Genomic DNA, 60,948 nt, shown 5'->3' on the forward strand with positions numbered 1-60,948 from the left:
CTCACATATGGTCATGAGCTGTGGGTCATGACTGAAAGGACAAGATCCTGGATACAGGCGGCCGAAATGAGCTTTCTCCGTAGGGTGGCTGAGCACTCCCTTAGAGATAAAGTGAGGAGCTCGGCCACTCGGGAAGAGCTCAGAATATAGGCGCTGCTCCTCCACATCGAGAGGAGCCAGCTGAGGTAGCTCGGGCCTTCTTCTTAGACTGCTGCCCCCACAACCCAGCCCCGGATAAGCAGAAGAAGATGGGAAATAAAACTGAGGTAGTTTTTTCCCGACCTTAATTGTGAGCTTTGTATATCATACTATATGACTCACAAGTGTTCCATTTACAAATAAACTGATTAATTAATAAAAAAAAAAAAACAATTCTGACAGTTTTGTAAGGCTCTACAGGGTGTTACCTATACTACATTACATTTTAAAGAAAGGGATCTCTTGTGAGTATTTTTAAATAAAAAAAACTGTGATAATCAAAATGGATTACACACACACACACACACACACACACACACACACACACATATATATATATATATATAATTTTTTAAAAATAAAGGAATGACACCAATTAGTCTGAAAGACAGACAGACTACATTATCAGGAGACAGCAGGAATTAAGAGCCTGAAAGGAGATTAGAGGCTTTATTCTGCTTCAGTTTCTAATCTTGGGAGAGAAATAAGAAATGAAGAAGAGAAAATGACAAGCTTCTGCAACATAGATATGGATGCAGACTAGATGAAACAGGAAAAACATTATTTAAAAAAATAATAATTAACCAACCAATATCAAAGTGTATTGAGAGTAAAAACTCCAATCAAACTTTAAACTGTGCTGAAAAAAAAGGTTAAGATTATCTTGTTGGTTGAAAATTGCTGCAACATGCTGACTAATAGATTTAAATGAAATAGATTTAAGTTTACTGTAAGGTCTTTGACTTTTTGGCTAAATATAATTATAATTATTTGTCAGACGTTTTGCATTTTAAAATGTAAATAATTATTTGTCATTATTTCTGATAGATGAAATAATTCCCTTGTGATTATTTTAAGTCATTCAATAGAATGCTGAGGGTTAAATGAGATGTGAATGGTACAGTAACAGTTTGTTTAATGAATTTCTATGAATTATAATAAAGCAATTAAAGCAACTTTGTTAGCAGAGACTAGATCAATAAAAAAAAAAATTCAGGATGTCCAGTGTAGTGTTTCCCAGGATAAAACTATTTAAACTAAGCATAAATATTAATTCAGCTGCAGGATATCTTTTATTTTATTTGTGGTTTGGTCATCCTCCTAAACTCAGTTATTCCGGTCTGTGTGTCCTTCCCTGATGAGAGAGAGCTGACCTATTCTGAATATCCGTACTCTGTTCTCCCAGTGCTCCTGATACAGGAAGATTTTCAGCACTGATAACACTTTCTCCCTGCCTCCTTTTGCTTGTGTCTTTCACTCCCTGTTGTCTTTTACTGTTATTCATTTTATCTGCTGTGGTCTGCCCTGTGTTCTTTCTTAATGCACCAAAAAGGTCAAAACCACAAACCATCATCAAATTTGCTTAGTCAATAAAAGTCAAGCCAGCTCTCCACAGACAGCAGGCTAATTGCAGACTCTCTGCAGCTGTAATGCAATTACAGAGTTTTATGCTTCTCTTCATTTTGAGGGCCTTGTTCTCTCCTAATAATCCAATCGCTGAAGATTAATCTATGTGACCACATTGATAAAATCTATACTTTCTGTCAACAGCCAGAGAAGACCTAAATCCAGGATATGAGACAGAGAGTGTGTTGTTGTCCAAAGAAGATTAATTCAACATTTAGCAAAAGCCAAAATGAATAACTCTGTTGACAACAAGAAACTTTCCTAGTGGTAAATCATTTCCCAGTAATTCCTCTCATTATTTTTAATTGACAGATTGCAATTTTCCACAAAGACTGTAAATTAATTTTCAATTTAACCACCACTAACAAAGGATCACCTTAGAATCCATGTGTGCATTTTCTTCAGAAAAAGTAAATAATATGACTGCTTGTGAGCATCTGACACTACAACAACAACAAAAATCAAAATAACAAAATAAAAAGATGTTTGATAATCCAGGTGCACCGTACTGATAAGAGGTCATTTTTTCCCTTCCTTTCTACCATCAAACAGTAGGTCTCAGGTTCTGCTGAACTTAATATTAGATTTCTAAACAGCAATATTACGCAGTTGACTTCCATTACTGTTTTCCCTTTGGAATAACATCTGCCAGTGTAATGGATTTTTGTGAGAGGGCTATATCTCTAGATGTTAGAAAACAGGGTCACTACAGGGCATTTCCTCCCTTAACAGGGACTATTTGGGGTGTAACAGAGGAAGCCAGGAATCAATGGTCTTCTTCAGCAGAGTAAATACTCCCAGTGGCTATTTTTGTCAGGCTGTGCCAGAGAGTAAAAGTATGGACTCCATAGTCCAGCTAGGGTGGATCAGCCAGTTACGTTTGCAATGTTGATTGCAGTTAACTGATGCTGGCGAACATGAGGGATGTTAAATTTTGTTTTCCAGTAGATGGTAATATTCCATTTAGTTTCCAGTGCAGTGGGCCAAACATGTTGCATGTGTAGCAGGACTGCAGCCCCCAGATAAACCTTGTTGTTGTCTGGAGAAATTCACAACAATGGATGCACTATTACTTTTTCCACGAAGCCTGCATTAAAAAAAATAATAATAATAAAGTAAAATAATAATAATAATAATAATAATAATAATAAAAGCTAAATATACAAGTAATTTACAATCCCAATGTTATATATTTTGTCTCATGGAAACTGTATATTCGTACAAACATACAACTAAAGAAAACTAACTTTTATGTACCAGGGTTTGGTTTTTATTAATACAAATGATGATGATAATTCATAATAATAATAATACTATTAAATCATTATAATAATTAAATATTTTATTATTAACAAAATCTATTATTAGTAGTAGTGGTGTTAAAATTGCTATTATTAAAAATAAAACATCTAAACATTTTTAACACTGTGCATATTTAAAATACATAAAATGCAAGCTGAGAAATGAGTTTCAGTGTTGCTCAAGCTTTAATTAATATTGTATGGTTCATTTCAATGATTCAAATATGCTTGAGAGCCTTAGCATTATAGGTTACCTTATTATTGAAAGTGAGCAGCTAATGCAGGGCTGATAGGTTTCAGTCAGCCAGAAGAAAACCCTCTGACTGGCTCAGTGCATGCTGTGGCCGCTGCACACTAAGGAATTTACAGTAATAGCGACTGTGGCCACTGAGGGTGCTTTTAATTACCCACCATTCCTTTCTGCCATGATTCGGTTCCGCTCTCTTGGGCAAAGATTGGTGGTGATGTTCAGCTGTGTTTCCTGTTTACTCCCTCAAACACCAAAACTTTTCTGACTTCAGACAAAGTTCTCAAACCTCCTCCTGCAGACCATGCTCAACCTGTTCATTGCCCGATACATATTGCTCACAAAACAAGCAGTAGATAGTCACAGTGTGTTTGACGCACTTAGTAAGTAAACTACACGAGTAGAACTCTACATTCTGCCTTCTTTTTAATGTCTGATAATGTTATAAAAAATCTAAATAAATAAATACTTACTGATAGATAAATAATAATTATATCTATATATATATAATTACCTCTACATCAACTCTACATAAAATAGTTTTGCTGTACAATTATTTGAATAGTACATATCCATGTACTAGGTCTATTCACGAGTCATGGTATCAAAACTTCAGATACAGCTGCCTTTAAATTACATTAAAAACAACAACAACACATGATTGGTCTCTGCAAATCTCATAACTTACAGTCCTATTCAGTAGTTCAAGGCTATAATCAGCTGCTATGTGGGCCATAGTTATGCCCAAAGTATTGGGAATCAGTGATATTATATTATCATCATCATTGATCATTTTTTGAACTTTATTCTATTTTCTTTTATCTTTTAACTTTTATCTTTTAACAAAATTAGTAAGTTTTAGTAATTTTGTTGTGTTTTGTCTTTTTTTTAACATGTTTATTTTTATATATATTTATACCTTATACATATAATATATATATATATAGATTTGTTATTTTGTTGTAGTTGTTAATTTCGTTTTAGCTATTTAACTAAACAAAATTAACTAAAACAAATAAGCTTAAATATGTTTTATATTTCATTTGATTTTAGATAATATTTACTTTATTTGATGGATTTTTTGTAGTTTGAGTTAATGATAATAATAACCCATACAGTAGACACATTTATAGCTTTCATTATTGAAACACATTGCATATTTGTAAACGCATTTAAAGTTGAAATATCTGCTGAAAGAAAGCTGCTGCTGCTCTCCTCATTTATGATGTGGTCATTGGTTCCTGGAGAGTGTGGACGATCAGAGCCGAGCAGAGGAAGAGATTACGCAAGATAAAGGCAGAGGCAGAGGACTTTTCACATCACAAAACCCTGTATTGCTGTGGGAATTTTTCTATATCAAGGACTCCCTGGTGTGTACGTAATTGGCAGTTGTAAACTGGTAGAAAAAATAGGATCAAATTTTGAAATAATAGAGAGAGACACGCAGAAAGAGAGACAAAGAGAATCGTCATAGCTTGATGTTCAAAAGTGAGACACCCATGTACGTTCATACACACACAAGCCTAAATGAAGTTGTGAACACTGAGTTGGGTGTTTCTGTTACATGGTTAACGGAGAAGCACACTCAATCAAAGTTGTTTTTCTGCCCTAATAAAACAAGACAGCACAGAGGCACACTTGTCATCAAATAGACTCCCACTGAGGCTTAAAAAGGAGACATGGCACCGAGTACAGAGTTTGTGGAATAAACCAAAATCTACAACTAATTGGACTTTCATAACATTGGACTATAAATAACATTCTAGGAGCAATGGAGCATTCAGAAAATTATTTGGAGAAAAGATGCTCAAACATTTGTCTAGTTGTCATATTGTGGTTACCACAGACCACGGTTACCTCAGTACGTAGACCAATAAATAGTTTAACTTACAACTAGACATAATAAACAATGGAAAAGGATGTACAGTCACTGTGAATCTGACAGAGTAAAACCCTGGGTTCTAGTCTTCATTATGAATTTGAGAATGTCTGGACATAAATCACTTTAATACATTCAGTCCATGTAATCTGGTTTAAATGAAACTTTGAGTCTCCAGCTAAAGAAGAAAAAACTGTCTAAATCAAATTAATAAACTCAGTTGGCCATTAACCTCATCTGGAATTGCAATTTATAATAAATGATTTAAAGGATATATAACATACACAGTTTCACCTAATCTCATGTTAATCTTGAGTAGGCTACCTATAGAGTAGTACTGCAACCTTCATATATCAAAAAGTCTTTAGTTTTATCATATTTAGAAAAGAAAAATACAGCTTTCCAATTCTTTCCGGAAAAAGCCGAGCTCCTGGAGGCGCGCTGTGAGCGGAGCTCCTATACTTGTATAATACTGATGTTTCATGTTGTTTCCATTAACACAGTGTCCCCCCCAAGGCTCTTCTGTTCACCAAGCCTGCATTTATTTGATCCAATGTACAGCAAAACAGTAAACTGAAATATTTTTACTAGACTATTTAAAATATCTGCATTCTATTTGAATATACTTCAAAATGTTATTTATTGAGATTTTAAAGCTTGCTAAATAAAAGTATTCATTTCTATAATTTATTTTCCAAAAAATATATATTTTTGAATGAAATACTGTATAGCTAATGTTGCAAAGGCTTTTTATTTTACATAAATGCTGATCTTTGGATCCTTCTATTCATCAAAGAATGCTGAAAAAAATGTACTCGTGTTTTAAATATTGATAATCAGCAAATCAGCATATTAGAATGATTTGATTTCTTAAGGATGTGACACTAGACTGGAGTAATGATGCTGAACATTCACCTTTGATCACAGGAATAAATTGTAAAATATTTTCAAATAGAAAAGTTATTTTAAATAGTAAAAACTTCTAAAACGTTTGCTGTACTTTTGATCAAATAAATGCAGGCTTGGTGAGCAGAAGAGACTTCTTTAAAAACATTAAAAAGCTTACTGTTCAAAAACTGTTGACTGGTAGGCTATATTACAGAAATGTTCTATTGTAATGTTTTATATTATATTGCAATGTGTGTGTGTGTGTGTGTGTGTGTGTGTGTGTGTGTGTGTGTGTGTGTATATATATATATATATATATATATATATATATATATATATATATATATATATATATATATATATATACAATTTCTGTCCCCCCTCACTTCTGAAAAGATGGCTACGCCCCTGCATTAAAATATATTTAATTATGGGCTGATTTCCAACAAAATACAGAAATCTGATGCAATTGTACTTACATGAATGGGGTCTTTTATCACAGGGACGGCTCCATGTTTTAATAGAAAACGATGTGCAAATCCAGCGTCGACTTGGGCCTTGTTGTTTATAAAACATTCGTCACTCAAATGACCAGAACACACAAACGCACTTGCTACACTCATAGCAGTCACGTAAAAATAAACTGCATCCACTGTTCATGTAACACTGGGTTCTTGGGGAAGCTGAACACGGTAAACTTTCCATCACATGCAAAAATGTACTTATTTGGAGGCATTCTCGAACAAATCCTATGCAGCACTGCCGACGATTTGCGTTGTTGTGCGCGTGTGTGCGCGGGCGCGCTTTTCCGGGAGAAATGCTCCTATTGAGAATGAGGAGTCACGTGCCGATTTGGGAGGGGTCTGAGCCGGTCGGCCCTGATGGAAGGATACGCTATCTGCCACGGGCAATGCCTTCAGAACTTCACAGAGGCGCGACTAAACATTTCAGAGCGCTTTCAATTTTTGCGCATTTATTTTGTCGGCGGAACAGATCGAGACGGATCTACGAATACGCGAAAGAAAAGGAAGAAAATAAAGCAATGCAAATACATAAGGCGAAAGAAAGTGGACCTTACAGGAACAAGCTCACACCAAGCGCAAAACAGCGGTGTTTGGAGAAGATCTCAGGCAGCTCCCTGCAGCGGCACAAAGACCTGAACAATTTACCTCAGTGCACACATATGGACATTGGGAATTATATTGTTTACAATGTAAGTCACTTTGCATTCACGCTGTTAATGGCTTAATCTAACCCGGACATTTACATCTCGCAATCACACATTTAACTACCCTAGCTAACCCAGAACTGGTTTGTCCACTTTGCAGCCCCCAACAAAAAAAAAAACAACCTGGTACAGTACGTGTCATTGGGTTAAAATCAAATTATAACTAAACATACACAGCTTTAGCATACATCAAAATATGTTGCAAACGTTCGTATACATTGAACATCTCGTTACAATCTAGTGTTCAGTCGCAGTTAATTCTAAATGCAATGTAATTACAATACGCTAAAACGCATGTGAATAAACTTACTTTGGCCAGTGCAACACTGTTTTCATCACCTGCTGTAAATGGACCCAGCCACAGCAGAAAGCCTCGTAACTTTTCAAAGACTTGTGGCTTTTAAACTCCTGCATTGTGTAGTAACTTAAACCAAAAACAATATAATTCCCAATGTCCATATGTGTGCATGGAGGTAAATGGTCCAGGTCTCTGTGCCACTTGAGAGCTTCTCCAAATACCTCTGTTTTGCGCTTGGTGTAACCTAAAAAAAACTGTATTTCATTGTTCCTATGTTTTCCATATGTATCGTGTGAGGTACTGCAGCAGTTTTTAACACAGTAACTTCCAGGCATGGTAAAACAGTGCAGAATTGCGAGAACCTCCTCTTAACAACACATTTAAACAATCCTGTTTCGCCGCCGGTATCATTCGCTGTCGCTTTCATTCTGTTGTACTGCGGAGCTTCTGTCACGAAAACAAATTCATCGTATGTGTAAACATATCTGTCAATAAAGCTCATTCTGATTCTGATTCCAACATGGCGGAGACCGTGATATCGAGGGAGGGGCTTTGTGCTATGACGACAACTTCTCATTCTCAATAAGGATGTCCGTTCTCGTCTACGTTATTAGATCCACGATCAGTCATTCTTCTAAAAACATTTTTACAACTTTGGCCATTTTTTGCATGAGAATCCATCTCTTTAACACTGTGAACAACTCTGAATACACGAAACACCATTGTATAAAATGTAAAAGAAATACTCTGATGATCTCTAATATGGCATAAGTGATTCAAATTAAAAAAAGAAAGTAGGCCACATGCTGCTTCTAAAGCAGAGGTCACCAAACTCTGTCCCACCTCAACAGACCTGCCTAGAAGGTTCAAGAAGGCTATACCTAGAAAGATAGAAAACGAAGACTAGAAAGAGCTTGATTAGCTGGTTCAGGTATGTTAGATTAGGGTTGGAATTAAATTCTTCAGGACACTGGCCCTCCAGGACTGAGTTTGTTGACCCCTGTTCTAAAGCATACTCATTTAATGCTTATATTTAGTTCTAGCTATCAAAATGATTTTCGGTAACACTTTAGAATAAGGTTCCATTAGTTAATGTTAGTTAATGTATTAATTAACATGAACAAACAATGAATAATACATTTATTACTGTATTTATTCATCTTTGTTAATGTTAGTTAATGAAAATACAGTTATTCATTGTTAGTTCATGGTAATTCACAGTGCATTAACTAATGTTAACAAACACAACTTTAGATTTAAATAATGCATTAGTAAATGTTGAAATTAACATGAACTAAGACTTATAAATGCTGTAGAAGGATTGTTCTTGCTTAGTTCATGTTAACGAAAGTAGTTAACTAACATTAACTAATGGAACCTTATTCTAAAGTGTTACCTGATTTTCTTATTATCCCTGTGCTAAATTGCATAGTGCTCAGCCTTTTTGACCTGAAGGCTTGACTTCACAAACACAATAATTGATGACCGCTCATACTGGTAAAATATTTCTGTTGTAATATGACAATGTTGTTGTTGTTTTCATTAACAGAAACTGGGAGTGTTGATATAGAAAAACAATTCTGAAAAACAATTTTGTGGCCCTTTGAACGTTTCCTGAGGCCCTCTGTTAAATACCACTGTTGTGATATTTAGCAGGCTGACTAAACTAAATTAAACTAAGCAAGCTACTGTGATAACTGCAAACTGAAAACAAAGAAATAAAAATATTTCAATTGATATTTTGTAGCTTTAGTTATACAAAATGTTATACAAAACATGAACTGACGTAATAACTGTCCATTAAATCAGAAAGCTTTTTGTAAAGCTTTTCATGAAGACGTTCCGGTAGGTCAGACTGTCCAAAGGAAACAATCACACATTCCTATCAGCTGTTTAGTCTGATAACATGTTCTACATCGGTCTGTTCAGTGGGGTTATTTTGATATTGTTTCAAAACTGCCTCAGAAATGCAGAAGGAAATCCGCCTAGTCACAGCACTGGGGGAGTACGACAGTTACTCGTTCTTACACCAGACCAGTGTTTGGCAATGGAAGCTCACTTGCTGTTTGCCACAGCTACATAGCACGCATGCTTCCGGTATAAATGTTTAGTGTTTTGTTTGCAGAGAACCCCTTTTGACACATCTTAAGTGTCAAGGACATGCTATCACTGTTTTAGTTCATTTAATTTTAGTGTGTTTTACTAACTCAAGTTATATTACAGATGGAAAGAGTGGGAAAAAATAGTTTTGAAATGTTTTTGTATCAAAAGTGCATGGCATTGACACTAAGAACATTTATAGAGATGGAACTCAAGAGGAAATGAGATATAAACAGTATTTTTCCCAAGGTTATTTGCCATCAGGCATGACACGTGTCTCTCACGTAAGCAAGTGCACGTGATAAAGAAACAAAAATGGGTGAAAGTTCATTTGGTCAATGGTGTTTATGAAATATCAATTTATCTGTTAACAACATCCTTTCCAACATTAACACAACTGTTACTATCTAGCAGTTTGGTCTCAGTATAAGTCAAGAGATCACAGTGCAAGTCAAGCTCACTGGAAGTGAATTAAACTAAACACATAACATCCATTGTATTTCCAAGATACTTTTTTTTCCATCGTAATACTTTTAAGAAGAGACAAACACTGTTTCAAGGCAGAACTTGCAGACTTATGTTCTTGTTCCAAACCTGAGACATGTTTGACTCAGGAAGCCCTCAAGAGCCAAAACAAACAGCGAGACTGACAGCGTGAAGGGTGTTCACCAAATAACAGAGATCTCCTCCGAATCCTGTGTGAATGTGCTTCAAAAAAATCAATTCAGTTTAAAGAGGAAGCATCAACTTGTCAATGCACTTAAAATCTAAATATTCTTTTATAAATGGTTCTGTGAATATTCTTATTAATTGTGACAACTAAAATTAAGGCCAAAGATATCACCATCTCAGGTTTAAAAGGTTGTGTAATGTCTCCTCTGACTGTCCAGATTGGTTATGTATTTAGTAGTAACAGCAAAGAGGCTTTCAAATTAAACTAATCATAGCACAGAGTAAACTCGACAGCAGTAATTATAGATTCACTGATTTCCAGATTAAGCAATGGGATTGGGAAATGAGTCCTTTTTTTTTTTTTTTTTAAAGATGCAATTCAATAGTTCATATGGGGGCACTTCATTTTGTTAATTTAACTTTTGAGTTCACTTATAAGTAGTACAAAATATATTTTAAACTTCTTACATAAAGCTTACAAATTCAGTTGTTACATCCTTACTAACAGAATAGTCAGTGTTTTATTGTTTTTAATATATGTCATTGACTTTAATAAACCATCAAATGGTGTGTCTCTGTTTTTGCCTTTGAAACTGGTCTTATGTGTTAAAACTGTGCCCTCAAACACCCATTGTTCTTTGCAGAAAAAAAGAAACGGAGCACTTTCTCATTATCACTCCATCTCATCTCTGTTAAACAAACATCTCATCTTTCTCAGAATCAGTTTCTTTTAAGTCACTCGCTGAGATGGTGGGAATGTATTTCATCAAGTCTACCACTAGCATCAGAGCAACAATCAATCCAGAATGATAGTCTTTTCTGGGAGATTTGAACAAATCGGAATGGCAATCACTTCTGTTATCAGATGTCTAAATCACACTGCATGTCATTACATAATCATCTTCAGACACCAGCAAATGTGATTCCACATCACAGGGATTATGAGAAAAATCCATCAACATCTGTGAAAAGAGCAACATTAAAGGAAAACAAACAGAAATGGCTGGAGTCTGGATGTCAGGGAACACAGTGGTGGTGGACTGATTCAGATGATATCTTCATCCCTTCAGGCTTAGGGGACAAACAGAGGCACAGAGGAAGCAAAGAGAATATTTGCCATTCTGAACAAGTGTCTCATTGCATTTCATTTTAATTCAATTCAATTTTATTTGTATAGCACTTTTTATGATACAAATCATTGCAAAGCAACTTTACAGAAAATTAATGTTTCTATAATATTTAGTAGTATCTTATCAGTGGAGCCTTTGGCAGAAATGTAAGGAAAAAATTAATTAAAGACAAAGAACACTATTAACATCAATTATTATGATGCAATCAAATTTGGTAGTTCTGTATGTTGTTTCAGGGTTAGCATCATCTCTTCTCAGGTGTTTTGGATCCAGACTGAAGTTTGTTTCAATCCTAGATTACCTCAGGATGTCAATCCTGTGGAAAAATATAGAAACAAATAGAGACATAATTAGCGTAGCTGCTGTTCCAACCAAGTCAAATGTATTGGTTTAACACAAGCTAAAGATTAATAATGTGCATTTGATTAGATATACAGTATTGTTCAAAATAATAGCAGTACAATGTGACTAACCAGAATAATCAAGGTTTTTCGTATATTTTTTATTGCTACGTGGCAAACAAGTTACCAGTAGGTTCAGTAGATTCTCAGAAAACAAATGAGACCCAGCATTCATGATATGCATGCTCTTAAGGCTGTGCAATTGGGCAATTAGTTGAATTAGTTGAAAGGGGTGTGTTCAAAAAAATAGCAGTGTGGCATTCAATCACTGAGGTCATCAATTTTGTGAAGAAACAGGTGTGAATCAGGTGGCCCCTATTTAAGGATGAAGCCAACACTTGTTGAACATGCATTTGAAAGCTGAGGAAAATGGGTCGTTCAAGACATTGTTCAGAAGAACAGCGTACTTTGATTAAAAAGTTGATTAGAGAGGGGAAAACCTATAAAGAGGTGCAAAAAATTATAGGCTGTTCAGCTAAAATGATCTCCAATGCCTTAAAATGGAGAGCAAAACCAGAGAGACGTGGAAGAAAACGGAAGACAACCATCAAAATGGATAGAAGAATAACCAGAATGGCAAAGGCTCAGCCAATGATCACCTCCAGGATGATCAAAGACAGTCTGGAGTTACCTGTAAGTACTGTGACAGTTAGAAGACGTCTGTGTGAAGCTAATCTATTTTCAAGAATCCCCCGCAAAGTCCCTCTGTTAAAAAAAAGGCATGTGCAGAAGAGGTTACAATTTGCCAAAGAACACATCAACTGGCCTAAAGAGAAATGGAGGAACATTTTGTGGACTGATGAGAGTAAAATTGTTCTTTTTGGGTCCAAGGGCCACAGGCAGTTTGTGAGACGACCCCCAAACTCTGAATTCAAGCCACAGTACACAGTGAAGACAGTGAAGCATGGAGGTGCAAGCATCATGATATGGGCATGTTTCTCCTACTATGGTGTTGGGCCTATTTATCGCATACCAGGGATCATGGATCAGTTGCATATGTTAAAATACTTGAAGAGGTCATGTTGCCCTATGCTGAAGAGGACATGCCCTTGAAATGGTTGTTTCAACAAGACAATGACCCAAAACACACTAGTAAACGGGCAAAGTCTTGGTTCCAAACCAACAAAATTAATGTTATGGAGTGGCCAGCCCAATCTCCAGACCTTAATCCAATTGAGAACTTGTGGGGTGATATCAAAAATGCTGTTTCTGAAGCAAAACCAAGAAATGTGAATGAATTGTGGAATGTTGTTAAAGAATCATGGAGTGGAATAACAGCTGAGAGGTGCCACAAGTTGGTTGACTCCATGCCACACAGATGTCAAGCAGTTTTAAAAAACTGTGGTCATACAACTAAATATTAGTTTAGTGATTCACAGGATTGCTAAATCCCAGAAAAAAAAAATGTTTGTACAAAATAGTTTTGAGTTTGTACAGTCAAAGGTAGACACTGCTATTTTTTTGAACACACCCCTTTCAACTAATTGCCCAATTGCACAGCCTTAAGAGCGTGCATATCATGAATGCTGGGTCTTGATTGTTTTCTGACAATCTACTTAACCTACTGGTAACTTGTTTGCCACGTAGCAATAAAAAATATACTAAAAACCTTGATTATTCTGGTTAGTCACATTGTACTGCTATTATTTTGAATAATACTGTAACTGCAGTACAAGATAAATCGATGCATTATTTGATTGCTTGGCCAAAGAGATGTGCTTTTTATCTAGATTTAAACAGAAAGAGTGTTTCTAAACCCCTAAATGTTATCAGGAAGGCTATTCCAGAGTTTGGCCAAATGCGAAAAAGCTCTACCTTGCTTTCCTAGGTACTACAAAAAGTCCAGCATTTCGTGACCTTAGGGAGCGTCATGGATTTTAGCATGGTAGAACATGGAACTACAAACACGACATAGGACCACAATCACAGAAATCACGATTATTAAAGATGCCAATCTTTCATGGGACAGCAGAAAATCATGCATTGTGTCTCGTGCTTTAGACCTTTAAGCTGCCTCAGTAGCCTTTCCAAAATCAGTTTTGGGGGGTGCCTTCATGCACAAACGCTGCCTTCAAAAATCCGATTGGTAAGGCAGTTGCTTAAGCTTTAATTATTCCCTACATTATTACATTATTATCCACCTTTTTCTTAGCGAGCCTACTGTGTTCAGAGAAATCAGAAAATTCCAGAAGATCTGGCAGAGGTAAGGCTGCTCTCGGTGGGTTCATGAGCGCTGAACTGCTGTTGACACACACGGAGCACACACCTCTGAAAACCTCGAAGCAAATTTTCAAATAGGCTTCATCTGTATCAACAAACCGGATATTTGAACACTAAACAACTACATTCTAGCCTAAAAAACTCTTAAAACTACATTCCGTTACACAAAAACAGTATTATCTATAAAGATGTGTGGAATATCTCATGGATGAAAACACCTCTCAGCCAATCAGATTAGAAGGCCATAAAAAACTGTTGTATAAGCATTTATATTCCATGGTCTGTCCGAAGAGGACATTATTGTTAACGATGTCACCGCTGATGGCTCTTTGTCCTTTGCGGCATCAGAAATGGAGGAATGGGGAGATTCCGGCAAGGAGCAATCATCTCGCCAGCCCCCAGCCCCATTTTTGCCAGCCGTCCATGACGAGCTTACCAAGATATTGCGCGCCCCCTATTCGGCACGGGTAAACCTCTCGAATGCAGCAGCTCTCACCACCATTGCAGGCGCTGACGAGGGTAAACTTCCGCCCTGGAGGAAGTGATGGCCGCACATATGTGCCCACCATCTGCCCTCAGCTTAAAGGGCCATGCAGTGCATCCATCTAAACCCTAAAGGACCACTTAGGCCATCGGCAACAGGGCTTATACAGCAGCCGGACAGGCAGGTTCGGCGCTGCATACATTGGCAATCCTTCAAGTGTTTCAAGCCAAACTTCTCCGTAGCATGGACGAGTCTGGTCAAGAGCACCCGGAGGCTTGCAGGAGCAGCGTACAGGAGCAAATCTGGCTCTGCACGCTACAAAGGGCACAGTGCAGGTGATTGGCAAGACCATGGCCAATCTGGTGATGCTGGAGCGCCACCTCTGGCTAATGCTGACAGAGATTCGGGAGGCAGAGAAAATTGCCTTCCTCGACACTCCAGTCTGTAAGCGGAAGATGGAGCCTGGGCTGAAACAGCACCCCTGGCCGGAGAAACGCTTCCCCTTCTCGAAGCATCAAGGTCCCCACCCACGAATTGTTCTGGACCCCGAGCCCCCGAAGCCATCCTTTTTTAAAGATGAGCTCTTCTTTGAGAAAATTAAACCTCCTGCCTCCCATTACAAGGCCTGGGCAGCCATTCCAGGAATCTCAAGACTGGTTTTGGAAACAATTCGATGAGGCTACTCGCTACAGTTCACTCGCAGACCGCCCCGCTTCAGATTGTTCAAACCTCTGTCCCAGACAATGAAGCTATTGTTCTCCGGCAGGAGGTGCAAACACTGCTTGCAAAAGGCGCTGTTGAAATAGTGCCCCCAGCGAACAGCAGGTCAAGTTTTTTCAGACGCTATTTCCTCGTCCCAAAGAGAGACGGTGGGCTCAGACCTATTCTAGATCTCAGACTTCTGAACAGCTCGCTTATGCGCTGGTCAGTTGTTTAAAACAAATGGCATTATAGTCCCCATAGCATATTTACTTAATGTCTAGGTGTTAAACTTGGTGTCACGTGGATGGGAATATGCATGTAAATGATATGCAGATGAGGTTATGCATGGTAAAAATAGACGTTGAAAGCTCCATATATGGTGATTTTTAAGTCGGCCCTGCCCTTTCTGGTGGGCTGAAGCGCCATTGGTTTGTGCAACTACACAAACGTGAACAAATCAGCCTTCGGCAGAATGCGAAAATTGCATAATGCTCGTTCCCTTATCTCAGGAAACCGAGGTTACGTTAAGTAACCGAAAGCGTTTTAACTTGGCAAATTACCATGAAATAAGCAGGATAGACAATGGCTTACCACCGTTATCCCTTACATTATTGTGTTTATGGAGTGCATATTCTGTTTATTCTTTACCGCCATAGGATAATATGTGCAAAGCATCATGGGGGCATAGGTAAAAGGTTGATAGTTGAGTGAATGAGTGAACAAATTCGGACACTGGAGAGAGCTGCGGGACACTCAGCAATGTAATGCAAGCGCACAGTCCCTCTAGAAACACACCATGATGTAGGCTAACAGCCTCATCTGAGAGACACTAGTCCTCTTTAGTCCTTTATTATATAAGTACGTTTTAATTCCTGGATAGTTATTGAAAACACTGTAAGACTCTTACACAATGCTAGTCTGTAAGTGTGCTTGAAGGGGAACCAGCTAACATTTATTTTGGTTTTATTTGGCTCTCAGTGAAAAACACTCTGTCAGTGAAAGTGACTGTTTAGAGTTGAATTAATAGGACTGCAAATTTCTGCAAAATCCACTTACGGTGCAATTATATATATATATATATATATATATATATATATATATATATATATATATATATATATATATATATATTAACTCATTTCAGTAAATGTTTCAAAGCTGTGGGACTTGAGAAGAGAGGTTAAAATTTAATATGAAGACTGCAGGTGCAAGATAATACACTCAGGTGACTGTGTAAATTTTTATAAATAGGAAATGTTTTTCTCACTTTCGCAGGAGCACAGAACTGATGGGCCTCACACTTGCTTGGCCGAGCTTGTCCTTGTGGCTACACGGTCCTTCACTGTCAGATCAACAGGCCATTTCAGACAGCCCAGAACCCTCTGTACTTCCTGGAATCTGCACTTTATAAAATCAGCCTCAAAGAAGCAATTGAATTAGGTCCAGTAGGAAACCGAATTTAAGATTGTTTTTATAAAAAAATTATAAGAAATATGATTGTATCTGTCCTTATGTAATAGGAGTGGGTCACATTTCATGTTTACGATACAGTAAACACCACTGAGCAATCAACGCCCTCTTGTGTTCGCTGGAGGAACTAAGCTGGTGTTATCTTTAACCGAAGAACATTCGCGACATCTACAGTGCTGTAGTTTAAATTGCACTCTGATCTGTCTGAGAGAAAAAAAGACTACATTACTTATTCGATTTAATTATAAAATATGTATTATTAATAAACATGTATTATAAGCAATTATTTCACTTTGTTTGCTAGAGTGATAACGTTGATAACACTGGCAATGACACTTTTCAATACCATGAATCTGCATAAGTTTCAGCAATTATGTGCTTGGACTGAAGCCCTCAAGCAACATACCACATTCAGCAGCTCTGTTTTTAAAATGACTGGAACTAAATAAAGCTGCAATAACTTACAGCAGCAGTGTTTAAAAAAATTATTCTGAATTTAAGAAGTCATTATTATACATAGAAAGGGGCCCAGTCTGAGATACCTGCTCTACTGGGACATTATGGCATAATCAATGCATCCGGAAATACAGATACTTTTATATTGTAAATAAGAATAACAAAATAATGACTGCATCATATTCAAATAAATAATTTAATACGCCTGGTTTTAACTTTATTTATAAAATAATAATAATAGGCATTGGCTGTAATTTCATTTTGTCCTGTAAGTCAACCTGACTCTGATTATTTTCATGAAATTACATGATTAGCTGCTAGTGCAAAATATCACAAAATGATGCTGACAAGACTTGTCTAAACTGGTCCAGTCCCATGTTAGATTTTCTTGCAGTAGCTTTTGTACTAAACAAATATTAAGGTTCAGTTTATACATAAAAACATATATTTTTTTAACCAGTTCCTTCATATTATAATTGCATTTTATTTGTGTCTTGTTTAAAGGGACCATGTGTTAGCTGTATGGCTTGAGGCAAAGAATATGATGTTCTCCAATGAATCTCTGCCATAAGAGGGCACCAGAAGCACAAAACACAGGTTTTCCTCTCTGAATGTGTAAAAAGAAGCAGCTCTGTTTATAAGAAAGAAGCTCTATTGAAGTGCTACATTATTAAAAAAAAAAATTCGGTATAATGTGGTTTCGGAAGTCTCCTATAATAGGATTACATGCATACAAGGTTTAATATCAACGAACTTTCCAGCAATTCTCACAGGATTCGTTCAAAGCAGTTCAAAGATTCTGTCTCTCTAAACCCCTCCTTTCCGTGAACCTGCTCGGCTCTGATTCGTCAGATGTCCTGCGGGTTGGTTTTCATGTCAGCGGGTTGAAGTGACCCCAATAACATGATATTTAGCCACAGGAATAGGGATTTTACTGGAGGAACCCCGCCAAAAAACGTTTATTTCACCCCCCAGAATGTTTTTTTTTTTTTTTTTTTTTTTTTTACCGGTAAGATCCCCTCGAAAAGCGATTGGGCTAGTTTTAGGCTAGTTTTGAGTAGCAATTAGGTGGGTTTTATTTGCGAAAACCTGGTAACGCTCATCCTGAAAGGTTGTGTTTCAGTGGAGCACTTGGTACAAATAAACAGAATACTCATCCATCTTTCAACAGCAAGGGTTTTGTGAATACTTCGGTTCCGTAGCTGGTTATCCTCACACATGCGCTCTAAAACTCTATAGAGCATCACAGTCCCGCCCACAGCCCGAGAGAGCTCTGGTGCCGGAAGTAAATTTCCCATTCATTTCTCCCATTGACTCTCGGAAAAATCCGTATCTAAAGAGTTTTAGAGCATGTGTGAGGATAACCAGCTACGACTGAACTCGTAACATCATTTCGAGTGAAAACATTAAGATAAAATCCAAAAAAAGTCAAAGGTACAAGACTGGGTACATGTTTACATTTCGAGTGCAGGAACTACTCATCCCATAAACCACTGCGCCCCATTGAATTCGACTGAAGCCCACAGCCGCGAACGAGGCAACGAGCCTTTTCAGTGATTTTTCGAACTTTTTCCTCTAGTGAATTTTATTTTATATAGTAAATAGTGAATAAATAAATAAATTGTTTAAACACTAAATAAATAGTGTTTTATATAGGAATTGTGTATTGATTTTTATATTTATCATCGTGTATTTTATATATTGTGTGCGTGTGTGAAATTGGTTAACAATAACGTCAGCAACATGGTGCAGTGCTACCTGACTGCAATCACCGCTCCGTCGTCAACACATGTCGTTGCCATTACACAAATGTTCAGTAAATGCACAAAAAGGTATGCCTAGGCTAAATATTGTTTTGACGGTGGCATTATAAAATGCTTGATATGACTCATACAATGAAGGCTACAGTAGCCTAGCTAAGTTACCAACCTCTCTGCAAAACTCTAATGGCAACCATGGAGATCATGATTGCACTGATAAGTCTACCGTGCAAAAACGCAACACAGGTTTTTGTTTTATTTATTTATTTTTTATTAATCTTCAGTCTTCACGGACCTTCAAGGGGTTTAACCAGACTACGAGCTCCACCTACTGTCTATGGCTCCACCAATCAGATGCAACGCTGTGGGATTGTGGGATTGTTCAGGATTGTGGGTAATGAAGTACTTAGTCAAGACATCGCGAATAAAAGGCATTTATATAAAAACAAGGTTAGTGCCCCATGATCCTTTTATGTTTATATGAGCATATACTATCGCTTAGTACAGCTGTAGCTGTTTTTAAGTCTACCATGTATGGTTACGTTTTTATGGCTTATTTCCCAAATGTCAATGCAGAAATTGCATTGAATTTTTACTTTCGGCACCAGCTGTGGGCGGGACTGTGATGCTCTATTCGAATTACTAATGACTCATTTCAGTGTCGATTCTTTCTTTTGGGAGAAGAAAGGTGCGTCCCAAATCGCCTACTTAAGCACTATATATATATATATATATATATTCCAAAAAGAAAAAGTGCACTTTAAACACCTGGGTGATGCACTTAAATAACCAGAAAAAATGAAGTGTGTACTGTTGGACACTCAGCTGTTGCAGCTGTAATTACGTAATGAAGGGGGAGGTGCTATCAGACTCCGATTATAAATGACAAAATAACCTTTTATAATTCATACACTACATGGTTGAGTACATAGTAGTGTATGTAAGGGATAATGTACATACAGCCTTCAGGCTCATACAGGACCCCTCCGCTTTTCATCGGGGTCCTGATCATCCTGTCAGGGTTTATTCTTATAGGCTGTGTCCAAATTCAGGGTCTGCATCCTCCTTAGGATCCTTCCTACCCGGTTGAAGGAGGAGGGGTCCTCCAATGATTTCAAAACCCGGAAGTCGGTGTTTGTGAATTTGGACCATAGACAGTAAAAGAAATGGACACAGCGACCCCATTGGAACTCAATTGAGACAAGTGAAGCCCATTTTTAGCATTTTTTAGCACTTACGTTTCTGACGTGCAGACTCAAACTAAGCTTAATGACGTCAGCAACCTGTCTGACAGATGTAACTTTTCTAATAGCTGTGCGTGCAAACTGCCATCGTTAATCTTGCAGAGACGGCGAGCTTGAGCGGGGAGATCTTTGGTGTGAGTGAGCAGGAGTAAGTATTCTGATTAATTATTTTGTATAGTATTTTAAAATTTAATGGCAGTATGCCATATTAAGTTAATTGCCTGCGAGCTTCTCCTCCTGTCTGTACGGTAATGTGACAGAGAGTCAAGTGGTTATGACGCAATCGTTAGCCTATTTTTTACAAAAACTGTTTATACGGGGCCATAATGTAACATAGAAGGTAATGGAGCCCTTTATACATTGTCGTGTATCTTTAGAAATAAATAATGGACAAACGGAGTCTTTAAACACCTCAGATGTAAAGTTATTAGCTGTCAAAGTGACGACAAAATGAATGGGAGTCAATGGGAATGCTAACGCAAGTAAAGTTCTGCTACAAGATGGCGGCACGCGGCCGACTTCAACTTCCGGTCGACAGTAGACAGTAAAAGAAATGGACACAGCGACCCCATTGCATTCAACGGAGACAAGTGAAGTCAATTAGAAGCACGCACTTCCTGGGGGTCGAGCGTACTGCTGAGCTTGATGACGTAGATGTCACTTGAGCAACCTGTCTGACAATTGTAAGTCTTCTTATAGCTGTGCCAAGGTAAATTTGAATCACCCACCGAATCTTGCAGACGTTGTTGAATAATTTTGTCCCGTGTCTTTTATGGACCCTCTATGGGCTTCTCCCTTGACTTCATGCCTCCTACTGTGTGACAGAGAGTCGCAGGTTATGACGCAATCATTAGCCTATTTTTTACAAAAACTGCTTCTACGGGGCCACAACGTAAGATACAAGATAATTGGGCCTTTTATACGTTTTCGTGTTTCTTTAGAAATAATTAATGGACAAATGGAGTCTTTAAACACCTCAGATGTAAAGTTATTTGCTGTCAAAGTGACGCCAAAATGAATGGGAGTCAATAGAACGTTAACAGCAGGTGGGGGTCCGCTAACCAATGGTTGCGCCCAGGGATGCTTCAATAAAATATGAAGCCCTGCCCCCCTGTTTATTCTGCGAGAACAACCGGCTGGATGTACATTATCCCACTTATCACTAGGGATGGGTACCGAAACCCGGTATTAAAATGGCCCCGGGGCTAAATTATGAAAGACCGTAGTATCAGTAAGATCTGACGGTATCGGTGCTGCTTTCGTTACTGGCGGGGGAAAAAATTAATGTAGGCCTACTATGGATTTGTTCTTAATAATGTTATTGTGCACATTTTATCTCACCAAACATTTCTAATGTGCGATCATATTAAGTCGTTTGTCTGTAAGAACTGCAAGATCTGTAATGCGCGCCGCGGAGGCTTTCTGTCAGTCACACACACACACACACACACCACAACGAGCGCAGCGCACGCACACAGTACGAAAACTCCCGCTTAATAATAAAGAGTGAGGATGGCAAAGAGATTTGCTTAATAATGTTATGGTGCACATTTTATCTTAGTAAACATTTGTAATGTGTGATCATATTCAGACGTTTGTCTGTGAGATCTGCGAGATCTATGCGCACCGTGGAGGCTGTCTGTCAGTCACACACACACATAACAAGAACGAGCGCGGCGCACACACACGAATAAGGGGCCATTCACATATCACTCAAGTTTGTTATTTCAAATGTAGGCGCGCTATGCACGCTCATAATGGAAGCGACGCGCACGCGGTGCGACAAGCTCGTTTTTTTGTTTCATTTTTTCTTTTCAGAATCCCGCAAGCGCACCGCAGGTCATGTAACTTCCTCATCTTTTCCGTAACAACGTTGAAAGCTCAGCCAAGATGAAGGAACAGCTGATAGCTGTATGGGGATTTTTTTTATTAATTTAGTAGCGGTGCTACTGCAAGCAGTTTTTAGTGCTGCAAATCCATTTATCCATTGCTGAAATTTCCGCATCTTCAAAGAGAGAGCAGGTCATGGTTGCTTAGCAACGGCAGACTCCTCAGGAGCGCAAGTGCCCGAAGGATTTTTTTTTGGGGGGGAGGGGGGATTATACTTCACTAGAGTTGATGCAAACAACGCTCATTGTCATAAGTGCAACAAAATTTTCGCATGTAAGGGCTGAAACACAAGCAATCTGTCAAAGCATCTTTCAAAAGTGCATTATGTGCAGACAAAGAAATGCAAAGTTTTCGACTGCCTAACGCAACACAAAGTACAGATAAGAATACCGTTAAAGTACCGGACCGTTAAGCAGTATCGTAAGAGTAGTAATACCGTTAAAACCTTAACGATACCCATCCCTACTTATCACATGGCTACTTGCCACATAATTAAAAAATTAGATGCAAAATATTGATTTGAGTTGAAATATTTGTGCAAAGCTTTCGTGAAGACAGTATTTGCGAGCAAGCCGCAAATTCAAACTAAATGGACATTTAAGGAAAACGGTGAAGTCAAAACACATATTACACAACATTTCACCACAAAATAATTAAGGCAATAAAAGAATTAAGACCAGCTTACCAGTTTGTTAGCTCTGTTAAAATTCATTAAAGGGGGGGGTGAAATGCTATTTCATGCATACTGAGTTTTGTACACTGTTAAAGAGTTGGATTCCCATGCTAAACATGGACAAAGTTTCAAAAATTAAGTTGTACGTTTGAAGGAGTATTTCTGTTCCAAAAATACTCCTTCCGGTTTGTCACAAGTTTCGGAAAGTTTTTTTCGAATATGGCTCTGTGTGACGTTAGATGGAGCAGAATTTCCTTATATGGGTCCTAGGGCACGTCTCCCGGAAGAGCGCGCGCTCCCGTATAGCACAGCACTGAGAGCACAACAGACTTCACTGATCAGAGCAAGAGCGTCGCGAAATGTCACAAAAGGAGTGTGTTTTTGGTTGCCAGGGCAAGACAACCCTGCACAGATTACCAAAAAAAAACAGCATTAAGGGACCAGTGGATGGAGTTTATTTTTACAGAGCATCAACGGAGTTGTGCAAGTGTTTGTGTTTGTTCCCTGCATTTCTAAAATGCTTGTTTTACAAACAAGGCCTAGTTTGACGACGGACGTATCGTTTATTTCTTAAGGATGATGCAATCCCAACGAAAAAGGGTCACGATTGTGTGTTGGAACCGCAGGCGGTGAGTAAAACTGCTTAAAATATCTCTGCCTCCTTGTTAGTGCGTCCGCCTCCCATCGGAGACCCGGGTTCGAGCCCCGCTCGGCGTGAGTCGTTGCTGTTGCTGCTCTCGTTCAGTTTCAGCCTCTGGATCTGATTCTGGATCATAAATATACGGCTGAATCTGACTGTTAGCCATGGTTTGTTTTGGATGATGTTTTTTTCCTCACGGTAATGTCACAGCTTCCAAACGCTCTCAACGCAAAAGCCTACTCGCGCTCGTGATTCTTTAGCTCCGCCCACACGTCACGCCTCCAGGCGCTCATGTTTTTCCGGGAAAAATCGGTACAGACTATCTTTCTCTTATGAATATGATAAAACTAAATACTTTTTGGAGTTATAAAGGATGCAGTACTACTCTATAGGTACTCAAGATTAACAGGATATTGAGTGAAAACGAGCATTTCACCCCCCCTTTAAAGCATACAAAAAAATCGTAGCAAAATGGCAGCAGCTGCATTTGTTTAAAACAAGCGCTAGTCCACGATACCAGGATGACATAAGTAAATTGTACACCATTTTGAATCGAGTTTTAATATTTTATAAGCTTAACAATCGCAAAGCTTCCACCAAGAAAAACAAAGGCAATATTGAAAATGGCATAATAGGGGCACTTTAAAATTAAATCTATGTATGGCCTTTGCGTAGGCCTGTAGCTACACTGGTAACACTAAGAAATATCATTTAAAAAAAAATTTGAAATCAATAAGCCACCTGATTCTGTCTTGACTCCTTCATTGTATTCTTTGGTATTCATTATTCACGACCATAAGCTTTAAATATACTATCATTTAAAAAAATATATAATTTAATTAATGTTTATTTAATCCAATCAAGTAGCCTAAGTCATTTTGCTCAAACCAAAACCAAAATGTAAATTAATTTGTTTAGAATCTCTGCACAGGAGAGTTGGTGTTGTTTCAAAAGGAAAAATATATTGGTATTAGCAGTTGTCTAAAATAAGTTGGAAAATATTGTATATTGGCAAAATTCCAATAGCATGCATCCCTAGTTAAAAGTGGTAACTCCTACTACATTGTGTAACATTTCAGGACATATTTAATTTATAGTAAATGTAGGCTAATATTTTACAATTTTATCATTTCATTTGATAAAGTTGTACTATATATATATTTGCCCTACCATTATTAAGCAGCACACCTGTAATAAACATAAATAATAGTGTTTCTTGAGAACCAAATTAGCATATTAGAATGATTTTTGAAGGATTATGTGACACTGCATTAATGCCTGCTGAAAATTCAGCATTGTCATAAAAGGAATAAATACAATTGAATTTTTTTTTAAAACACTAAACAGTTATTTAATTATTGAATTATTTTTATTGCACCATAACATTACCGAATATATATATATATATATATATATATATATATATATATATATATATATATATATATATATATATATATATATATATATATATATATATATATTGTACAAATACAAAATGCAAAGAGGTCCACAGCAATTATTTAGAAATTGAAATATTTCAAAATATGTTTTATTATTATTATTATTATTATTATTATTATTATTATTATTATTATATATTTTTTCAAATAAATGAAGCCTTGGTGAGCATAAAAAAAAATTATAATTATCGATCACAAGCTTCGAACGGTAGTGTAACATAAGTGTATAAGTGTTTGAAGACTGTAAACAGAAAATGCAAATGCAGAAGGACATGGCTTTAGGCAACCAAAAATGGAAACCTTAATTACAGACTACTACAACGATCCCACATCATTTGTGGTCTTGTTGCTTGCAGTTCCTTGAAAGGAAATATTTAAACTGACAGACACCAACACCCTTCACTTAAAGTGTATCACTTTAAGACAAAAATCTTGCAAGAAAAGACAATCACAAAGTTACAGACTCTAGTTAGCAGTAGATATGCTGATAATGTCCACAGTATGATGTCTACATTCTTGTGCGCACCCATATATATTTGGTCAAGTTGAAAACTATTACTCTTCTGTGAATGTGTGTGACTGAGCTGTTACCTATTAACTTTTTGGAACAGACTGCTATGTGTACACTCATGTCTTACCAAGGTACAGTATTTACCATTTCCTTGCAGACAAAATCCAAAAAAAAGCTTTTCCCTGTAAAGCTGAAAACTCTGAGAGACACTGTATATTTGAGCCTATTAATGGTGCAATAATCTTAGTGAATAATCTATATACAAAGACTGTAATAGATATGGGTTTTAACAGCTGAAAAATGAAACGATTACAAATAATGGTTCTTTTCCTCGTCAAAATTGTGATTCATGTTTTAAGCCGGGAAACATGAGTGAGAGACTGAAAGAGCAAGGAGAAACTGTGAGACAGGCTAAAGTGTCTGTTTGTCCGAACAGGAGGAGGGGCCGGGGGAAGAAGGTGGGGACTATGCAAATGGGTTGAGAGGAAGTGAGGGAAGACTATAGGAATGTGTTGGAGATTTCAGGGAGAGTTTAGCTGGGAACGTGCTATCTGCCAAAAGAAGAAAAACGGAGAGACAGATACTCATGATAAACGGATGAAAACATGCCCCATTTCACCGTGGTACCAGTGCAGGATAACTCTCTGTCCAACTATGATAGTCTAGAGGGAATAAACTGGGTGGATTACAGAGACACAGGACAGGGAGGATACCCTGGACATGGAGACACAGTTAGCTCAGATGGTAAGTTTGTTGATAGTTTTTTTTTATTCATCACTTTGTGAAAACCAGTCCTCTAGTCATAAGACTTGGGTTACCTCAAGAGCTGAGTTTTAAAGTACATTGAGTTTAAAAGTTTGATTTAACTCTAGTATTCTTGACACACATTATCAAACTATCAGCAATACAATAACCATGGCAATTGTTCAGTCACTAACATCACAGAACCCACTGACCACTTACATCCCCATTTTTGGGAAAATCTGAAGGAGCTTTATCAAGTTGTCAAAGATGTATCATCATAAAATGAAATATATATAATCTAAGGGGAAGGATTTAAGAGTAATTCAAACCGGGACACTTGGCACACTGCTGATATGCCAGACACTGGTGTCAAAGGAAAACAATCAAGATCTAAAGCAGCAGTGGGACTGGAGGTCTGTTATAAAAGGACAGGCCTCAAGTATTCATAGACACAAAAGATGGAGCCTTCTCTCTTTGTGCCAAGACAGCAGCTGAGGGTTTAACTGGCATTGCGTTCCTCCATTTTGTTCCTTTCTCTAGCACATTTTAAAAGAGAGAAACAAACTCTATGATAGAGACATGTGCTGCCCAAAGGCAGGAATAAGAGACATCAGCATCTGTTTATACGGCATACGGAGAAACCACCAGGTCTGTGGAGAGAGAGACACAACTGTCTTTTTACCCTTTGTGTGGTGGAGTAAAAGGGTGTAAATGTGGGACTAAGGCTTTTGAAAATGGGAAATGCACACCATGCACAACACATGCAAATACGGTATATAGGTCTAGCTAATGTACTGTATACTAATTGGTTACTGTTAGTGAGGTCAAGAGAGTGTTGCTGGAGCCAGTCTTGTCATGTTTTTGCCTATAGGCTGTGTAAAAATCATTTTTGGTCATTGAGGTTGTAGATATCTTTATACCAAATGAGTTTGTTTGATAAGCAAGGGTGTAGGCTGATGCAGAAGAGTGGTCTTATGTGGCAGTCACACTGGTGGATCATTTAACTTTAGGAGGGGCAGAGCAGACGGATGGTGTTCACACTGCTAACTTTGTTTTTTAGCGTGTCAGCTCAGCGATGTTTAGAGCTGGACTACACACTGCGGTCATTGTGCTGAAACAGGCCTGTAATGAAAAAGCATCAGCTCTCAGTAAAATCCTTGAACCACGTCATGACTTAATTCAACGTTACTTACAGGAAAATATCTGAAGAGAGGAAGGAAGGTAGATAAAGTGAGACTTTTTCCACATATATGAAATAAATAATGTAAAGTCCTATTCAGTGTCCCCAATAAGCTGTCAGAGACCATTAGAATAAGTTAGGACAGATAACTGTATTCTTACACATAAGATGTAATGCCAGCTGGTTTTCTGACAAACTATTTTCTAACACATTTTGATTATGTTTTTGTTATGGTTTTATGAGTTGTATGATCCAGTATGTTACCTCAACTAATGACCAGGGAGGTCATCCTCTTTATTACCTGAAGGAGTTATTTGGCACGGGAAAGCAACATAATGCTATTTTCGAGTGGGAGCTGTCTGTCAGCTCTTAACATCAAGAATGTCTCTGGCTTCTCAAGGTTACAGAAGATCCTCTTCCACTGACAGGGCCTGTATTGGTTTTTGTTGAAAGACAGACAGGCACAGAATGTCTTATATTGACTTTTCTCTTAATAATCTCATAGGAAATTGTTTTGCAGACATATCATGATCAGGATCAGAGCTCATAAATAGGTACAGTATAAAGGCAGTATTCAATCTACTTTGGAGCCTACTGACAGGTCATCTAAAGCTCTTGTGCTGAATGGGGGCAAATCAAGCTCTCAAAATCTGCCAACATGGTACCAATTACACTAACATTGAAAAATTTGGGATCAGTATGATTTTTAAAAGAAAAAATTTTATTCAGCAAAGATGCATTGATCAGAGGTGACAGACATTTATAATTTATAATACTTTATATGTTTAGATAAAGTACCTTATATGTTTGATGTTGTAAGCTGAATGAACTTACAAAAGACTTGCACAGAAATTGTTACCTTTATGCATATTATCTGCTTCATCTCATGTTTACAAAGATATACCTACAAATTGTGGAGAGAAAAGTGGTTGTTATCTGAAAATAATGACTGCATCACGTAAACAGTCATCACCACACACACACACACACCTCCACTGTAGTTACATGAATCATAACAAGGGTAATTATCAAATACATTTTCATTAGAGAAACAAATTCATCCTGACATCACATGATAACAGGTTACTAAACAAGATAACAAATTCAACAATGTAAATAAAACTTGCAAAGGGAAAAAACAATGCAATAGACTAATATTAAAGGGATACTCCATCTCAAAATGAAAATTTTGTCATTTACCCCTATATCATTTCAAACCCGTAAAAGCTTAATCCATCTTCAGAACACGTTTTAAGATATTTTGGCTAAAAACCGGTAGGGTTGAGACTGTCCCTGAGAGGAGAGGAATTGTTGAATAAAGTTGTTACTTTTGTTTTCTTTGTGTACAAAAAGTATTCTCGTTGCTTCATAACACTACAGTTGAATCAATGATGGCAGATGAACTATTCTGACGATATTTTTCATACTTTCCTGGACCTTGACACTGTTATTTATTTGGCAGTCTATAGGACAGTCTCAAGCTTCCCTGTTTTCGTCCAAAATATCTTAAATTGTGTTCCGAAGACAAACAAAGCTTTTATGGGTTTGGAATGACATTGGGGTAAGTGATTAATGTGAAAATTTTAATTTTGGGGTGGAGTAACCCTTTAACTTTTAATACCACAGTACATGCTGGGAAAAGCACAAATTAGACTCTTTTCAGTGTAAGCCTGTTGTTGATTTGACTTATAATTTAAAGTATATTCAAATAAATAAATAAATACATTAATAAGGCACTGCATTATTGGCATCATTGACTTTTTTCACGCTGTTGTTTTCATGGAGTTTTGAGTATATATTCTTTTGCTAATGTTTTAAATGATTATAACTTCAGCAGAGTACAGCTTCTTCTCCCTTGTTAACACAGATCAAAGCTTTCATTCATTCTGCTCTCCCAGCAGGGTCCAATTCCACAGACTTACTCAGCTGTACTCATCTAATTCTGAAAGTATATTACCAGTAATGGGCTATTGTGTAACAAACTTCTCTTCTCATAAAATATATATATAAATAATATATATATATATATATATATATATATACAAAAAGCTGTTAAACTGGCAGCCCGCCCCTTTTGTTTGTAAATGCTAAAACACTCTGGTAAAAGATTGGTTTTGTAAATAACATTTTCTTTAAACTGTTGAAAAGATATTAAAATGAAAAACAGCCAATTTACACAATTAGAAAATAAGATCCAATTATTACTAAACTTACAAAAACAAAAACTTTCTGATCAATATGCTACATGATGGTCCTCCTTAAAAGAGCAATATGAATTACTTCCACAATCAAAGGCCGAGTTTATTTTACACAGGATGAGGCAAAAATATAATTTCGAATCGGAGCCACTTGTTGCCCCTCAGGCTGAGGGAATATTAAGTCTATAAGTCTATAAATAATGTGAGTCTAAATATTGTGAAATAAAATCTTCAGATGACCAGGTAACCATGAATCCTATGTTAATTAACAACATATTAAAGGGGTTTTACACAAATCAGTCAGTTTGTAGAGAGTACTTCACTGCCTCAGATCGCACAGATGGATAAAGACTCTTTGGAGGCCCTGTTAAGTTTGGAGCAGCTCCATGAAGCACTTAAAAGCCTCCATAAGGGCAAATCACCAGGTCTTCCTCCTGAAATATTTTAGAAATATGGGATGTGATAGGGACTCTCATGTTTGATTCATTTAATTTTGCAATCGAGTATCGTACATTTTATAGAGACCAAAAAACATCTTTGATCTCATTGCTTCTTCAAAAGGGTAAAGATCCGTTAGATTGCTCTTACTACGGACCAATATCACTCATCCCATGCAATCTAAAAGTTTATGCTAAAACTCTTGCCTTTCGCATGGAGAAAGTAATTCATAGATTAATAAAAGAGGACCAAAACGGTTTTATTAAGGGGCGTCACGGATCTGTTTCATGTACTTTATTTTGCAGACTCTTTCAAGTCCTTGTGCGTTTTTTTAACTTGATGCAGAAAAAGCCGTTGACAGGCTAGAGTGGAACTATATGCGGGCAGTTATTCATTGTTTTGGTAAACATTAAACTTCTATGATTAAGACACTCTACCACTCAACAGAGGCATCTTAACTGGCAATATTATCTCCCTCCTGTTACTTTTACAGCGTGGAATGAGGCAGGGATGTCCACTTTCGCCTTAATATTGTCAATAACTGGTACAATAAAGGAATTGTATCACTTTAGTAGACTTTTGGGGTGCAAAATAAACTGGACCAAATCTGCTTTAATGCCAATTAACAATTGCATTCTAACACATTCTCCTGTCCCCTCATTCATTCCTATTAAAGATTCTTTCATTTACTTGGGTATTACCATATATAAAGACATTCATAAAACTGCCAGAAACTATTTTAATAACATTTTAGTCAAAATCAGAAGTGATACTCAAAGATGGAATAATCTTAACGTCTCTCTCCAAGGCAAAATCTCCACCGTCAAAATGAATTTGTTAAATCGGCTTAATTTTCTATTTTTTTTTTTTTTCTATTTTCCCTCCTCCAGGTTACTTAAAAGGAGATCAGTTCCATACTTTCCAAGTTTATCTGGAATGGTAAGCGACCCAGAATAAAACTAGTCATATATAAAGCTCTTCATATTTGGATTGATCCTCAGTCTAAAGTTTCATGGAGAGTAATCGAAGCTGACAAGATTAAACCACATAGGCTCCAATATATTTTATTTGCTGGCACAGGAAATAAAAATTATAAATATAAATTTGGCCCATATGGCCAATTCTATTAAGGTATGGAAAAAGGTGGAACCTTTCAAATTTTGTAATAACACACCCTTATGGCACAACTTAAAGGTGCTGTAGGGAACTTTTGTAAAAAAAATATTTTTTATATATTTATTAAACCTGTCATTATGTCCTGACAGTAGAATATGAGACAGATAATCTGTGAAAAAATCAAGCAGAAGAAAAATCAAGAAAGTCATGCGCTCCCGCTAAAAAACAACCAATCAGAGCTGCGGTCTGTAACTTTGTTTGTGTTCAAAATGTAGAAAAATGAACATAATAAGCGAGTACACCATGAATCCATTTTCCAAACCGTGTTTTTAGCTTGTCCTGAATCACTAGGGTGCACCTATAATAAGTGTTTATATTCGGACTATTTTAGATTGCTTCGGGGGTACCGCGGCGGAGTAACCCAGTACCTTTGTGATTCTTCATAGACATAAACAGAGAGAAGTAGTTCCGGCTACAATGTTCTTCCGCAAGACGCAAGCAGTTCTGTTTATTAACCGCTAGAGCGTCAAAAGTTCCCTACTGCAGCTTTAAACGTTGGAAATGGAATGTCCAAAATAATCCAAGCTCTCTTGGTCTACATTGGGCATAAACACTTGTGCTGACTTATATGATAACCAAGGACTTATCGGTGGACTGGGAGAGGGTGTGGCCTAATCTAATCTTAACTTCTAAAAACTTGGCTCATTGTTTTTTCCATTTCAAAGTCATCCATAGTGCATACGTAACTCCTTATAAGATGTTTAAAATGAAACTGCAATTGACCTATAACTGCTATATCTGTAACATGGTACCAACAGGTACTTTTCTCCACATGTTTTGGGAATGTCCAATTGCTGTCAACCTATGGACTCATGTGTAACAATAAAAACTCCATAATTATCGGGAAGAAGGAGGCGGGAACCGGCGGACAGTCAAATTACACTTTTATAATAAAAATAAAGACAAAACAGCGCGGTAGCCCCTCACGGACGACTGCCGCGCACAAACAAAACCAAAACACAAACTAAAATCCAGGCCTGGTCCTCTCTCGTCCGTCACTGTCGTCGCTCCTCTTTTATATTCTTCCATCTCCACTGTGGGACTCGAGACCGGTGAGTGGAGCAGGTGACGCTCATTTCCAAATCAATCCACCGGCCACGCCCCATTCCCACGGCTCTCAGCCCCGCCCCACTCGCCACATCATGTTTGATCCTTTTTACTACAACTTGATCACTTGTCCATGTCTTCTCAATGATGATTCTAATTCCTGTACAAGTTCATTAAAGAAGAGAATGTTGATTGCTGGTTTTACAGCTGCAAAGAAGACAATAATACAAAATTGGTATGCTCCGCATATGTGTGCAAAAACATTTGGATTCATAGCCTCCTTAAACTAGTGACTTGTGAATGTACAACAGAATGATTGAATAAGGCTAAACCTTGTACCATCGATGCATGGCAATGTTTTTCTTAAAAGTATTTGGACTATATAAAGGAACGACCATAATAGGTGTTTTTTTTTTTTTTTTTTTTTTTTTTTAGATTGTAAAATTGTCTGTTGTTCCCCCTGTACTGTTTTATTGAATTAAAGATTCACAAAGAAATTAAAAAAAGGTATTGACGTGGCTAAAATGAAACCTGCATAAATGGCAAGCATTAATGCAATGTAAAAGTCACTAATTTCCCAAGTATATTATATCTTGCATTAAATTAATAATGTTAACATGACTGTTCTTAAAATACTCACTGGAGCTGCTGAAGTTGTAATAAAGGATCAGGAGAGTTGTCTTGCCGGACGAACAGAGTGGGTTATGCAGTTAAGAACTTAATGAGCACAATGGTTAGTCTCAAAACTCAAAACACTAATACAAATCATCACAGACAGAAGCACACATGAGTGAACACACACCTGCTGTTAGCAATGTACTTACACACTGGATATTATTATTAAAATCACATCAAGCAAGCAAAGTATGCCCTTCATAACACAAAAGATTGCCAGAAAGTGCTAAATCCGCCTATACAGCATGACTTTCACTCAATATGAAGACTTGAAATGTTGAATAGATGGGATATTTGGCAAATGTCACACAACCTTCTTACTAGCTTATTTCTTCGTTAATCAGCATTTGCATTTTCCAACACAACATGTTTTTGTCTCTTCAGCAATGTAGCCTATATTCCACTTTTCAGGTATGCGCTAACTGCACAAAAGCTGGTCTACCTTTGGGCTATTGTTTGAGCAATAATTTGCAGATGTTTGAAAAGAGCTGTTTTCTGCAGCTGTTAAGCAAATGTGCCCGAGTCTTCCCTTGTACTGTGCTATAACAGCTTGTGTCAGTCATTTTATTTTAAAGATTTGTGTATTATCTAAAAATACGTTCTAGTCCACTAGATTGGATAATTGTTGCTGTTGTAAGCATGCAAAGGCACTCTAAACACCACATGTGTGAGGTTAGTAGTTTTGGCTTTGATCTGCAGCTTTTATTACAATCCTGTTAACGTGTCCGGACCTGCCACCCACGCTAAAACTCCTGCTTCTCCCTCAGTTACACAAGACACATTCGCTACCCGGACCCTGTCAGATCATTTCTGTTAGGCTTTGTGTGGAAACAATCCAGTAAACATATCTGGTATAAATAACAGTTCCTTTTAAACTTGTTTTGCTCAGTATACTGTTAACATCTTTGGAGTGTTCAAAAACTATATACGTTTCATCTCACAGGCAGGGTTGCCAGGTCCCAGAAATATTTCCAGCCCAATGACAACTCAAAACCCGCCCAAATGGAATGAAAACTAGCCCAATTTTTCAGTGTCCAATCAGATTAGACAACGGCTGGATTCCCACAAAGGGCCTTAAAATAAATGTATATAAGTTTAAGTTTAAAGTATTCGCCTTTTGTCTTACCCAAATTCTTTGCACACACTGTTTTTTTAATACACAATACACTATTATATATATATATATATATATATATATATATATATATATATATATATATATATATATATATATATATATATAATGCACTATTCTATCATCATTTGGAACACTTCGAATCCACTCCTTTAATCCTTTCTCTGTCTCCCATTCTTTGCGATACTTCTTTCCATACTTTCCCCATTTACCTGACATTTTAGAATGCTGCTTGTTCATCCACAGACAACCGAACCAACGCTTCTGACTACAACGCTCTCATGATGTGAGTGACGTGATGATGATGCTTGATTTGTGATGTCAAAGCACATGTGGCGCGCGCTCAAGTATTAATACTACTCGCAAGTATTAATTCCCGGGGGATCAACACCCACTAATAAAAGGTTCACTTTTATCTTTGTCCACAATTATTTTATTTTATTTATTTTTTTTTGCGGCCGCAGTACATCATAAATGTAGCCCAAACAACCGCAACCCGCAACTCCGTATTTTTTCCCGCAACTCCTTTTCTAAAATAGCCCAAATGTGCGGGAAAACCGCTACCCTGGCAACCATGCTCACAGGTTAAGGGAAGATGTATTTGTCTACGTAATACGTATAACGCTAGATGGCAGCATTTGACTTTTTTTTCTTGGTTGCCTATAAGTAATGTAATAGTACTGATTGATTGATTGATTGGTTGATTGATTGAAGGAATTTTAGTACAATTTTAAATTCAGGATTTCATAGTATTTGGCATGTCTATTATCAAAGCAGGGAACATGTTAAGTGTCACAAATTTACTAATTTGATCAGTGATCAAATAAATAGTTTATTGAATTATTCATTTTGGCAGTGGCATTTCTAGGGATTCTGGGCCATTGCACTGATGTTGTCCTGGGGCCTCTTCTGGAACCCTCTCAACCTCTGGGCCCTATGCACTCTATCCCCTTTTCCCCCGGATAGTGACGCCCCAGGATCCCAGGGATTCATTTGGATCCCAGATGTTTAATATCAGCTCAGATAATAAAGAACATAATAGTAATACTCCACTGGAGAATGGCTATTCCATTTTCTGCTTTATTAGGCATTTTATGAAACGAGTGTTTAAAATGTGTTAACAGTCTGGATTCAACATTTTTGGAGGGACTTTGTTGGGATTTTGAGTGTGTGTGTGTGTGTGTGTTCATCACTCTAAATACTTTGTGTGCTTCTGCTCTCATATTAAATCTGTTGCAGGGTTTCTGATGTATCAGTTGATACTGTGTGAACTAGAGGGTCAGTGTGGGTATAAATGTTGTGTGCATCCATATTTTAGCAAATGTACCATTGGCATGGGTATGTGTGTGTGTGTAAATTCTGATCCCCTTCGCTCTCTCAGTAACAGTTAATAGTTCACATTGACCTGGATATAGACTATGAGCACAGCTCAGAGTGCTGTCTGCCTTGCTGTACATAGACAAACATGCTGATCCACAACAATGCTCATGCAAACTCTACCTATAATGGCAAATTAACTCTGGACGCAGGTGAGTGAGACCTATACCAAGCAAACTACAAGGGCAGAGATTTCAATTTAATCTTGACATCAGACCAGTTATTATCCTTTTTTATTTTGTATTTGTGAGCAAGGATAGGTTATATGGTCACATTATTTTTGAGTTTATGAACTGATTAATTGCAAATTGAAGTCTGTGACATAAACTAATATTGTACGGAATATATTCTAATGTCTCTTTCTGAAATACCAGCTTGGATTTGGTCTTTTCAATTTCTGATCTCTAACTTCTACCCTCTGTAGAGCAAAAACAAAAAAATTAATCTGAACAATTGGATAGACTTGTGTATTCAGTGGAGGTGTCATACTCTCTAAATATTTCCAAGTAAGAAGCAGATATAAACCACAAACTGCATATTTCTGATGAACGAGACAAACTGGTATCTATCACACCATGCGTAATTAACTCCGGCACTGTATTCGGGAGCCTTGCTTTAGCAGTGTTTGTATTGACATTTGTTGTGAGAGCAGAGAGTGAGGGCACAAAACAATCAAACCGATTTAGTGTTCAGATTCAGTGACCTGATTAAAGGGAATAATAATGACTAAAAATAAATAAATCAGAAGCATGAATACAAGATGTGTTTAATGCTTAGTGACAATGCTAGAAAAGGGTTCCAACATACTTGAGCAGCAAGTATTACTTTTTATTAAATTAAATAATTATAAAGGACTACAAATTGAGCTTCAGCATTTATTTGTTTCACTTTTTATTTACATATCTGAGGAGGATCATATTTTTCAAAATAAAGTAAATGACCTCACTTGATTCAGTTCTTGCACAATTACACAATGTGAGAGTGTAAAGAGCAGGACATTGGTCACAGGAAATTACATCACTGAATGTGGGCAAAGCTTACAGTTTTTCTGAGAAAAAAAATTGTTGTAAAAATATGTCTTTCTTTTTCTCTCTGGTAAAGAAAAATCCCATCATCAGCTGAATGGCAGTAAATATTAGACCAATCTAGATAAAATGAATTATATTTGTGTGAAAATACAAGAAATGGAAAAATATATAGAAAATATATAAAATATATAGATATAATAATAAATATACAAAAATAATTATAAATAACAACAACAACAACAACAACAACAACAATAATAATAATAATAGGTAAAATAACAAAGGAAAATAAAAGTCAATTATATAAAATTGGAGATGATAATCTGTTGGTAAAGGCTTCATTAATTAATAAATTTAAAATCTAAACCATGTGCAACCACTACATATCAATGATGTATATGTCTGTTAAATCCAGTAAATAAAGTTTAAATACCAACCGTCCCTCCAGGTCATGGAAATCATAAAGAAGACAGTCCTTTCCTCGGCACTTCTGACTCAGCATCTAAGGGGAATGACTACTACGACAAAAACTTGGCCCTGTTTGAGGTTCATTTTCAATTTGCATTTCCTTCTCTTCGTAACATTGCCCACTAAATACATAATCTATAATATATTATAATAAATGAGAATGTTTTCATGTTATGTTATGTGTAGAATTCTGCTATGTGTTTTAATATGTTTGTTACTGAAGTGTATCTTTCCATAGGAAGAGCTGGATAGCCGGCCGAAGGTCTCATTTCTTCTCAGTCGGCTGGTCAGTTACACAAATGTTACTCAGGGAGCCAAAGAACATGAAGAGGCAGAAAGTGCCGATGCATCCAGAAGACAAGTGCCAAAGGTTACAAAGTGTTATTTTCACTATAATCAAAAAAGGCAACATTTTATTCACTGTAACCAAAACATCTGCAACAATGTTGCTCTGACAGACTTTTCTCTCTTCTACTTTGTTCTCTGTAGTCTCCAAATATGGGCACACTGATGGGAGTGTATCTGCCGTGTCTGCAGAACATCTTTGGTGTGATTCTCTTTCTGCGTCTCACCTGGATAGTAGGAACAGCAGGTGTCGTCCAATCCTTCCTCATCGTTCTCATGTGCTGTTCCTGTGTGAGTTGTTGCAGACACACCCTGTCAAACACATGATCAGGTTCACCTGCACTTTTCTTTTCCTTGTGTGTCTTTCCGGTTATCGAACAGTCTAGTATTGTTTTTAATGACATTGATAATATAGACATTTGTCCAAAGTGAAACACAAGGACAGAGGGCTCATGCCTATTGAGCCAAGAGGATTTTGAACGCAGCTTCCAAAAGACAAAAAATAGCAACATTTTAGACAAATAGACAAAAAGTTACATCAGCTGCTAAATTCAAATCTGAGTTCGCTCGCTGGCTGTCGATGAGCCAGAGAAAGACGTGTTTTTACAGTGTTGCGCATTACAACCAATCATACACGATTCTGTTGAGTTTATGTATGCAGTGGCCAATCAGAGGCGTTCAGATGAGTCATCTGAAGAAATTCTGCTTTTTGAAAATTCAGAAACCAAAAAGTGCAGATGTGCGTGCAAAGTAGGATATTCATTTCACAGTGTAAACAGCTGCAGTTTTTATGAGTTTTTGAGAGTGCTTAAAATGTTCTATGATAATGTAATTGTTCTGTGCTTTCTTTCTGTACAATGAAAGTGTTATAATTAGTAAATTACAATGTTTTTTATTAAATTCAGATTAAATACAAAGTCAGTCGTATTAAAAATACCATGTCACCCATATTTGGTACTTGAGTAAAAATACGGGTTTTTATGCATATATATAACACTTAGCCCATTATAGATCAACTAACAATTATCATCTATAAACATGCAAAATGCATTTACTTACAGTGTATAAATATTTGAGAATCAAGATATTTCATGATTTAGTTAACATGTCTGGGAATATTTCAAATAAAAAGGAATATTTAAATAATAAAAAATAACAATAAAATGAGTGCATGGCACCAATGCATGGGAATATGAAATAAGGTAAAATATGATATGGAGAAATAAAAATAGTAAGCCAGTAAATAAAGGTTAACACTGACCATTCATCAGCAGTTGGCAGAGTGCTAAGATGAGAAAAAAAGCTAATAACTGTTCACTAGCCTGATGCTCTGTAGATAAAAAGTGTTCTTAAGTCATGTTGTGAACGACTGAATTCCCTGGTAACTTCCCTCGGACAGCAGTGTAACACAGGTTGTGTACAGTCCTTTATTATTTGTGTGCTTTTCTCAGACAGTGTGTCTGATAAGTAGCATTTTGAAACATGCAAGCTTTATATTAACTTAAATAGCAAGCTTGCATGCTACATTTAGACACCTGGAGGAAAATATTTATAAGCTGTTATGCATTAGCCTGGAAAACATATATTAAATTAATCTTTTTAATTTATTAGATTAAGTTGCTACTATTATTGGCTAACCCTCAAATATAGCTGTTATTAAAAATAAATATAAGTAAAATGTTTAAATGTATGATTTGGTGTATGTATTTATTTTAACAGACAATGTTAACAGCAATCTCGATGAGTGCCATAGCCACCAACGGTGTAGTTCCAGGTAATTTTAAATGTTTCTACTCTATTATATATTGTATATATATAATAACATTTCATAAAAACAGTACATCATAAAGAAAACTGTTAATAATTATCTTCCTACAGCTAATATTGTACATTAAAAAGAAATATACGTACTGAAGTACATAATCCACTTAATGTTGGAATATGATTATGACAAGGTTGATAATAGCTGTTGTTATTTTCCAAAATGTATTTAGTTACCTTTTTGTTTTTTTTGTCAGCTGGTGGGGCCTATTTCATGATATCTCGGTCTCTGGGCCCTGAGTTTGGTGGTGCAGTTGGTCTCTGTTTTTATTTGGGCACAACCTTTGCTGCTGCCATGTACATACTGGGAGCAATTGAAATATTTCTGGTCAGTCTCATTATTATGACAACATACACACAATGATCCAAACCCCGAAATGATCCAGCACTGAAAATAATCATTCATCAACTCTTATTGTCTACAGAAATATCTGATTCCTCAGGCTGCCATATTCCATCCTGCAGATATTCATGCAGGGAGTGGTGCGATGCTGAATAACATGCGGGTGTACGGCACAATATGTTTGAGCCTTATGGCTGTGGTTGTCTTTGTGGGGGTCAAGTATGTCAACAAACTCGCCTCTCTTTTCCTGGCCTGTGTCATAATCTCCATTGTTTCCATCTATGCCGGAGCTGTCAAATCCATCTTCCACCCTCCTGAGTTTCCGTGAGTCCTAATATGTTGCTAATCAAAACAATACATAAAATGTTATAGTGTATGTGGATTATTGGAAATAATATACACAACAGGCCTATGTTGAAAGAATAAAGTCTATTTATAGCTTAATTTTTCATTATTTCTGGATTGAAAACTACTTATATTTTAATTATTTTACACAGTTTTCTTTTGATGCAGAATGAAAATATAATTCAATACAAATAAGTAAATAAGAACTTGTAGTTTTTATTCTCTCTCATTTAAACTGCGTAGGATCTGCATGTTAGGAAACCGGACATTGGCTCGTGATTTGTTTGATGTCTGTGGGAAGACAGTAGTTGTTGGTAATGACACGGTTCCCAGCCAACTGTGGAAGAACTTCTGCAGCTCTGAGAATTCCAGCAGTGCTCACTGTGACGAGTACTTCCTCCAGAACAATGTTACAGAGATCCAGGGCATTCCTGGGCTGGCCAGTGGGATCATTAAAGGTAGGGAGACACGGGTCTGGTCCATGGCATGTCATCTAGGTCAAAAAGGAAAGAAAAGATTACAGATTAGAAAATTACTAGATATATTTAAAGGCTCTCCTTTTTGTGGACACTTGTTATTTAACATGTATTATATTTGGCTTTGCACATTTTCATTAGGACTGCTTTTTGTATGTGTGTATGTGCAGAAAACTTGTGGGGGGATTACATGGAGAAAGGACAGATTCTGGAAAAGCCAAGTCTGCCTTCTGTTGATGTCCATGGCTCCATGGAGACCTTTGGCTTCTATGTGTCCGCTGACATCGCCACATCCTTCACCCTCTTGGTTGGGATCTTTTTCCCTTCTGCCACAGGTAAAATTCATGTCTGAAAATGAAAAAAAAAAAAATTGAAAGAAAGTAAGCACAAGCCATTGGAAGGAGAATGTAGCTCTTTTCAATTGCTCCTTGAACTGCAAGTAACAATATCTTGGCAATCTGTTAAGGTGCAGTTGATGCAAAACAGTTATAGACCTTAGTGTGGTAGCGCCGGTGACCGTGATTTCACCAAATACAACATGTTCCTGGATCAACATCCTTGTTAATCCTGGAACAACATTCCAATTAACCAATCAGAATTAAGGTATAACTTTTCAGGAAATATCTGTTTTAGGCTTATGATCAGGGTTAGGTGCTTCAACACCCTTGTTAATCAGCTATGGGTAGGGTTATGGGTAGAGACTGAGTTTAGTCTATATTTTTGGACAGTAATGTTGATCCAGGATTAACAAAAGATGTTGATCCTTTGAACATGTCTTACTTGGCAAAATCACGGCAGCCAGAATGATGTGTGTAATAAGTGAGATTATGTCAGCTGAATGTACACTTTATTTTATTTGTATTTTCTAAGTACTATGTGAGGAAAAAATGACTTGAAATTTAGTGTTTTTGTCTGCATCTCTGGGACAGGCATAATGGCAGGATCAAACCGATCTGGAGATCTGAGAGATGCACAGAAGTCTATACCAATAGGGACGATCCTGGCTATAACAACTACCTCTCTTGTCTGTATCCTTTTTGCTGTTGGTAGTACTGATATATTACAGTATGTTTAAAACAAGAATTTAGCTATTACTCATATTGACAGTGTGTTATTTTTAAACTTTTTTTTTTTTTTGAGTAGTTTTATTTAGCATTCAAAATTCCCTAGGAGACCTTGACTCCATTGATAGATTTCAGCTCTGTGGTTCTGTTTGGGGCTTGCATTGAGGGTGTGGTCCTGAGAGATAAGTAAGTAATGTAGAGATTGCAAATACAGAATTTTTCATGGAAACAAGCATGTTGTGCCTCATGTGTTCTTGCGTACACCTTTTAGATTTGGAGATGCTGTCAATAAAAACTTGGTGGTTGGCACATTGTCTTGGCCCTCTCCCTGGGTCATTGTGATTGGCTCCTTCTTCTCCACAGTGGGTGCAGGACTTCAGTCCCTGACAGGAGCTCCTCGCCTCCTGCAAGCCATTGCTAAAGATAACATCATTCCTTTTCTTAGAGTAAGAGATCTCCTGATATATGATTGGAAAAAAAACACACATCTTTTTTCACCTTGCTGCTTTTCTTCATTACAATACCAGTTTGAGTGCACAGTATAAAATATAAGCAAGCTGAGCTTTTATCTGTGGTTCATAATGTGTTGTAGATCTACTGTGTTTTAAACCTTAAAACATGACTGATGAAGTTAAAAAGAATTTCAGGAACATGAAAATGCAGTTCCTGAATTATATTTGCTTCCTTTTCTGAAATGCCAAACCACAAAAGAAATAAAGAAAGGATTTGCATATGAAAAATGTTTTTCCTAAAATGCAAATATGTGATGACTGCTGGCTGCTGCTTTCTGTCCCTGTGTGTCAATGTGTTTGCACATGCACAGGTTTTTGGACATGGTAAAGCTAATGGAGAGCCCACGTGGGCCCTGCTGCTGACGGGACTCATAGCTGAGCTCGGCATCCTCATTGCGTCACTGGATATGGTTGCTCCTATTCTCTCCATGTGAGGACAAAGCATAAATATACACACAGATACATCATTATCACACAAACTCAATGATCAAAATTCCCTAATAAGAAGTCATTTTATATTGAATATCGTGTTAATTTCACCAGCTAATAAGAAAGATGCTTAATCATGTAAAAAAAAAAAATAACCTGAAATGTCATTGCATGTATTACATGACACTTATTGTAATATGTATATCTGTTTGTTCACGTTACAGGTTTTTCCTGATGTGTTATCTTTTTGTAAACTTGGCGTGTGCAGTACAAACACTTTTAAGAACGCCAAACTGGAGGCCTCGGTTCAGATACTACCACTGGTAAGTGTGCATTAAAATTGTGTTTGCATACATCCAGGTCTATCTTATTTGTGCAAATCCAAAGAACTTCTTTTGTAGTCACATTTGAATTCAGGTCAAAGGTGATCTGACTGGCATTCAGCCTTTGCGATCCACTATTTCCTTCTTGCAGATATGTAAAAATTACTTCCAATAAAACAATTCGAGCTATAACAATAGTGTGGTTATAAGCTATAACAATAGAGCTATAACAATAGTGTGTTTATAAGCTATAACAATAGAGCTATAACAATAGTGTGGTTATAAGCTATAACAATAGAGCTATAACAATAGTGGTTCTCAATTCCAGTCCTAGTGACCCCCTTCTATGACCTTTTGTTATGTTTCTCTGTTAACAAACCTGATTCAGATAATCAGCTTGTTAGAAGTGAGCTCCGTGCATTAACTGTGTTTCCATTGACATGGTGCCTACACTGTGTTTATTGCTCCCTACTTCCTGAGCGGGAGAAATCTTTTGAAGTTTACCTCACTTCAGAACATTCTTTCACGGATTTGCGCTGCGCAACATCTTCACACATGGACAAGTGTGACATGATCATATACCTCTGTAAATAAATACAATTTAAATGAACGTCTCACACTTCAGTGCACCTTCAATGGAACATACACAGTACATTCACTTCAAACCGGAATCAAGGCAGAATATCCTGTGATGTCCAGTTCGTAGGGCACTTACGTTCGAATAGAACAAACATCTGAAGCGATAAAAGAGACATACAAAATGTGCTGAGCAGGGGGTGCGAGGACTGGAATTGAGAACCGCTGGTGTAGAGTAAAATAATGGGTCTTTTTTTATTAAATGCTCTCTGTTCTCTCCCTCTCAGGGCTCTGTCTTTTCTGGGCATGACTATGTGTGTAGCGCTTATGTTCATCTCCTCTTGGTACTATGCCATTGTAGCGATGGGCATTGCTGGTATGATCTACAAGTACATCGAGTATCAGGGGTAGGTGATTTCCAATTACATCCATAAAACTAACATACAGTAAGTCACTGGGAAACAACAAAAGAGTCATTTGCATTCTCCATCTTTAGTTCACAAATCTCTGGCTTTATTTTTTTCGCTTTTAGAGCAGAGAAGGAATGGGGGGACGGGATCCGCGGCTTGTCTCTTAGTGCCGCCCGTTATTCTCTTCTTCGCCTGGAGGCTGGACCACCCCACACCAAAAACTGGAGGTTCGTTTGTCACAGACAATGTGTATTCCACAATAAATGACCACTGTACATACTGTAGAATACATTATATAATCCGCACTGAAGATAATATATAAAACGATGTTAGATCAAAAAGTGAAGATAAATGCTAACTTAAAATATTATCCGCTGATATTTTTCCAAAACACATATTTGAAAATGAGCTGGGAACACCTTCACTTAATTTAGTTTTCACTAGCTAGGACCACGCCACAAACCAGCTATGCAACTGGGGAAGAGTAGAAAGAGGATGAAGGGGTCGAGGGAATGGGATGATGGTCAGGTTGATCAGGGCATCTTGAATTGATGGCTCAGGGAGACTCAGGGTGGGGGTACTGTCTATAGCATATATTTAGGCCAGACAATGAGGACCCCCTGATACAACCTGATAGAAATATAATGTGGGATAAGGTTGGTTGAATGGATGAGAAAGGGAGGGAAGGGTGGGTTTGAGAGAACAAGACTAGCAGAGCGGTATGAGGTGGCCCCGGTATATATGGAGGTTTGGAAGTCAGGTGATTGTTTGAGACGTGGCCCTGCTCCCGAACTTTAGTTAACCTCACTTAACTCCATAATGTTTAAGAAGCCAGAAGATATTGTTTGAATAACATACTCCTCTAGGCGTACTTCAAACAGTGTTTGTACTGTCACTAATACATGAGTATTGCAGCATTCAAAAGTTTGGGGTTGGTAAGATGTCCTAATGTTTATGAAAGAAGTATCTCATACTCACCAAGATTGAGCATAACATTTATTTGATCGTTTAAATACAGTAAAAGCAGTAATACTGTCAAATATGATTAAACTGTTTTCTATTTGAATATATTTGTAAAAACAAGTCCTGTCATGTCTAGTTGAATTTTCAGCAGTCATTTTTCCTGTCTTCCAGTCTTCGTCACATGATAGAATGAAATCTAATATGCTGATTTGGTGCCCAGGAAATGTTTTTTTTTTTTCTTCTATTATTATCAACATTGAGAAAAGTTGCTGCTGCTTTATATTTTAGTGAAAACCATAATTCTTTGATAATTATAAATTTCAAAAGGTCAGCCTTTATTTAAAACATTAATACATTATACATCATCAGAACATCTCAGTACCTTTTAATCAATTAAATGTGTCTGTGCTGACTAAATGTAATAATTTCTTTTAAACAGTAGAGTATGCATACATATTGAAAAGCAGTTATGTTAGATACTATACACATTTTATTTGTAATATCATGTTTTTTTAATAGAAATAATAATTACACTACAGTCTCATTAAGATGAAATTGTTAATAGGCCACAACTGCTGGTTCTTCTGAAGTTGGATGAGGACCTGCATGTGAAGTATCCCAGAATGCTCACCTTTGCCTCGCAGCTGAAGGCAGGAAAAGGTCTAACCATAGTAGGATCAGTGATAAAGGGCAACTTCCTGGAATGCTATGGGGAAACACAAGCGTCAGAACAGGTGAGGAAGTTACGTGACTTAGTGTACACACACTTTCAGCATCACCACAACTGTAACTCCGATCCTAAATTACGGATGCAAATGCATTGATGGTCACTTTATACTTAATGAACTTACAGCCATATTCAATATTTGTAGTTGCCACAAAATTAGGTCTACTGTCTTTGCAGCTCTGCGTCAGTCTCTCTGGAGTGTGCCGAGAAATAATAAAAGGCAACATTTAGACTAAATTAGGTTTCTATACCCTCCACCAGGCAATAAAGAACATGATGGAGATTGAGCGGGTGAAAGGCTTCTGTCAAGTGGTGGTCGCCTCCAAAGTGAGAGAGGGTATCGCGCACCTCATCCAGTCTTGTGGTCTGGGAGGCATGAAACATAATACAGTCGTTATGGGTTGGCCGTATGGCTGGAGACAGAGTGAAGACCCACGAGCTTGGAAAACCTTTATTAGTAAGAACAAGAGTTTGGGAAAGGTTTATTTGAATTATAGAAAGGCTGGCGATAATCTTCTCCTCTTTCATATTCTTTCACTTGCAGATACAGTGCGGTGCACTACAGCTGCCCACCTTGCTCTGATGGTCCCAAAAAATGTGTCATTCTATCCCAGTAATCATGAGCGCTTTTCTGATGGATATATTGATGTGTGGTGGATTGTCCATGATGGTGGAATGCTCATGCTTCTGCCTTTTCTTCTCAAACAACATAAGGTGAACAGTTAATCATTTAAAATACAAATGACATCATTTAGATGTTAGAAAAAGACTCCATAGGAATTCATTAGAATGATCTTTCTGGCAATATATTTTTTTTTCTGACAACCAATAAATCAGCACAGTATTTTTTCATCACATATATATTTTTTGGGTTCTTGTACTTCAGGTCTGGCGTAAATGTAAGATGCGCATCTTCACTGTGGCTCAAATGGACGATAACAGCATTCAGATGAAGAAGGATCTGGCAACCTTCCTGTACCAGCTCAGATTAGAAGCAGAGGTGGAAGTGGTTGAGATGGTATACAGAACACTTTATTTTTACCAGTAATACTTCACATCCCACCCTATCACATAATGTATTTATGTCATTATAATTTCATGATGTCAAATGTTGTCATTTGCAGGATGACAGCGATATCTCAGCATATACGTATGAGCGGACACTGATGATGGAGCAGAGGTCGCAGATGCTAAAGCAAATGAGGCTGTCCTGTGCAGAGAGAGACAGAGAGGTACTGTGACATTCACTTGTGAAATATGTCTCTTTTGTACTAACACTGTAGCTACAGGGTGTTCACTGTTTGTTTACCAATAATGCAGAAATATATACATAAATATATTATGAAATGACAAGCGATACACCCTTGCACACTATTTCTTTTTTTGTTGTTGTTGTTTAAGTATTTTCAGATAATTTTGTCTACTGAAATGTAGTCATTGTATTATTTCATGCAAAAAAATTCCAAACCATAAATTAATATTGTGCATTACATTTTTTTTTTTCAAATTCAATTTCCTACATTTTGTGACCTAAATATCATAAATAAAGTAAAAAAGCTTAACAAATAGGGACAGTGCCAACTATGACTATATTCTGCATTCATTACTATATTCTATTTTATTCTATTCCATTCTATTCTACTATGACACTGATGATGGTGTGATATTGCAAATATTTTGTCTTTGTACTGAGCACTTTTGGTATTTTTAATAATACTTTAATATGTAAAGTTTTTTTGTATGTTTGATTTTCACTTCAATCTATGCGTTTTTTTGTTTTTGTTTTTGAACCAGAAGAATAATGTGATGTAGTGCATATCTCAATGTCTGGCATGATCGTTGACACGGTTATTTGTAAAAGTTAATATGCAAGTATTTTTTCATCCAGGCCGCTCATTTTGTGTACAGAATACATATTACATTTATTAAATGAATAATTTGTAGATAAAATGCATTAATTATCAAAACAACCCTTTTTCTGTGTTATTATTCACAAAATGAATACAACATTTTGTGGTTTAGATTTTTGTACACAAACTGTGATGACGTTAAAGTATGATGGAAACATACTGACTTATGTATTTCTGTTTACAAAATGCATAAAGTGTACATTTTATAATGAAATTCAGCATTTCATGTCACAAAATGAGGGCTGTCATATTGATGCTCCATGCTAGTGACACATTTAATGTCCTAATGACTGTAAAAGTAAGAAGTGTGGTCTTAAGTGTGGTCTCATTACTCTTCTCTGTAGGCCCAGCTAGTGAAAGACAGACACTCATTGATAAGAATGGGCAGTCTATACTCAGATGAAGAAGAGGAAACCATTGAAGTATTACCAGAGAAAAACCAGATGACCTGGACTAGTGAAAAAATAGAAGCAGAGAGACGAAACCGAAGCAATGCACCAGAAAACTTCAGAGAACTAATTAGCATTAAACCGTGAGTAAGCAAGCATGAACAAGAGCTGGAATGCCATCACTGTATTTGATACAAAGTAGTGGGTTTTACTTCTTATGCTTTTATAATAGACCTATTTGTTTTTTATGGTTAGCATAAAGAGGACAGGGTCATTGATATTTCTTCCTTGTTGTATTTGTCTTGTTTTTACATAAGTAAACTATGTGGGTGTGCATGCTTGTGTACTTTCAGTGTGGTATTACCTATAATCCTGAAAGGTCCTAGTTTATTTCATTATTTTTTTTTTATTCCACACATTTGCCAAATGTATTGATCCACTTAAGTTTAAATCAAAAGTCTGTGTGTTTGTTTCAGTGACCAGTCTAACGTTCGGCGGATGCACACAGCCGTGAAGCTGAACGAGGTTATTGTTAATAGATCGCATGATGCCAGACTTGTGCTGCTCAACATGCCAGGACCTCCACGCAACCCAGAGGGAGATGAAAACTGTATCCTTCCCAAAGAATTATATACCTTAAACTACTATATTAAAGCTTTCTTTTGCTGGTTTGCTTCATTTTTGGTCAAATGTAGATACATCCAACATGAAAATGTCCTGTTATTTATTCTGTAAATATATTGCTTCTTCTCATGCTGTTTCTTTAACTCCGATTTCAGATATGGAGTTTCTTGAGGTGTTAACTGAAGGGCTAGAGAGAGTGCTGCTTGTAAGAGGTGGAGGTCGTGAGGTCATCACTATCTATTCCTGAATGGCCAAAGATCCTTACATACTTTAGACTACTGTTTCTGTATCTAGTGCAAGTCAAAAAATGCCAGCCTAAACATATCATAGTTCATAAAAAGGAGGTTTTACACTAAAGTGCACTATTTGATTAATTAATTTCACTTTAAATAATTAAATGGCTCGTTTGTGTACTTATTCAGCTGAACCCCTTTCACATTCACAGCATAACATTCAGAATCACTTTGCCATTTATGTTTGCTACACCAAAAAACTGATGATTCTAACAACAACATTTCTTACGTATGACATTAAGTAGACAATCCCGACTTTTCACTGGTTTTGCCACCATTGATAAATGCCAATCGCTGATGTAGCATCATAAAATTTCAAGCATGCTATTAGTTCAGAAAATATTGTGGCTTGGGAAAGAACCAAGAAAATATTTCTCATCAGTTAACAGTAGCTCATTTAGGAGATAATTATTCTGTATCCTTTTAATATAAAAATACATGCATAACATCATTCTGTAGAGGGCGACTAAATGAAAACGAGCACATTGATTATCTTGACTTTCACTGCCCGAGAAACAGATCTAGTGCTTCCTGGTATAAGACTGCCATTCAGAATGCAAGTGCTAAACTTACATTTCTATGTGAGTGCTTGTATTTTTTTATTTATTCTGTCTTTATTTATTTGCAGAAACTCTCCATTGTATCGAAAGTTATAGCTTTAGAAAATAACCAAAGGAGCTGAAATGGAATGGATAGATTTTGTAATATATAACTGCATTGTAAAACTTTTTTAAGAGAAAAAAAGATTCTTTGTAAATGAACTATTCAACAATCTGCATTTTATTACACAACTCACATTGAGAATGAGACATTTTGGATACTGATACAAAGTCTTTATTCTTTTTTTTAGGGCATGATTACTGTACAGACAATATACATTTGTTATACAAATAGAAGAATATATGGAAGACTGTACAGACTAACAGCATTTATGGAATGTGTTACATCTGTACAGTGTTTTATATTAAAGATAAAGATTAAACACTTAATTAAACATGCAGTTGACTTATGTATAGTATTAAGAAAAACATTTTAAAAACGAAAATATGAAAAGGCTGCAATAAAGTGCACTATGACGTGCACATGACTTCTGTATTATATCATCTTATTTTTGCCTCAGAAAAGACGACCTCTAACTTGCCAACTTGTTGATTAACAAAAAGAAGCTACAAAAAAAAATTAAAAACAGGTGTTATTGCATTGTAAAGTTGACGAATATTTTTTCCTCCCATAATAAATAAGTACAGTATTATCGAAAACAGATTGTCTCATCTGCTTAGAAATACAAGCATACGCTATGGCTCTCTGGTGCTTCCAAAAGATTCATCTTGTTTGTTTGAGCAGTTCATCAGAGTTTAAGGTAGAAGGGCATGCTAGAAAAGGTGATAGGAGTGTTTGAAAAATGTGTTTGGAAAGACATCATGTAATTATAATAATAATAATAAAACATTAATTTTGTATAAAAATATTTTTTTATATCTACTGCTGCAAAAGGGAAATACCAGACAGATCGAAAGAAACAGATGCTTCTTACTGATATGCTAAAGAAGTGCAAGATAATGCAACAATGCGGTTTATTACCTCATTTTGTTATCTCATGTGAACTGTTCACTAGCAATGCATACCAAGAAACCGTTATAACATATGGTCTTCATAAACTTTTACCAAACATAACAGTTTCCAAAACTGTCAAAGCACCTAAATGTGTCAGTTTCAGTCAGCAAATTGACTTCAAGTGTACCTCTGGTCTTGTTGAGGTTTGGTTTTGTTGGCCAAGCAGTCTGTGGTAAAGATTAATTTGTATGTAGTCTCTGGTCGGTTGATTCATTGTTTTGTTAGATTACTGTAACTGGATCCAAAGTAAGATGAAGCAGATTAAAGCTTTCATTGGCATCAATGGAGCATTTCCATTTCCGTGGCTTCTTTTAGGCAAGACCGGCTGGATCAGCATCACACGACAGCTGTTGTTCACTTCCGAAAGTGAGATTTCAACCTCACTGGGTGAAATTTGCAGCAAATCATCCCGTACCTTTTAACATATGGAGAGAGACAAATATTTAACAAATATCCAACTGTGCTCTGATCATACTTGAGTGAAGTACTTTTAATAAACAAACTATAAGAATGTGTAATACTCACAGAATTTCAGTACACAGGTCCTTAATGTGAATTAAATGAATGTTGATTTTTAAAAAATGTGTTTTGAAATTACATGTATTAATATATTTTAGAACTAAAAAGGAAAAAATAGGCCACCAGAAGACATGGTGGGCTGTATGGAAAAAAAAACACACTTAAAACCTGTCAACAGAATTTTGTCTGACAGTGGTCATATAAAAGAACTTCTGCAATAAGTGCAAAAAATGAAAGAAAATTACCTTTGCTAATGCTATCTTTTGTAGTCTACAGAGCATATTAGTTACTAACCTAAACTCAGTGAAGACAGAGTGTAACCACAAATCACTGACCTGCCTGTTTACACAGTGCAAGAAGGAAGGCTGTCTACTCAGCATGCATTAAAATAAACTACAATTAAATTACGTATTTCCCCCGTTTGCTCAGAATTACTCACTGCTGCACGGTGCTGCCTAATCTGTGTGTACTCTTTGCTCCTTATGTTTTTGAGTGTGTGGCGTGAGAACAGTGCCAAACACATGAGAGTATGCAGCCCTGATGTAATAGAAACATTCTCTCTGGTCTGTTTGTTTTATTAAGATCAGAGAGATTTGAGACGTAAGGTAGTGGTGCTTTTTGACGTGGATGTTTCAATAACAGACTGTCATTTCAAAGAAGAGGGATAGATGAGGGTGGGAAATAGTGGCTGTAATATAATGAGCTAAATTAATGGAGATCACTGATAGCAGGACAAAAGGCGGTAGGAGTTTTTAAAGAAGATAAAATAAAGGAACTGGAAGGAATTTCCATTTGGCCGTAAAGATCACCATTGTAGTATAAGAAAGAAATGAGCTAGGAATAAAACGTAGGAATATGTGTGAGAAAGTTTAGACAATAATCTGGCTATGCAAATTAAGTATATGTGGACTATGTTATGTTTACGAATGTCAATTGCAGTATTTATACTGCCTCTAAAGATTTATACACATCTTAACTGACCTAATTAAACTAGGAACGGAAAACAAGAATTTATTCCCTGACCTTCTCAACTTTTCGGAACACTCTGAGGAAGTTCAGTCTTAGCACTCCAGCCAGCTCTTCCTCAGTCCAGTTCCTTGATATCAGCTCCTCAATTAGTGCTGGATATTTGGAGACGTCCTCCAGGCCTTTAGGGAATCTGTAATAATACAGGCACGCATAAACACAGAGACATACAGATAAGGGCCACAAGCATAATCCGCATGCTTTTCTTTGTGATTCTTGGAGATATGAATGTTTCGGAATGGATTTTAATATTGTAAAATGTGTTAACTGGTGCTGAGAGTACTACAATAATATCGGTAGCTAAAAAAATATTTTTGGTTTAAATTCTGCAGAGGTCTCCTCATGTTTACTGCAGAATTACACAAGCATGGATTCCATGGAGGTACGTTAGGCTAAGAAGGTTGCGTAAACTCAATTCAGTAACGTCAGATGTATTTGAGATCTTTACTTGCCCTTGTGCCCCATCATAGTCTGCTCCAATCCCAATGCTTTCCGCTCCAATCACCCGCTTTATATGATCAAAATGATCTATAAAAACATACGTTTCAAATGAAAACCTAAAAATAAAATACAAAAATAAAGAAATATTGTCTTACCAGCCACAATAGACACATTTGCGTTATTTGAACATGCTACAAAACTGCTGTAGAAGTTCACCATGATAAGCCCGCCATTTTCTTTCTAGAAAGAAAGCAAATGTTGCTATTTTCAAAATATCATACATGTCATACTGGTAAAAGTGGAGAAAAAAATAAATAAATAAGTGACATTTTTCTGTTACTGTGTTTTCAGTAAAACTGGCATTTTGGAGATTTTTGGATAATTTTTAGCTATGTTAAATGTAGCACAACAAATGGAGGTCTCACCAGCATCATCAGCAGGTTGTCAGGTACGTTGCGAACATTGTTACAGATAGCATAGGCTGAGGAGTGGCTGAAAATAACTGGAGCAGCAGAAATTTTCAGCACAGCTCTGGCTGTCTCCCACGAGCTATGGGACAGATCAACCAGCATTCCCAACCTGTTCATCTCATTCACCACTGCCTGGGGAAAGACATGATCAAGCAATTCAATTCATTAATTACTCATGTAAAGCAGTTAGTTTGGATCCATTCAGTTCAATTCTACAAATCAAGGAAGGCAGGGTAAATTTGTAGACCTTTACCCATTTGGAGTTTTACTGTGCATTCTCTAATGTAAATCAAAAATAATCTGCGCCAATGTGAATTCCACCACAAAACTGGTTCTAAAAATACAGTCGTGATGTAACAAAGTAAATTCATCATAATCATGATTTTTCTTTGAGTGTACTTGATTCATATAACATAATAGGTCCACTTTGTGCAATATTGTAATAATATGTTATGATAGACAACTTTTATATGTAATTTGCCAGCAATTGCAACACATACACTCAGAAAAAAATGTATTCAGTGGTAATGATGAACTACTGTGCAAACAGGATATATAAATCACCATCTTCAATATTTTAGTAACTCCAGGATCAAGGCATTTTTTTAAGCAGAAAGAAAACTTAAAACTTTGAAAGTCTTTGAACTTTTGTTTTTTAGTCTTTCAGCATTTTTTGTCTCTAGTCTTTGGGTTCATAACGGGGACACAAGACAGGGTTTTCCAAATATAGAAGAGAATGAAAGAGGCCTTTAATACCAGGTCAAATTTCCCACTAAATACAAATGTTACTTTGGTTCAACAATCTTGCATTAAACTTTATTTTCTTATATGATCTGTTTTACGTTGTTTTATCAACTACTGATTCATCAAGAAAAACTTACCTTGCCAAAATCTGTCAGGCTGTTATTCTTCCGCTGGTAATTTGGGTAAAAACTAGATGAGCTCTCAGCCCTAAACATAACATTATAGGAGAAAGTTTAAAGGGGGGGGGGGGGGGGTGAAATGCTCGTTTTCACTCAATATCCTGTTAATCTTGAGTACCTATAGAGTAGTACTGCATCCTTCATAACTGCAAAAAGTCTTTAGTTTTATTATATTCATAAGAGAAAGATAGTCTGTACCGATTTTTCCCGGAAAAACACGAGCCGCTGGAGGCGTGACGTGTGGGCGGAGCTAAAGAATCACGAGCGCCAGTAGGCTTTAGCGTTGAGAGCATGTGGAAACTGTGACATTACTCAGAGCCGTTGAAAAACATATTAAAGGCTCTGACATTACCGTGAGGGAAAAACCATCATCCAAATCAAACCATGGCTAACAGTCAGATTCAGCCGTTTATTTATGATCCAGAATCAGATCCCGAGGCTGAAACTGAACGAGAGCAGCAGCAGCAACGACTCGCTCTGAGCGGGGCTCGAACCCGAGTCTCGGGGAGGCGGACGCACTAACAAGGAGGCAGAGATATTTTAAGCAGTTTTACTCACCACCTGCGGTTCCAACACACAATCGTGCCCTTTTACGTTGGGATTGCATCATCCTTAAGAAATAAACGATACGTCCGTCGTCAAACTAGGCCTTGTTTGTAAAACAAGCATCTTCGAAATGCAGGGAACAAACACAAACACTTGCACAACTCCGTTGATGCTCTGTAAAAATAAACTCCATCCACTGGTCCCTTAATGCTGTTTTTTTTGGGTAATCTGTGCAGGGTTGTCTTGCCCTGGCAACCAAAAACACACTTCTTTTGTGACTTTTCGCGACGCTCTCGCTCTGATCAGTGAATCGCTCTGATCAGTGAAATGTATGTGCTGCTCAGCCTCGCTATACGGGAGCGCGCGCTCTTCCGGCAGAAGTGCCTCAGGACCCATATAAGGAAATTCCGCTCCATCTAACGTCACACAGAGCCATACTCGAAAAAAACTTTCCGAAACTTGTGACAAACCGGAAGTAGTATTTTTGGAACAAAAATACTCCTTCAAACGTACAACTTAATTTTAGAAACTTTGTCCATGTTTAGCATGGGAATCCAACTCTTTAACAGTGTAAAAAACTCAGTATGCATGAAATAGCATTTCACCCCCCCTTTAATAATGTAACTACATGAAATGGGCAAATAAAAATTCAGGGACAGTATGTCTAAGTAAGCAGTATAAGTTGTGTTTGCGCTCTCAATTCAGTATTAAAACTTGTTTGTACACATTATTATCATAAGCTTATGTTGTACATGTATGATGAGTATTTACCATGGGGTGTTGCAGGTATGTGTGAGGGCCATGGATCTTACTCCAAGCTGGTAGAACATGCGTAGTGCTGGTAAACTACTGTCGATGGAGTGGCCTCCCTCGATACTGATTAGACATGCGATTTTTGTACTGTTCCTCATTCCTTAAACACACATACACAATTTTTTTTACATACATACATATATATATATATATATATATATATATATGCCATAGTCTTAGTTCGTTCTCAATTATATTACACAACATCTATTCCTAGTACTACCCTTACTTCACAAAGAACACTTCTATAAAACGCTGTTCATATGTTTGGGGTCAGTAAGGTTTTTTTTTTTTAAGAAACGTATACTTTTGTCATGCATTAACAAAAGTAATAGTTTCTAGTAGACATCTATTGATTTAAAACAATTTCTGATAAACACTGTTATCTTAAACTTTCTATTCATCAAAGAATATATTACAGTTTCCACAAATATATTAAGCAGCACAACTGTTTTCAATATCGATAAGACATGCTACATTTTGTTACATTTTATATAACTTCACAAATGTTTCAATATATATATAAATTATAATAATATTTAACTATGTTACGGTTTTACTTAATTTGATCAAATAAATGCAGCCTTGGTGAGTATAAAGAGACTTTAAAACCATTAAAATATCAACCCTAAGCTTTTTTTTTTTTTTTTAAATGTGAAATGCAATCTAGATGTTTTACAGTGTTACATAGGGACAGCAATCCAATCATGTTGAGTGAGGATATCCCCAGGCTTAATGGTCTCTTCTCTTTTCACTTACACAAGTGTAGGCAAGAATCTTGTTCATTTGGAATTGACTGGAGATCATTTATAACATCCTCTCTGGATACAGACTTCTGAAAAAACTGTCATGTCATTAAGATTTCTATGATCAAACTATCCCTGGAGAGGCTAAAAGTTCTATCATCAATTACTTAACCTCATGAGATTATAAACCTGCATGACATTTTTTCTTCAGTGGAACATAAAAATAGATATTCTGAAGAATGTTGGCAGCCAGTTTTGGTGACCATTGACTTGCATTGTGTGGAGAAAGAAAAACATTTCTCCAAATACCTTTTTATATTCCACAGAAGGAAATAAAGTCATGATAAATTATGAGTTTTAATTTTTGTGTGAATTTTCCCTCTAAGCAACAAACAGTTAGAAGATATACAGTATGAAAGATAACAGGGTAAAGCCTCTGTTCAACTGGACTGGCAGGAGCCCCAGAGGCTTTTCATCTTTTCATTGAGTATGCTCTAAAATATGGAGAAATAAAATTAATACATGTTTGGACTAAAAGTAATAACTAAAGTCACTGGAAGACAAAAATGAATATTATATTGTCTACCTGCAGCAGAACTCCCTCAACTCAAACTCAGTTGATTTTGAGATTACATAACCTATAAACATCAATATTACAACAAAAGTCTCTCTATATTAGGCTATTATTTTATTTTTTCTAAACTATTCAAAATTAAAATAAAATGACTTTAGGTGCAATAGTACCTTCAGCTGTGGTGACCAGTTCCATCTCTGGGTTTTCAGTACACATACGACGAATTACATCAATCTGTTCCAAGGTCAGTCTGACAGCATCTTTGTCCTGAGCCGTGCACAACACGTACGCTGCAAACACCTGACAAATATCAAGGATTTATTTATCTCATATCATGAACAAAATTATCAAAACAGCAAACTGGCCACTTACTTGTAGTCCAAAATGTATAAGAATGATAAATTTGGGGAGAAATTAACAGTTTCAGTGACCTCAGTAACTGATTTCTTAGTGAGAAATTATAAGAAGAGAGTGGAGTTTAAGAAAAGGGTTAGAGATTATATATTGCTCATGGAAATGCAAAATATTAGAAGCTGTGTGTGAATTTGGGGCAGAATAACCTCGTTCGTCAGGCCCAGCACAATAAAAGTGAGTGAAAGTGAAAGTGAAGTGACATTCAGCCAAGTATAAAGCATCCAGTATACACAAATATAGGTGTGTGATATAAAATTTACAAATGATACTAAATAGCAAAGTGCAGTACAGGATAGTTAAAGATACAGATTATAAATAAGATCAGCCCAGAGAAATTACCTGTCCTCCAACATGACCAGCAGTGAGGCGTCTAATATCTGTAGCCACATTAGAAATGTTATGTAAACTGAAATTGTTCAATTGGTTTTTATAGTGCATCCTCAGACGTAGTGCCAAGTCATTGTGTCTGAGTAAAGAGAAAGAGAGGCAGTCTGAAATCAAAAGACATCACAACACTATTTTTTTTGCCAAATGGTCCTTCTCTGAAGCCATTTGCTGTCCAGTATTCTCAGCTATACACAGGAATGGACTAAACCAATAAGTGAAGTAAGCAAGCGCCTAGGGACCCGGAGAATCATCAGATACTGTTGCAACTTTTGCCAAGTGCTCCAGTCTGTATTTATTTAAATAGGTTTCTATTTACAATGTTTTTGCAGCATCTAGCAATGCAGCCAGTCACAGACATATCTGATTTCTAACCACCGAAGATTTGTGCTAAAGAACAGCTAGATTACATATTCAGTTTGTTTCTCACCAAACCCTATCGTATGCCTTCAGAACACTTGGAATATGAGACGAGTTGTATGGGATTATTTTATGACAAGACTCACTGCTCTTAAACGGACAAGTGTAAGGTTTTTTTTTTTTTTTTTTTTGTGAGATCTGTGATCCAAATGCGGCTTTAGAACAACATCAGGTTGACTAAATATTTTCTAAATTTAGCTATAGGCCCTAGTACCCCACAGACAACTTGTTAATAGGTAAAAAAAAATAATTAAAATAAAATAAACTATGACATAGTGGGACAGGAGAATAAGGGTTACAAAAGTAGAAGAACATAATGTGTTGGGGCCCCATACCGGGAATTTCCTCAGAGCCCCCAAAATCCCCAAGTCTGCCCCAGGTCACATTATAGGCCTAGTATAAACCAGTGAGGGTTAAAACACAGATTAAAAATACACATGAATGAAAGTGATACGCAAGTCGTACCCATCAATTAGTGGATATTTTGTCATAATATCCAGGGTTGTACTGCTTTTGGATATTGCTCCATGTAGAAGCGAGAGAAGGGTGCATATAAACCACCATTTCCATGCACCTCTGATGCTTTTTTCTTTGTATATTAACATCCTATGGAGCTGGAAAAAAAATTACAATTAAAAAAACAGATCTGAAATAACTGGAAGCATCTCTGGCATGCACAGTAACCAGAGGCAAAACTGTTTAAAAACACCTTGAATTTATAAACCAAGCTTAATCACATTAGATTTCAATATGAACTATAAAGAAATGAAGGACTCAAGAAATATTTCATATAAATATTTATGACAATCAGAAAATTTCAGTTAGTTAGTGACTAGTTGAATTACTGAGAAGTTGAATTTAAATGTGAGAAATGGCTGAAAGGAAAGACCCGGCTTCAAAAGTGCCCTTTATTTGTTTCCATTAATTGAAACCTTTGTTTCATATGTTATGAAAGCATATACAGTAGTAACTTTCAGACTTTGTCATAGGCGTAGCCCACTCCACCGGATGATTTCAATTTAATAAACTGCACAAAATGACTCATTAAAAACTTTATCAACTTTCTGGCAACAGGATATCGTCAGCAAACCCACAGGCCACATAGTCTACACTTCAGTGATAACATCTGCTGCTAAAACGTCGATGGGGTATTGTTCATGTTTTACTAACATCAATGGAACATATAGCTTAAAAACATTAGCTATTTTATATGTGTCCAACAAATGCTTCTCTCTTATGTGTTGTGTGAACGCCTCACTATTAGACACCGTGTTTTCAAATAACTGTACATTATTTTCCTGCAATTAAGATGTTCAACATTACTGTACAGTATGTAATAGTTACGTGTGCGTATCCTTACAGTAAACCTAACTGTCTTTGAAAATAAACACCAGGAGGTAAAAAGGAGTGAACAGTAAAGTCTTAGAAATCCGGATCTCCCTCTCCTCTACTGTATGTCAATTAGTATCAAGCAAGCCTGAAATGTCCATCTTTAAAATACACAGTGGCTCGTATATTACAAATGCCATTACTCACCGCGTCGGGAGGTTTGCTTTAAAATACTCATGGACGTGAAGAGATGTTTCTGCTGTGTGGAGTTATCTGTTTTTTTCTCAGCTTGCCCATGTGTTTTTCTTTACCGTATGTTTCAGTTTATCACTCTTGGTGGTTTGCCCCTCGGAGAAGTGTCGCCCCCTTCCGCGTGTTGTTTGTAGGCACATAAACACTAACGTGAATGAACCATAGACAGTAAAAGAAATGAACTATGATTGGAAGCACCTGTGAAAAACGTTAGCCTTTGGTAAAAACAAATGTTCTGTCTGATTTTGTCACACGCTATAACATGTTAGATAAATTAATTGGTCACATTTACATATTTTGTAAAAAAAAAAAAAATGTAATAATAAATAAATAAATAAATAAAAAGTAATGTTCTCAGAAAACACACAATGTATGATATTATGAGTCAATAGTTCTAAAATAATTTTTTTTAAAAGCTGGACTTATTAAAGCTTAATTAAAGTAAAAAAAAAACTCTAAGAAAATTAAATAAAAAAATATTAAATAGATATTGAAAAAGCACAATGTATCATGCTGATTATCTTCTTTAAAAACAAAACAAAACAAAAAAAGGTCTACAGCAGAACTTAAGCTTAAATGTGTGACAAATGTCAACTTACAAATCCATACTAAAGCCATCCTAACTTCATATCGACACAAAATGATTTTCAGAGAGGAATTCACACACACACACACACACACACAAGGAAGCGCTTTTGCTCACACTAGGCTAATTGCCTTTTGCAAGTATAAGAGGCAGCTGTTTTTATGAAGATAATAATTTCATCAGTTATTCTTCTAGGGCTTAAATATATAAAGAAATATAATAAACAATGCATTTCTTCTAACATTTTTCATTAACATTATCATTTCATTATCAAGAAATTCAAAGGGAAAGGCAGACTATGTCATATAATGTTAATACATTTCATATTAATACAATTATTTATTTATTTTTACTTTTCCACAGTCTTCAAATGTAAAGTATTTGCCATCAGACAACTTGAACTGACTGATTCATTCTTTTTACCAGCTCAGGTCTCAGTGAGCTGTCAGGAGAGGCACTGAGAAATGCAGTGGCACATTCTTCTTGCTTATTTTCGAACCTTCAGAATGTACTACTCTGGTAGGTCTACCTGACAAAACATCTCTTCATCCTGGTGTACCTGAAAACCAGTAAATGGATAATGGCAGTCAGATAAAAATTAGAATTTTCTAATTACTAATTACTCACATATGGCCAATGGGAATTAACAAAATGTAATTATTGTATGGCATAATATTGTTACTATTTAAACATTACTACGTTACTATTTCTACCTGCAGTAGAATAATCATATTCACAGATTCAACTGAACTGCCAGGTAGCCAGTTAGAATGGGAACCTGTAAAAAATGTATTTACTCTATATATAGTCCAAATAGGTACCCAAAACAAAATCATCCTAAAGTATGATTAAAAACAGATTTTAGAGGAAATGTCTAACATTCTACTTAAGAGCAAAAATAAAACTCTGTTAATTAAAAAGCATAATAAAAAGCAATAAGGGCAATATGAAAAATGAATGGATATTTTTCAGTGTACCATGAAAATGGAATAGGTGACTGTGGAGCTCTGTTTGTATGACTGCCATGCACAGGGCCGGACTGTGACGGAGTGTGTTTTTTCTTTTTTTCCTTTTTTTTTTTGTGTGTGTGTGTGTGTGCGTGTGTGTGTGTATGTATGTGTATATATATCACAAATGTTTGTTTGTATGCTGATGGTGGACTTCACTTTTACAACACTTGCCAAAGAACTCCATGGCTCACATATACACTTACCATTAGGCAATACATTTTTATATTTGTTAAAACAACTTTATATAGTAGCCTACTTGTTTTCACATGCATACAGGCTTAAGATACACACATGCAATCAGGTTCACATGCACACAGAGAGTGTGCATACCATGGGAAAACCCCTGCAGGCCACATACAGTGAGATCCCCAGAGGACACAAACAAACACATCAGCAGAAACAATACACATATGGCTGCTTGGAGTCATGGTGGAGGATAACAAGCACTATGAAACACAAATACACAATATCTTAGATTACAATGAATAAATACTGTAACACTAAGAAGGTAATGGCAAAATAATACAGATGCACAACAAAATGCTTTTATAAGTTTTATGACCTTTTTAACCTCATTGTTGCTGTCCAGTGACAGCACTTACA

General features: G+C 36.6%; 2 protein-coding genes across 3 annotated transcripts; one reads left to right on the forward strand and one right to left on the reverse strand.

Moving 5' to 3' along the window:
- The first annotated feature begins 25,743 nt into the window (after positions 1–25,743).
- LOC128016864 (solute carrier family 12 member 4) lies at positions 25,744–49,537 on the forward strand. Of its 2 annotated transcripts, none has more exons than XM_052601721.1 (24): positions 25,744–26,006; positions 36,709–36,806; positions 36,967–37,098; positions 37,218–37,364; positions 38,793–38,847; positions 39,092–39,222; positions 39,320–39,561; positions 39,826–40,040; positions 40,229–40,393; positions 40,988–41,086; positions 41,251–41,308; positions 41,394–41,568; positions 41,946–42,064; positions 42,288–42,386; positions 43,250–43,369; positions 43,495–43,599; positions 44,901–45,069; positions 45,324–45,519; positions 45,607–45,776; positions 45,949–46,080; positions 46,187–46,294; positions 47,317–47,504; positions 47,838–47,971; positions 48,141–49,537. In XM_052601721.1, exons 1-24 carry the CDS (start codon positions 25,868–25,870, stop codon positions 48,230–48,232), a joined length of 3,288 nt encoding a protein of 1,095 aa, XP_052457681.1. In that variant the 5' UTR covers positions 25,744–25,867; the 3' UTR covers positions 48,233–49,537. The 2 variants fall into 2 exon arrangements, with proteins under 2 accessions (XP_052457681.1, XP_052457682.1); XM_052601722.1 differs by lacking the exon at positions 25,744–26,006 and adding an exon at positions 35,261–35,384.
- Positions 49,538–50,118: 581 nt separating this feature from the next.
- Positions 50,119–58,842, reverse strand: LOC128016870 (dipeptidase 2). Its single transcript, XM_052601729.1, has 11 exons — positions 58,705–58,842; positions 57,634–57,782; positions 56,704–56,830; positions 56,121–56,250; positions 54,589–54,730; positions 53,230–53,299; positions 52,304–52,480; positions 52,034–52,118; positions 51,890–51,965; positions 51,435–51,570; positions 50,119–50,307 (listed from the first exon to the last, which is right to left on the reverse strand). Exons 2-11 carry the CDS (start codon positions 57,771–57,773, stop codon positions 50,119–50,121), a joined length of 1,272 nt encoding a protein of 423 aa, XP_052457689.1. The 5' UTR covers positions 57,774–57,782; positions 58,705–58,842.
- Between the last annotated feature and the right edge of the window lie 2,106 nt (positions 58,843–60,948).

The sequence above is a fragment of the Carassius gibelio genome, chromosome A7 (genome assembly GCF_023724105.1).
Source record: "Carassius gibelio isolate Cgi1373 ecotype wild population from Czech Republic chromosome A7, carGib1.2-hapl.c, whole genome shotgun sequence".
NCBI lineage: Eukaryota > Metazoa > Chordata > Actinopteri > Cypriniformes > Cyprinidae > Carassius > Carassius gibelio.

Coding starts and splice junctions, on each gene's coding strand:
- LOC128016870 (XM_052601729.1), bottom strand. CDS start 57,773: ATGTTAATATACAAAGAAAAAAGCATCAGAGGTGCATGGAAATGGTGG. Junction 56,831..57,633: donor AAATATCCACTAATTGATGG/GTACGACTTGCG, acceptor CTCTTTACTCAG/ACACAATGACTTGGCACTAC. Junction 51,966..52,033: donor AAATGTGTCTATTGTGGCTG/GTAAGACAATAT, acceptor ATGTTTTTATAG/ATCATTTTGATCATATAAAG.
- LOC128016864 (XM_052601721.1), top strand. CDS start 25,868: ATGCCCCATTTCACCGTGGTACCAGTGCAGGATAACTCTCTGTCCAAC. Junction 40,394..40,987: donor CTTTTTCCCTTCTGCCACAG/GTAAAATTCATG, acceptor TCTCTGGGACAG/GCATAATGGCAGGATCAAAC. Junction 42,065..42,287: donor GTTGCTCCTATTCTCTCCAT/GTGAGGACAAAG, acceptor TTCACGTTACAG/GTTTTTCCTGATGTGTTATC.